The following is a 69,962-nucleotide window of genomic DNA, read 5'->3' as shown; positions in this document are numbered from 1 at the left end:
TGAGGCAGGGGGGTTGGCGTCTAATGGGCTGTGGGGCTCAGGCTCCACTGGGGGAGATGGGCCTGCAGGGCTAGGGCTGTATTTGGGGGTCACGGCTTGCCGGGGGGTGGTGGGGAGGTTGCGCTCAGACACGTGGCTGGTGGGGAGTGGGGGGGGGGACGAAGGTGCGGCGGGGAGGGGGGTGGGGTTGGTATATGTTGAGAGGTCCCCAAGATGGGGGTGGGTGAGACCTACTCGGGCCCGTGGGGGGGGGCACACCCACTTCTAAATGCTCAGGGGCTAACGGGCAGACATGGACCAGAAGCACGACGGGATCAAGGAATACGGTGGGGTGGGTGGGTGGATGGAGAGGTCCCTGAGGCTAAAGGGTTTGTGAATATTGGCCGGAGCAGAAGGGAATGAGAGCTCCTTGGTAGTTTTAACACAATCTCTTGACGTGGGAGTAATTTCCACTTGGTGCGAGAAGTGGGACAGTAATCCCGTCTTCAACATTGATAGCAATGAGCAGACTTGATGGGCCAAATGGCCTAATTTCTGCTCCTATGTCTTATGTCTTATGGAAGGATAACACACCAGGAAAAGACAAGAAGAGACAAGTGCAGGTTAACAGGGCTGGAGTGAGCCCACTGTTGATACGCAAGACATGGCGGACTATGCCAGTAGCTTTGCCACCTCCATCTGGATAGCTTATTGCGTCATGACCAGTAATTGACATAATTACACCTTCACTGCTGCTAACTGGGTGATTCCACATCTCTGCGCCGTAACCTAGCATTAACGCTAATGGTAGGCCTCTCCGAGGTTTATTTTGGACAGGGACAGAGGTCAGGAATGACAAATCAACATTTATCTCCCGCTGGATTGAAGTTCTTCTGCACCCTGGAGGTGAGATATTGCGGCTGTCATCAGTCTGAGCTCCGGCCTGTGGGGAACTGAGTTAAAACATCCAAAGGCCCATTTCACTTGCACGCAAGGAGGCAAGGTTTGTATTTCCATCAGCCCCGGACTGTTTACAGGCGGCCAGAGGTGAAGGGGTCAGTTCTAGCCACACCCGGCTATTTCCAGTAGATTGCTGACAAATTTTGGAACGTAATCTAAATTTGGAGTTTGCTGGCATCCAGTTCTTTTTCCATTTGCAACTCCTCAGGTGATGAAGCCAGATTGAGGTGATGCACTTGGGCAGGACAAACAAGACACGGGGATACACGATGAATGGTAGGGCCCTGGGAAGTACCGAGGGTCAGAGGGACCTTGGTGTGCATGTCCACCGGTCCCTTAAGGTAGTGGGACAGGTATATAAGGTGGTTAAGAAGGCATATTGGATACTTGCCTTTATTAGCCGAGGCATAGAATATAAGAGCAGGGAGGTTATGTTGGAGCTGTATAAAACGCTGGTTAGGCCACAGCTAGGGTATTGCGTCCAGTTCTGGAATCCGCATTATAGGAAGGATGTGATTGCACTAGAGAGAGTGCAGAGGAGATTTACCAGGATGTTGCCTGGGCTGGAGAGTTTTAGTTATGAGGAGAGATTGGATAGACTGGGGTTATTTTCCCTGGAGCAGAGGAGATTGAGGGGGGACATGATTGAGGTGTATAAAATTATGAGGGGCATAGATAGGGTAGACAGGAAGGAACTTTTCCCCTTGGTGGAGGGATCAATAACCAGGGGGCATAGATTTAAGGTAAGGGGCAGGAGGTTTAGAGGGGATGTGAGGAAGAATTTTTTCACCCAGAGGGTGGTGGGAATCTGGAACTCACTGCCTGAAAGGGTGGTAGAGGCAGAAACCCTCATAACATTTAAGAAGTATTTGGATGTGCACTTGCGATGCCATGGCCTACAAGGCTATGGGCCTAGTGCTGGAAAATGGGATTAGAATAGTTAGGCATTTGTTTGACTGGCGCAGACTCGATGGGCTGAAGGGCCTTTTTCTGTGCTGTAGACCTCTATGACTCTATGGGCAACATTCAGGTTTGGGTTTACTTGGGCAAGTAACATTCAATGCCCCCACACACACAAATGCCAGGGCAAAGGCCGTCTCCAACAAGGGGCCTCCCTTTCGGCATTTAACAGCCCGCCAGCGAGCTGGCATGTGTTCCCCGTGCGTGCATAATGAGGTGGGCAGCGGACGATGTGGCGCGAAAGCCCAGCATTGTGGCCGGGGTGGGGGGGATAGACGTCGGTTCCCACGCTTAGTGCAACGCGGGGAAAGTGCCGCCCAGTGCTAGTGTCGGATGTGTGCCAGGAAAAGGCTACACACGCTCAGACACAGGTCAAATGTGTTCCTGAACTCGTTGGCGCACTTCTCTATCAGAACCTTTGACAGGAGTTTGACGTACGGATGAGAATAGGCACTCAGGGCTGACTCACTGACTGAACATTTTAATGCACTGAAATAGTCTTTAATACATATTTAATTAAAGTTAGATCTTTGTGGTAGGGTCGTTTGCTTTCTTTTATATATATATTATTTAACGAACGAGAAATGTACCTGAAGCCAATTTCCATATGGATCATAACAAAGTGAATTGGGTGAATCAAATCGGCGTCCGGCACCACTGAAATTGGTATAGTTCCATCACGAAAGATGGGTCTATACATATATTTGTCTGGACCTTAGGCATCTGAATGCAGCTCGAGAATGATGCTCTCATAAAATTCCCACACTTGAGGGACTGAACCCCAAGTGTGCGAACATCAAACTCATGGAGTACAAGAGCAGGGAGGCCATGTTGAGCTTATATAAGACACTAGTTAGACCTCAGCTGGAGTATCGTGTACAGTTCTGGGCGCCACACTATAGGAACGCTTTGGAGGGAGTGCAGAAGAGGTTTGCAAAAATGGTTCCAGGCATGAGAAACTTCAGTGATGAAGATAGAGTGGAGAGGCTGGGAGTGTTCTCTTTGGAGAGGAGGGGGCTAAGAGGAGATTTGATAGAGGGGTTCAAAACCGTGAAGGGGGCTGGACAGAGTAGATGGGGAGAAACCCTTCCCTCTCGTAAAAGGATCGAGAACGAGGGGGGCACCGATTGAAAGCGATTTGCAAAAGATGCAAACGTGAGGTGAGGAAAAACAGCGAGTGGTTCGGGTCTGGAATGCGCTGCCCGGGAATGTGGCAGAGGCAGGTTCAATCGAGGCATTCCAGAGGGCATTAGATGCTTATTTGAATACGAAGAATGTGCAAGGGTTATGGGGAAAAGGCAGGAGTTCGGCACTGACTCAGAACGTTCATTCGGGAAGCCAGCGCAGGCACGATGGGCTGAATGGCCTCCTTCTGCGCTGTCACAGTCCTGTGATTCTTTTCTAAACTCAGCGCTAAGAATGGCTACTGGTCGGTACCTCAGGGAGAGACATCCCAGGAGCTAACGATGTCTTGTACTCCTTTCGGGAGGCTCTGCTTCCAAAGGTTACCGTTCTGGCTTTCCATTAGCCAGGATATTTTAACCAGCAATGGCATAGTGGCTGGACTAGTAACCCAGAGCCCCAGGGTGATGCTCTGGGAACCTGAGTTCAAATCCTACCATGGCAGATTGTGGAATTTGAATTCAATAGCAACCTGGAAGTGATTGTTGTTTAAAAACCCATTTGTCTCACTAATGCCCCCTGGGGGCCAATCCATACATTAACAGAAGAAGTCCTTGAAATTTATCCTAATTCCTCTAACCTTTCACTTAAATGTCCATATCCTTCTCTTGAAATGGGGAAAGTGACTGAATTCTCTTGATAGTGAGTCGCTTTGCCTTTTCTTTCATATGGTGTGGGGTATTACTGGCAAGGCCAGCATTTGTTGCCCACACATCCCCCTTAAACTGAGTGTGTGGCCTCACTACAGCCATTTTGGAGGGTGGTTAAGAGTGAACCATGTTGCTATGGGCCTGGAGACACAGGTAGGCCAGGCCAGGTAAGGATGATAATTTTCACAGTCACCATATTACCTGGACTATTTTTCAACTGCGGATTTATTAACTGAATTTAAATACCACCAGTTCCTGTGGTGGGATTTGAACCTACGCCCCCTCCAGAGGATTAGCCTGGACTTCTGAGTCCAGTAACCTTACCTCTACACCACCATTTCCCTTTATTTTCAACACAGCTAATCAAGACTCTACTGCTCGATAACCGCCTCCCTATGCCGCAGAAAGAAATAGCGTTAGTTTGTCTTCAGGATCCAGCTCTTGTGAACATGCACCCGAATTAGTGAGGCCATTCGGCCCCTTGAGCCTGCTCTGCCATTCAATCAGAACATGGCTGACCTGATTGTAACCTCAACTCCACATTCCCGCCGACCCCCCCCGATAACCTTTGACCCCCCTCGTTAGTCAAGAATCTCTCTACCTCTGCCCTAAAAATATTCAATGACCCCTGACCCTGCCTCCACTGCTCTCCGGGGATGGGAGACGCACAGGCTCACGACCCTCCGAGAGATCCGGTGTGTCTGCTCGTCTCCGTCTTAGGTGGGAGACCCCCCCCACCCCCGCCTATTTTTAAACGAAAACAGAGAAAATGCTGGAAAAACTCAGTGGGTCCGGCAGCGTCTGTGGAGGGAGAAACAGAGTTAACGTTTCGAGTCCGTGTGACCCTTCTTCTGAGTTGGATGGGTGCTTGGAGAGCTACAGATGCCACTCGGTCTTCTGGGTTTTTCCAGCATTTTCTTGCTTGTGTTTTAGGTTTCCAGCTTCTGCAGTATTTAGCTTTTAGCTTTTCCCTTATTTTTAAACTGCGTCCCCTGGTTCTAGTCTCTCCCACAAGGGGAAACATCCTCCCAGCATCCTCCCTGCCAAGTCCTCTCAGGATCTTATATGATTCAATAAGATCGCCTCTCGTTCTTCTAAACTCCAATGGACACAGGTCCAGCCTTTCCTCATAAGATAGAAACATAGAAACATAGAAACTAGGAGCAGGAGGAGGCCATTCGGCCCTTCGAGCTTGCTCCACCATTCATTATGATCATGGCTGATCATCCAACTCAATAGCCCTGCTCCCGCTTTCTCCCCGTACCCTTTGATCCCTTTCGCCCCCAAGAGCTATATCCAACTCCTTCATGTTTTGGCCTCAACTACTTTCTGTGGTAGCGAATTCCAATCTCTGGGTGAAGAAATTTCTCCTCATCTCAGTCCTAAATGGTCTACCCCGTATCCTCAGACTGTGACCCCTGGTTCTGGACTCCCCCACCATCGGGAACATCCTTCCTACATCTACCCTGTCTAGTCCTGTTAGAATTTTATAGGTTTCTATGAGATCCCCCCTCATTCTTCTGAACTCCAGCGAATATAGTCCTAACCGACTCGATCTCTCCTCATATGTCAGTCCCGCCATCCCAGGAATCAGTCGGGTAAACCTTCACTACACTCTCCCTATAGCAAGTACATCCTTCCTCAGATAAGGAGAGCAAAACTGCACACAATATTCCAAGTGTGGTCTCACCAAGGCCCTGTACAATTGCAGCAAGACATCCCTGTTCCTGTACTCGAATCCTCTCGCTATGAAGGCCAACATACCATTTGCCTTCTTTACTGCCTGCTGCACCTACATGCTTACCTTCAGCGACTGGTGTACAAGGACACCCAGGTCTCGTTGCACGTTCCCCTCTCTCAATTTATAGCCATTCAGATAATAATCTGCCTTCCTGTTTTTGCTACCAAAGTGGATAACCTGACATTTATCCACATGATACTGCATCTGCCATGCATTTGCCCACTCAGCTTGTCCAAATCACACTGAAGCATCTCTGCATCCTCCTCACAGCTCACCCTCCCACCCAGCTTTGTGTCATAAACCCCACCCTAGGAATCAGCCCAGTGAACCTTCTCTGAACTGTTCCTAACGCGTTAGTATCCTTTCTTAAATAGGGAGACCAAAACTGTGCACTGTGCTCCAGGTGTGTACCCCCCGCACCCTCCCCCTTTGCATTCTCGGTGAAATTTCTGACCTGTCGGGCAGTTCCCCGGACGGCCTTCACAGCATTTGCCCCGTGCGAGAGCTTCAGTGCTCGTGGTCCTCCTGCCCCTCTGACCCCGGCAGCGCTCAGCGTACCATTCACACTGGGGTATACTCGCTGGAGCGTAAAGGGTTCATAGCCACCGTGCTAATGGCTGAGGGGCATCAGCGGTGGTGGCAAAGATCGCATGACTCTGGGACTCGGGGCGCTGGGGGGGGAGGGTAGTTCCTGCCCCATCTTGCGCGGGTCGACAAGTCACCACGGCAACCCCCTGAAGCAGGACCAGGCCTGGCATGGGGGATTAAACACCAGCAGAGGGTGTTTGGCACCACTGAAGGACGAGCTCTTGCCCACACAACCACTGGCCCGTTACGGCCCACCTCAGCGGGGGGTTTGTCCCGGGCGTGGGGGAGGGGTGGGGTGGCCGTTTTCTTATTTAAAAAAAAATTCATACGGGGGATGTGGCTTGGCCAACACTTATTGCCCATCCCGAGTTGCCCCTTGAGGAGGGGGGGGGGTGGCGCTGAGCTTGGCAGTGCCACCTACACGGGCCAATCGCACACGGACAAAACCACGGGTTACGCGCACACGCCTCGGTTCAGTTTTGTTCAGAGAGAATACAGAAACGTTCAACTCTCCCCGCTGTTTTATGGCTCCATTTGAAGGGTCTATTGTTAAGTATTATTGTAGTAATTTAACTGGCGCCTTTATCCACGATGGTGATGAATGCTAATTGGAAGGTGCGACTGTCGTAGGCCGACATTTTTAGAGATCTTGCTGTGGGCCGGGTGACATCGAGGAACAGGCCGGATTCGGCCCACAGGCCGAAGGGTCCTCAGCTCCGGCTTAGGGCTGCCAGCGGCTCTCACAGGCCGGGGTATATCGTCCCTCCTGGGCGCTGGCACAAACAGAGCACTGGTGCGCTGCCACTGAAAAAGGACGTTCAACGGAAAGGGAGTAACTCCGGAAATGTGGGCTCGCTCTCCAAGAGCCCCGATAAGGCCGATCTTTACTCCCCCCACCCACCCTCGACCCCATCCCCATAGCAGGAATCCCGCCCGTCGCAAGTTTATTCACTGGGACGCCATCGTCTTTGTCAAGCGCGTTCTTTACATCAATACCACGAGGTGGTTCCTCTTCGGGCGTTACACCCGGGAGAACCACAGGCCTGGATTTTCCGGTCGGCGGGCGGGTGGGCGGGCCCGGGAACGGTCGGGGAACCGACTGTCGCCCGCGATCGGGCCCCCGGCCGCGATTTCACGGCAGGCTGGCCAATTAACGGGCAGCCATCTTGAATTGCGCGCTGCGGGGGTGGGGGCGCGGGAGGAGCGCGAGCGCTGAAGTTCGCGCATGCGCACAACGAAAGCTACGCTGAGGCGCAGAGTCGCCTCAGGGAGCTGGTCGTTTATAAAATAAAAATAAATAAAGATATTAAAAATAACGAAAACGTGTCCCGTCATGCGACTTGGTCACATGAGCAGGGACATGTTAAATAGGAGTATTAAAAGGTTTTTTTGTGAAAAAGAAATCGCCGCTTGAAACCTCATCCCGACCGCGGATGAGGTGTCGCCAAAGATGCAAAGGCCGCTTGGCCTTTTCGCCCGCCTGCCCGCCAACCAAACGGCTGGACGGGCAGCGAAAAATTCCAGCCAATTGGTTAATTAAGGGCTGGATGCGAGAGGATTCTCCAGACCATCCTGCGTCTTGCTTGCGTTGGGTTCCTCTGACATGGAACAGAAAACCCAACCCTGGTTCTTATTGGTATTTCTCATTTTTAAAATGGGCTTATCTGCCAAGCAAAGGCAATTATTGATGGTTGACCAGCTGCCTGGAAACTATCCCCCAGTGGCCTCCAGGACAAAAGCATTCTCTTCGCAGTCTCAGGAATGTCGCACCTCCTTATACCTAAGGAGCTCCTATCACACCCCCTGGGATGGTACAGACCAAGTTCACCAGGAGCTAGAGGAAGGCCATTTACATTTGATAAGCCGACCTTGTGAGTGGAGTCCATGGGTCTGTTGAGACAATGGCTTCCCAAACACCAGGCCCCCCCATCAGCAATAGCATCCCTCTCAACCCATAATGGCTGAGACAGGATCAGCTCTGAAAGCAAAGGCAAATTCCAGAAGCTGCCACAAACATCCTTTGCAGAACTCACAGTGGAGAGGGGAAGTGACATGATCCAAGACTCTGGACTTTTTGACCTGCGCAGTCAGTCTGCTGTTTAACATCCAACTGGCAAGGAATGCAGTGTAATGCTCTGTCCAGTTGGGGCCACCAGCCCTTCTAACCTGACTCTACTGCAAGGTTTAGTATCACCGCCTGCAGAACGGACGCCATCTCTGCCTGCCTACGTCGCGTTGGGATGTCAAAAGCGAAAAAGAAAATCTTACAAGACACGTCTCCAGTCAGCCAACCACTGAAGGCCTACGTGGAAGGCTTCTTCACTGGACTCTGACATTGGGAGTCTGGAACCCACGTTTGGAGTGGTTTATATATAGAATAACAGATACCCGGGAGTGAGTTACAGACTGGAATCTAATCGAGGGGTTCAGGGTGGTTTATATAGAGAATAACAGATACCCGGGAGTGAGTTACAGACTGGAATCTAATCGAGGGGTTCAGGGTGGTTTATATAGAGAATAACAGATACCCGGGAGTGAGTTACAGACTGGAATCTAATCGAGGGGTTCGGTGGGGTTTATATATAGAATAACAGATACCTGGGAGTGAGTTACAGACTGGAATCTGATCGAGGGGTTCGGGTGGTTTATATATAGAATAACATATACCCGGGAGTGAGTTACAGACTGGAATCTGATCGAGGGGTTCGGGTGGTTTATATATAGAATAACAGATACCCGGGAGTGAGTTACAGACTGGAATCTGATCGAGGGGTTCGGGTGGTTTATATATAGAATAACAGATACCCGAGAATGAGTTACAGACTGGAATCTAAGCGATGAGTTTGACACAGAAACAGGCCGTTCGGCCCACCTGCTCCGTGCTGGTGTTAATGCTCCATTCGAGCCTCCTCTCACCCTCTCTTCATCTCACCCCATCATTCCCCCTTTCTAAGACTTAGCAGGGCAATAGGCTGGGCCAGAGGCTGATTGGGTTCCCCGGAGACAGTGATAACAAAATAACTCAAGTCACTGGGATGTTCATGTTGCTTTATTAAACTATCGCAAAAGCTGAAAACCACATCTGTTTGAGATACAGTCGAGTTAAATTGGACAACAGCAATACAATGGACCAATCCCTTCCAATCAGGTAGAATTCCAATCAAACAATCACTTCCCATTGGCCAGAATTACAAGTTGCCCCTGATTGGTTGGTTAAAAAATGATTCTCAAAATCACACGATCGTTTCTCCTCAACATTTCTGCTTTGTTTTTACCCGGAACCAGTTGCCGATTGGATCTGAAATGGGGCCTTGCGACTTGTACATGAATCGGGCGTTTAGAGAGTGCCTGATACCGGTGTAACATCTGGTACTGAGCGGGTCAGGGAATGGCACTGGAATTGGGAAGTGCGATTGGCATCGCCAAGGGGCGGGGGGTGTTGGGGGTTGGGGGGTGGGGGTGGGGGTGGGGGTGGGGGTCTAGGACGATCCCCTTTTGAGCACCGAAGCTGCGTTAAGCTGCGAATCTGAGCTCCCTCCTCCTGAAGGGCTGTGTGCGGTGGAACTGCCCGTGTCTCTCCGTGCGATTTGCCAGCTCTTCTAATTTAAGACAGCGGTGGCGGGGAACCTGCTGACTCCGCAAGCGTTCTCTCCGCGGTAGAGACGGAAGTATCCCTGTGGGATAAATGGTGGGAAAAAAAAAATGACTTCCATGAAGTTGTTTTACCCACATGGGAGTGGAGAGATCCCCCATTGGTGAATGGGCAATGATGTGTTCATATATATTGTATATATACCGGAACGGAGAGAGAGACACGTGAGGGGAGAAAGATACAGAGGGAGAGGAAGAGAGACAGGGAGAGGGAGTGACAGAGAGAGAGAGAGAGAGAGGGGTTTGGGAGGGGGAGAGAGAGTGAGAACACTATAATCTTACTCTCATTGGCCAGGATTTCAATGGACCCCGTCCATCCCATTGGCCAGAATTCCAACGATCCAATTCCTTCCCAACGACTCTTATTGGATAGATTCTAATGGAACAATCCCTTTTCCCTTTTTCCCCCTGTGTTTTGGGATCCAGTCAGCGGGATTCCCAAAGACCTATGGGGTTGTTCATAGTGGCACCGTGACCAACTGTGCTCCCATCATCGGAGCCACACACAAATCAACGGGAACGATCCCAATCTCTCACTCGGAACCACATCGCCATCCAAGTCAGTGCTGGTGGCCCTGCGAGTAGTCACTGCTTTGCCCCCCCCCAACTCCACCCCACCACAGCGTGGGCTGTCTCCTTGGAAACCAGAACGCTCCTCGATAACCCGGCAAAATTTCCCCAGATTGCAGGGAAGTAAATTTGCAGGGGAAAAGCGGATAAATCAGTGGGGCCAATTGGATAGCTCCCTCAGAGCTGACACAGGCACAATAACGCTCGGCAAAAATTAATCCCGGTCAAAAAGAAGGTCTCAATGAGAAGGATGAACCACCTGCGGTTAACAAAGATGGTCGAGGAGAGCCTTGGAGCATTAGGAGCAAAAGATGGCGGGCTACACAGTGAGTGAGTTCTGTACGCCATGGGGACGAGGTGATGGGGGTACTCTGACAGAGCCCATTGACTTTCAGTTCATCTAGGATGAGTTTGGGGCTAAAATGGTTAGATTACAAGGACAGGACGCACAGATTAGACTTGTATTGCCTCGCGTGTAGAAGATTAATGGGCGATCTGAATTTTAAAGGCTGTGTAGGAACAGAGAGACTTAAACCTTTGAAGGTGGCAGGACAAGTTGTTGACGCTGTTAAGGGCATTATTGTGGACCCTTATATAAAACTCTTCGCTGGAGCATTGTGTTCCACTCCGGGCACCGCACTTTAGGAAGGACGTTAAGGCCCTGGGGGAGGGTGCGGAGGGAGATTTATCCGAATGGGACCAGGGATGAGGGGACTTCAGTTAATGTGGCGAGACTGGAGAAGCTGGGGTTGTTCTCCTTAGAGCAGAGAAGGTTAAGGGGGAGATTTAATCGAGGCGTTTAACATCATGAGGGGGTTTGGACAGAGTAAATCAAGAGAAAGTGTTCCCAGCGGCAGGAGGGTCGGGATCCAGGGGGACGCAATTGTGGTTAATCGGCAAAAGAACCAGAGGGTGGGAAATGAGGAGAATTTTTTTTACACAGCGAGTGGTTGTGATCTGGAAGGCGCTGCCTGAAAGGGTGGCGGAAGCAGATTTAATAGGGACTTTCTAAAGGGGATTAGATAAATACATGAAGGGGAAAACTTTGCAGAGGTGTAGTGGAAAGAGCAGGAGGAGTGGGGCTAATTGGAAAGCTCCTTCAAAGAGGCGGCACAGGTACGATGGGCTGAATGGCCTCCTTCTGTGCTTCATATGATTCTATCCAATTGAGGTTTTTAAGATGAGTAGCCATTTCAAAACTGAGGCAGGTACATTTTTGTTGGGAAAGGGGATTAAGGGTGATGGAACCAAGGATGGAGTTAAGTTAAAGATCTGCTGTGAGGAAAATGAATTGTGGAACAGGTTGGAGGGGCAGAATGGCCTCCTCCTTGTCTAATGACTTGGGAAACACTTACCTTCTCTCCCCATCCTTTACCCCAGCTGTTCTTGATGACCCAGTATGGTTTACCTTGTGCTGTAGAAATAAAAGAGCAACACAGAGTGAGTGAAGCACATCTATTTTCTTTGAATTAATACCGTGCTGTCAAATCCTTCGACAGCACCTTCCAAACCCACGACCACTACCACCTAGAAGGACAAGGGCAGCAGACACATGGGGAACACCACCACCTGCAAGTTCCCCTCCGAGCCACTCACCATATATCGGTCGATCCTTCGCTGTTGCTGGGTCAGAGTGTATCCCTCACTCACCTCTGAATCAGAGGGTTGTGGGTTTGAGCATCTCCCCAGACAGCTGACCACTAAATCCAGCTTGGTCATCTGAGGGCCAGTACTTAGGGAGTGCTGCACTGTCAAAGGGCCAGTACTGAGGGAGTGCTGCACTGTCGGAGGGTCAGTACTGAGGGAGCGCTGCACTGTCAACGGGCCAGGACTGAGGGAGCGCCGCACTGTCGGAGGGGCAGGACTGAGGGAGCGCCGCACTGTCAGAGGGCCAGGACTGAGGGAGCGCCGCACTGTCGGAGGGGCAGTACTGAGGGAGCGCCGCACTGTCGGAGGGGCAGGACTGAGGGAGCGCCGCACTGTCGGAGGGGCAGGACTGAGGGAGCGCCGCACTGTCGGAGGGTCAGTACTGAGGGAGCGCCGCACTGTCGGAGGGGCAGTACTGAGGGAGCGCCGCACTGTCGGAGGGGCAGTACTGAGGGAGCGCCGCACTGTCGGAGGGGCAGTACTGAGGGAGCACCGCACTGTCGGAGGGTCAGTACTGAGGGAGTGCTGCACTGTCGGAGGGTCAGTACTGAGGGAGCGCTGCACTGTCGGAGGGTCAGTACTGAGGGAGTGCCGCACTGTCGGAGGGGCAGTACTGAGATTATCGAGGAAAATAAAAGCCCATGGCACAGTGGATGACATATCAGAATGGATAGAAGACTGGCTAGGTAACGGGAAACAGGGGGTAGATATAAATGGCAAGGTGTAATGAGTGGTGTGTCACAGGGATCAGTGCTGGGGCCTCAACTTTTTACAATTGATACAAATGACTTGGATGAAGGGATTGAAGGTATGGTTGCAAAATTTGCTGAGGACTCAAAGACAGGTAAGAGAGTAAGATATGAAAAGGAGACAAAGAGGTTATAACGTGCCACAAATAGGTTAAGTGAGTGGGCAAAGACCTGGCAAATGGAGTATAATGTGGGAAAATGTGAAATTGTTCATTTTGGCAGGAAGAATAAAAGAGAGGCATATTATCTAAATGCTGAGAGATTGCAGAGCTCTGAGATGCAGAGGGATCTGGGTGTCCTAGTGCATGAATCTCAAAAGGTTAGTGTGCAGGTACAGCAGGTAATTAGGGAAGTGAATAGAATGTCATCATTTATTGTGCTGGGAATTGATTACAAAAGTAGGGAGGTTATGCTTCAGTTGTATAGGGCATTGTTGGAGTACGGTGCACAGTATTGGCCTCCTTACCTAAGGAAGGATGTAAATGCGTTGGAAGCAGTTCAGAGAAGGTTTACCAGATTAATACCTGGAGTGGGTGGGTTGTCTCATGAGAAAAGGTTGGACAGGCTAGGCTTGTATCCATTGGAGTATAGAAGAGTAAGAGGCGACCTGATTGAAACCTTTAAGATCCTGAGGGGGTCTTGACAGGGTGGATGTGGAGAGGATGTTTCCCCTTGTGGGAGAATCTAAACTAGGGGTCACTGTTTAAACATAAGGGGTCGCCCATTTAAGACTGAGGTGAGGAGAATTTTTCTCTCAGAGGGTCGTGAGTCTTTGGAACTCTCTTCCTCAACAGGCGGTGGAAGCAGAGCCTGAATATTTTTAAGGCAGAGGTAGATGGATTCCTGTGAAGCAAGGGGGTGAAAGGTTATCGGGGGTCGGAGGGAATGTGGGGCTGAGGTTACAATCAGACCAGCCACAATCTCTTTAAATGGCGGAGCAGGCTCGAGGGGCCGAGTGGCCTCACTCCTGCTCCTAATTCATACATTCGTAAGTTAGCACCGAGGGAGCGCTGCACTGTCGGAGGGTCAGCACCGAGGGAGCGCTGTACTGTCGGAGGGTCAGCACCGAGGGAGCGCTGCACTGTTGGAGGGTCAGCACCGAGGGAGCGCTGCACTGTCGGAGGGTCAGCACCGAGGGAGCGCTGCACTGTCGGAGGGTCAGCACCGAGGGAGCGCTGCACTGTCGGAGGGTCAGCACCGAGGGAGCGCTGCACTGTCGGAGGGTCAGCACCGAGGGAGCGCTGCACTGTCGGAGGTGCCGTATTTCAGATGAGACATTAAACCAAGTTCCCTTCTGCCCTCTCAGATGGATGTAAAAGATCCTACGGCCTCTATTGGAAGAGGAGTGGGCGGATGTTCTCCACGGTGTCCTGGGGCCAATATTTATCCCTCAACATCAGTAAGAATCTGGAAAAGCTTCGGACGTTACAGGGCATCGCTTACCTACTCCGTAGCCTGTAATGAGCGCCACATGGTCCAATCTGTTACAGCTGCAACAACCAATGCGAGGTCGAAGTATCCCCCTCTTGTACACCTGAAGAGAAACAAACAGTGAATGAGATGAGCTGCTGTTGCATTCACTGAGGAGTGGATTTCCGAATGGCCCTTTCATGGGATGTGGCTGTCCCTGGCAACATCTGGCATTTAGTTGTCCAGTCCTAATTGCCCTTGAGGGCATGTTGGCAGGCCGTCTTCTTGAACCACCGCAGCCCATGCAGTTCAACCTTTCCGTAGCAGTTTGGGTACAACCGAGGGGCTTTGCTCAGCCATTTCCCCGAGGGCAGTTAAGAGTCAATCCCCCCCACCCCCTATTGGTGTGGGGCTGGAGTCACATGTAGGCCAGACCAGTGCCCCTGGGCCTTTGGGTTGCTAGTCCAGTGACATTACCACTACACCAACATCGCCTTGTCATGTATTCTTGTGTGGAGGCGTGATAGGATATTGTTATTTATGCTTCATCCTTGTCACAATCCCAGGGACTGGCAAGACTGAAGCCCCACCGCTTATTACTCTTGGTTTGAACGCCACCCTCTGCAACCTCCTGCCACCAGCAGCCCCCTTCCCCTGCTATGGGATTCACCTGCTTATAGCTCAGGTGCAGAGCACTTATCATACAAAAGTTGCGCCCCCAGCATCTCAGATCCCAGTCTTCAGCCAATTCAATTCACTCCACGTGATATCAGGAAATGGCTGAAGGCACTGGATACTGCCAAGTTCTATGGGCCCTGACAATATTCCCGCAAAACTATTGAGTGCCTGTGTTCCAGAACTTGCTGCGCCCCTAGCCAAGCTGTTCCAGTACATCTGCAACACTGGTGAGGTGAGAGTGACTGCCCTTGACGTCAAGGCCGCATTTGACCGAGTGTGGCATCGAGGAGAACCGGCAAAACTGGAGTCAATGGGAATTAAGGGGGAAAACTCTCCGCTGGTTGGAGTTGAGATCGCTCCCAGCTGGAGGGCAGCAGGCCAGAGAGAGGGAACCAGCCCACCGGCTGGCATGCTTAACCGCTGTTGTGCCCAGTTAGTGGTGACGTGGCACTGGGGGAGTTAGGGAAATGTGCCCATAAAGGAAGGATGGGCAGGAGTGGACAGAAAGTCTTACCTTCAAGGCGCTTGCATTCATGGTGACTACGATTGGGCCTCTATTAGCGATCCATCTTTGCATTTCTGAAACAGAATTTGAGAGAGTGTCAAGAAAAGGCCAAGGTGAGACCATTCAGCCCATCTACCACCCCTCATCCGTGTTGAGAGCTGTGGGATCGTGCTGTGCGCAAACACGGCCTCTGCGTTTCCTACGTCACAACAGTGACCACGCTCCGAATGTCCCTCCTTGACTGTAAAGCGCGTTGGGCTGGGGGTGGGTTGGGGTGAGGGGGGTTTGCAGCGTTGGAGGAGAGCGGGGTGGGGGGGGTGGCGGGTGGGGGGGGCGACTTGAGGCTTTGAAAGGCGCTATAGAAATGCGGGCCTTCAGTCTCGGCTTCTCCTCTCAGGTCAGTTGCCTCTTACCGGGCTGCACATGGTGGTGTTGGTGGTGGGGGGTGTTGGTGGTGGGGGGTGTCGGGGGTGCGGGTGGGGGGTGTCGGGGGTGCGGGTGCCGGGTGGGGGGTGCCGGGGGTCCGGGTGGGGGGTACCGGGGGTCGGGAGGGGGGTGCCGGGGGTCCGGGTGGGGGGTGCCGGGTGTCCGGGTGGGGGGTGCCGGGGGTCGGGTGGGGGGTGCCGGGGGTCAGGGTGGGGGGTGCCGGGGGTGCGGGTGCCGGGTGGGGGGTGCCGGGGGGGCGGGTGCCGGGGGTGCGGGTGCCGGGTGGGGGGTGCCGGGGGTGCGGGTGCCGGGTGGGGGGTGCCGGGGGTCAGGGTGGGGGGTGCCGGGGGTCAGGGTGGGGGGTGCCGGGGGTCAGGGTGGGGGGTGCCGGGGGTGCGGGTGCCGGGTGGGGGGTGCCGGGGGTCCGGGTGGGGGGTGCCGGGGGTCCGGGTGGGGGGTGCCGGGGGTCCGGGTGGGGGGTGCCGGGGGTCAGGGTGGGGGGTGCCGGGGGTGCGGGTGCCGGGTGGGGGGTGCCGGGGGTCAGGGTGGGGGGTGGGGGGTGCCGGGGGTGCGGGTGCCGGGTGGGGGGTGCCGGGGGGTGCCGGGGGTGCCGGGCGGGGGGTGCCGGGGGTGCCGGGGGTGCCGGGCGGGGGGTGCGGGGGGTGCCGGGCGGGGGGTGCCGGGGGTGCCGGGGGTGCCGGGCGGGGGGTGCCGGGGGTCCGGGCGGGGGGTGCCGGGGGTCCGGGCGGGGGGTGCCGGGGGTCCGGGCGGGGGGTGCCGGGGGTCCGGGCGGGGGGTGCCGGGGGTCCGGGCGGGGGGTGCCGGGGGTCCGGGCGGGGGGTGCCGGGGGTCCGGGCGGGGGTGCCGGGGGTCCGGGCGGGGGGTGCCGGCGGTCCGGGCGGGGGGTGCCGGGGGTCCGGGCGGGGGGTGCCGGGGGTCAGGGACGTGGTGCCGGGGGTCAGGGGCGTGGTGCCGGGGGTCAGGGGCGTGGTGCCGGGGGTCAGGGGCGTGGTGCCGGGGGTCAGGGGCGTGGTGCCGGGGGTCAGGGGCGTGGTGTCGGGGGTCAGGGGTCAGGGGCATGGCGATGAGGAATCTACTTGCGCCTCCCCTTCCTGCCAAAAGTTTGACCTGTCTTGACCGGCAACTCACCAACTTCATGTGATTGGATGAAATGATATGTCCGAAGTTTCGTAACGACTTTGGTGCGTTTGAAATGGCAGGATCTCTGCTGTACGGCTTTATACCTGTAGTCGTGTGAACTCATTATTCCCCCTGTTGATAAAAGGAGCAGAGCTTTGCTTTAAAATGAGGATAGGCTTCAGCCCAATGACACACATGTTGGCTAGTGTTTAAATCACTCCCTTCATCCCCTCCCTATCTCCATAACCTCCTCCAGCCCCCACAACCCTCCGAGGTCCCTGCCCTCCTCCAACACTTCAACTCTCACATTTTAATCTCACCACCATTGGGCAGCCGTGCCTCCAGCTGCCTGGGGTGGAGGGGGGTGGCGGGGGGCTTATGCTCTGGAAGTCCCTCCCTAAACCTCTCCGCCTCTCTCTCTTTCTCTCACCTCTTTTAAGACGTTTCTTAAAACTGACCTCTTTGACCGCTCGTTTGGTCACCTGACCCTAGAATCTCCTTATGTTCTCACCGGGCCAAAATTTCATTTCATGGTCTCTCTGTGAAGCGCCTTGGGACTGTCCACTATGTTAAAGGCACTATGTGAATGCAAGTTGTTGTTGTTGACCACCACCTTCTCAAGAGCGACGTGGGATGGGCACGAAATGCCCGCCTTGCCCAGTGACAGCTCCTCAGAATCAACAGGGAAAAGCGAGAAAGAGTCCAGAGTTTGCTGGGGCAATAAGGGTGGGGTTCGTGGCAGTAATTACACATTAAATGCACTGCAGTAAAGTTAGGGCTGGTGCTTAACGGCGTAAGGAACCTTTTTAAGGAGGGGCATTATGTTCTTGCACTGCCGCTCAACCTCTCCGGCCCAGAAAGGGAACAATTTAGACTGGGGCGTCTTATTCCCTCAGTTTGCGAATTGTTTTTGGAGGCCGTTTTTAAGTTGAAAAATTGACATTTCTTCTTGTCCCTCCTCCTGTCTGTATCTTTCATTCTCTCCCTCGTAATCCAACCTTCCTCTCCTCCCTTGATTTCCCTTTCTGCGCCCAATTTCCTTACCTAAACGGCAAATGGAGTTGAAAGCATTGAACGGGTAACCTCCTTTGCAGCCCTTGTCCCAGTGGTCACAATCCATCAGCTCTGAAATCAATTAAGGACACGTTCAGACTCCAACCACGATGAGGAACAGCAAAGAAACAGGGGCAAACAGAATTCAAGAACAATAGTAGAGGCCTGAGGCCAGGGAAACTAACTCCCATTACCTTGCTCTGACAGTGTCCTCAGTATCTTTGTTTTTATGTACACCAGTGTCTCAATATTGGCCACAGACCCAAAAGCCCAGCAGCTTCCACACCGTCTCTGCAGGCCAAGGAGAGATCATTAGTTGTTGGTTTGTTTGGCGAGTGGATTGCTATTCACCACCTCCTGACGACGCCTGCAAGGCCCCTAGAGCTCGACAAGGCACTGAGGTCTCGCAGCACACCCACCTCTTCGCCCTCCGCCACACCCGAGTCCCTCCGAGATCACTGTGCCCTCCCCGCCCCCCCCTCCCCGCCCCAACGCAACGACCCTCACGCCTTTTAATCGCTCCACGAATGGCGGCCTAGCCTTCAGCCCCCTCGCGCCCTGAGCTCTGGAACTCTCTCCCGAAAGCATGCTCTTCTCTTCATCCCTTAAGGTGCCCCCCAAAACCAAAACCGAACCCGCGGACCCTAAAATCGCCTCATGTGGCTTGGGGCCAAAAGTCGCCTCGCGCTAGTCCGGTGAAGCACCTGGGGAGGTTTTACTATGTTAAAGGCGCTATGTAAATGCAGCTATTCTGATCGAAGATTGAGGCAGGCATAACCATTAAACGAAAAGTAGGGGAGTGTCAAAAATTTGGCAGAAATTATCAACTTAATTCTTAAATACACAGATGGATTACAAAACAACCAGAGTGGGAAATGAAACAATAAAGGAGGGAGTGTTTGTTGGGGACGGTGTAGAGGGAGCTTTACTCTGTGTCTAACCCCGTGCTGTACCTGTCCTGGGAGTGTTTGATGGTGCAGTACAGAGGGAGCTTTACTCTGTATCTAACCCCGCGCTGTACCTGTCCTGGGAGTGTTTGATGGGGACGGTGTAGAGGGACCTTTACTCTGTATCTAACCCCGTGCTGTACCTGCCCTGGGATTGTTTGATGGTGCAGTATAGAGTGAGCTTTACTCTGTATCTAACCCCGTGCTGTACCTGTCCTGGGAGTGTTTGATGGTGCAGTACAGAGGGAGCTTTACTGTGTATCTAACCCCGTGCTGTACCTGTCCTGGGAGTGTTTGATGGGGACAGTGTAGAGGGAGCTTTACTCTGTATCTAACCCCGTGCTGTACCTGCCCTGGGAGTGTTTGACGGGGACAGTGTAGAGGGAGCTTTACTCTGTAAATAACCCCGTGCTGTACCTGCCCTGGGAGTGTTTGATGGGGACAGTGTAGAGGGAGCTTTACTCTGTATCTAACCCCGTGCTGTACCTGCCCTGGGAGTGTTTGATGGTGCAGTATAGAGTGAGCTTTACTCTGTATCTAACCCCGTGCTGTACCTGCCCTGGGAGTGTTTGATGGGGACGGTGTAGAGAGAGCTTTACTCTGTATCTAACCCCGTGCCGTACCTGCCCTGGGATTGTTTGATGGTGCAGTATAGAGTGAGCTTTACTCTGTATCTAACCCCGTGCTGTACCTGCCCTGGGAGTGTTTGATGGGGACAGTGTAGAGGGAGCTTTACTCTGTATCTAACCCCGTGCTGTACCTGCCCTGGGAGTGTTTGATGGGGACAGTGTAGAGGGAGCCTTACTCTGTAAATAACCCCGTGCTGTACCTGCCCTGGGAGTGTTTGATGTGGACAGTGTAGAGGGAGCTTTACTCTGTATCTAACCCCGTGCTGTACCTGCCCTGGGAGTGTTTGATGGGGACAGTGTAGAGGGAGCTTTACTCTGTATCTAACCCCGTGCTGTACCTGTCCTTGGAGTGTTTGATCGGGTCAGTGTAGAGGGAGCTTTACTCTGTATCTAACCCCGTGCTGTACCTGTCCTGGTAGTTTTGGATGGGCACCGAGTATACCTGATCTTTCACACAGGTCACTGCTCCCTTGTTCCTCCAATCAAAGCATCTGGGCATAGACACGTTTGTCAGTGGCTCCGCTACCTCTGCTGAAAGCATCTCCTCTGGCCAAGTGTCGTTGTTATTACTGATCACTGGGTTGAGGTAAAAACTACCAAATTCTTCATCTGTGAAAAGAAAAGCAATTGAAGCAACTGTGCAACCAGTCTCCAGACAGCTCATTGTGCCAGCCAGGAGTGAAGCTCATGTCTCCAGGGCTGGGGAGAAGCTGAACGATACATGGGGAGCAGTTCAGTTAATGCGGAGAGACTGGAGAAGCCGGGAATGTTCTCCTGAGAGCAGAGAAGGCTAAGGGGGGGATTTAATCGAGGTGTGCATAATCATGAGGGGTTTGGATCGAGTAAATATGGAGAAACTGTTCCCAGTGGCAGGGAGGGTCGGTAACCAGAGGGGACACAGATTGAAGAGAATCGGTTAAAGAACCAGAGGTGGAGGAGATGAGGAGAATATTTTATTTACACAGCGAGTTGTTGTGACCTGGAAGGCGCTGCCTGAAAGGGCGGCGGAAGCAGATTCAATAGGAACTTTCCAAAGGGAAATTGGATAAATACTTGAAGGAGAGAAATTTGCAGGGATACGGGGAAAGATGGTGGTTTGGGGGAGGACAGGACTAATTGGATACTCTTTTGAAGGACCAGTACAGAGGTGATGGGCTGAATGGCCTCCTGTGCTATTAAAATGCCCCAATCTCCAACATCGGGTCTTTCACGTTAGTGCTATGTTAGGACCGGGGCTGCAGTTTTGGAGGAGCTGTAGTTTACCCAGAGTGGTGGATGATGTACCTCTCTGAGATCTCCCCATCTCCCCCTCTTCCCCACCTCAGCAGCATCTGCTCTGGGTTTGGGAGATGGGCTGCTCACTGCAGACACAGACCGACTCCGAAGATCCCTTCCCCCATCCCTTTCAGCTGCTTCGTCGTCACCTGCAGCCCCTGCTGGAGCTGGTCAGCAGGGGAACGGTGGGGTTAGGGGGTCATGTCACTGGGCCTGGAACCCAGACCGGACTAACGGTCTTGGAGGCAGGTTCAAATCCCCACATGGCTGCTGGTGGAGTTTAAATTGGAGGAATTCATCAAATCTGGAATCTCAGTAATAATAACGTTCATCGATTGTTGTAAAAACTCATCTGCCTCAGTGATGCCCCTTTAGGGAAGGAAATCTGCTGTCCTTACCCGGTCTGGGCCTACACATGACTCCAGACCCACAGCGATGTGGTTGTCTCTTACCTGCCCCCTGGAATGGCCGAGAGAGACACTCAGTTATTCCAAACGGCGACAGGAGAGTTGAACAAGGACATTGAAGGCAATAATCTACACAACACAAAATACAGGGGTCCAAGGTGGCTGCTCACACCCACTGAACAAGGGCATTTAGGGATGGGCAATAAACGCTGACCTCGCCAGCGACACCCACATCCCGTGAAAGAATAAAGGAAGGCAAAAAAGCCTCAGTTCCATAAATGGAAGCTGTAAACAGCTGCCTGTACAGCGGGGACTGGTGTCTGTGACCAAGAATTAGTTGAAACCTGACCTGCATTTGGCTCCTTTGCTGCTGAGCTCAGTGGGGTAGCGCAGCCAACTTGACGTTAGAAGGATGTGGGTTCGAGTCCCACAACAGAGACTCGCACCCACTACCAGGTCGGCACTCCCAGTGCCAGTACTGAGGGAGTACTGCGCTGTCGGAGGGTCAGTACTGAGGGAGTGCTGCACCGTCAGAGGGTCAGTATTGAGGGAGTGCTGCACTGTCGGAGGGTCAGTGCTGAGGGAGTTGCTGCATTGTCGGAGGGTCAGTACTGAGGGAGTGCTGCATTGTCGGAGGGTCAGTACTGAGGGAGTTGCTGCATTGTCAGAGGGTCGATACTGAGGGATCTCTGCATTGTTGGAGGGTCAGGACTGAGGGAGTGCCGCTCACCACCACCTTCAAGGGGTAATTAGGGATGGGCAATAAATGCTGGCCCAGCCAGCGACACCCACACCCCATTAAGGAATTTTTAAAAGGTCTTTCTTGTATAGAAACCGGTGTGAGATTTTATCATGTGGTTACGCTGCAGTCGGTGCCTCTCACACTGTGAGATTGTTACTGTCCTCTCCCGGCAGGGGAGGGATCGGACTGAGGGACATTCCCACGGATATGGGACAATCCCAATGACCCCCCGTGCAAGGGGAGAGAATTCCTGCTTTTTCACATCAAGTGTGAACGGCTGAGATGGAAATTATGGAAATATTCAGGATTAAATTGGACGGTGGGGGGGTTGATGGGACAAGGGGATGTCGGGTTAGTGTAACAGGGGGGCTCAGTGTGATTAGAACGATTTGCTTGGCTGGGCAGTAAATGCCAACAGAGTGGATGGGCTGAATGGCCTAGTTTCCATATTGTAACATTGATGTGTATCTCTATTTATAACCTTTTCTCTTCAGGGAATGTCCCTCCGCTCCATACGGAAGACCGGACTGTTGTACGTTAGTTGGCTTCTCAGCCAATATAGCCCATCGCCAGTCTCGGCTGGGCCTCTGAACACAGGCTGGTAACCCCATCCCAGCCGGCGTGCCCCAGTATCACACATGGCGCTGGCCTCACCCAGCATGGCACCTGGGGCAGAGAACCCTCCACAAAAGCCCCCCCGCCGTCTTCCCCTGCCAGTCGCTCGCTTACCTGACATGTCGCTGAACTTGGTGATTCCGTAGATCGCAGTGCCTATGTCCTGCTCCTGCATCCGTTTGGCTGTCTTGAGATTTTCCACGAAGATCTGGAACCTTTTCTCCTCTTTAACCGAGCAAAATTCAAGAGAAAACGTGTCAGCGTTGGACAGGGCCGGATTCACTTGACGGTTTGGCCGGAACCGTGAGGGGCACCATCGGGATCTGGTTGTGCACCTCACCCTCTACCCTCCACTTTGATTTCATGATCCTCCACGCCACTGTTGCCCTGCTCCCTCCCCTGAGGGAATATCGGGAGTGGGGTATTCTTAGAGACTCACAACCGCCCTCCAACTCCCCATTCCGACGCTCCGCGATGTGGGAGCCCTGGCTGTCAGGGACCAAGGGGGTAACGTCAAGCTGAGCGAGGCCCAGTGGCCTTTCCCAGTGCACATTCCGACTCTCCCCGGCAGGGAACCCGAATTGGGAGGGGGGAGGAAAACGCTGGGTGATTTTTGAAGCTCCCTATCCCAGGCTCAGTCAGGCCTGCAATGGCTGCCGCTGTCTCTGATTGTCTGGGATCAGTTCATTCAGCAGAGGAGAGGGATCAGACTACGGCCTTCCTGGGCAATGGGGACAGACGACCGAATAGTGTGGACACGTCTCTTACCTTCCGCCTGGTCATAGTCCTTCTTGTACTGCACTTTAAACTCCTCGAACTTGGACTGCAGCTGCGATTGGGGGAATAGAATAAAATACAATCAGTTTACAGTCAGAGAATCTGCCCTTCCCCTCGTTTGGAAGTGACTGTAAATTTCCTGTCCAGTCCCCTCGGGTTATTTTCTGTTAACCTGGTGATGGGTGTTTAATATTCAGGGGAGATCAGACTACTGGGTTCAGACGGGTGCTGGGTTACTAGATGAGAGAGAGAGGGCTAAAATTAACAAGCGTCAAGCTAGCACGGTCTGGCGGGTCGAATGGCCTGTTTCCGTTCTGTACCTACGTGGCCCGAGGCATTTAAAAAAAAACGAGGAGGCCGCATTCGACTAGCGCCTCTCACCGCCTCGAGGGCGTCGCTTTACGGAGAGTGACGCACTCCGTGAAATCTGGGCGCCGTCGCCAGGGCGGGAGACGTGGCGGCCCAGCCGGGCACAGCAAGATCCCGCAGGCCTGCAAGGTGAGAAGGGAACGGCGGGCGTCTCCTCGGGTGACATAGGTGGAGGGGCTTACAGCGAAACAGTGCCGCTGACGGAGAGCGGAAAAGTTTCCTTCCGGGGTCTCGCCTCGAAGATCCTCAGAGCCCCAGAGCCAGCGGAACTTTTCCCCGACGGAGAGAGCGGGGAGATCTCACCAGGAAAAGGCAGTCAGTGGAGGATAGTAATCTGTTTCTAAAAACGCTCATGAAATCGAGCCCGCACCCACCCCCACGAACTCATCAACGGTGTGGTCTATGGGAGCGATTGGTGAGGGAAAACCACACAATGGCCTCCAATTCTGGACTAGTGCCATCACAGGATGTGGCCTAGTTACTGCTGCTCTCACAGTTGTGGCCTTGGGGTCTATTTCGTTGAAAGGCTTTATGAGTAGGGGTGGGGAGCATGGAGTATAAAAGCAAGGAGGCTATGTTGGGACTGTTTTTTTCAGAGAAGAGAAGGTTGAGAGGAGTTTTGATAGAGGGTTCTTGTTGGAAGAACCACACCTTCCCGAATTGGATTTTTCGGTTAAAAATTTGGAGGATGTTGCATTGTTTGGACCTTTGTATGCTGACCTGGAGATTTTTTTATTTACAAATAGCTCATAAGTTCACCTATGGGCTGGGAAAAATAATTCATTCTTCAAGAAATCACCGGACCAGTGCGCTACCTGAAAGGGGGAAGATCTTTGATTTGATCTGCAATCACTTTAATGGACGGGGTGGGGGTGGGGGTGAAAATAACTGAAAAAAGGCATAGGCTAGTGACTTGCTGGAAATCACATGACAGAGGCAAGCTTTAATCTTTTGAGACTGTTGTTTTCGAACTGAGTCTTTTTTGAGGGAATAAGCCAAGAAGGAAGGCTATTCTAATGTACTATCTCTGCCTTGCCTGAAATTCTGTGTGTGGTTATCCACCTATAGCCAGAAAACCCTCATCAGAGTGTGATTTGTCTGCACTTGGAAACCTGCAAAGCTGGGTCAGAGAATTGATAATTTTTTACATGCCGAAGCTCCATTAGTGAGAAACTCCAGACATCTACTAGACCAGCAGCCTGTCTTCACACGAGGGAGCTCCAGATTGACAGCATCCTTTATCCTTTTCTTATATAGCTCTTTTTTTCTAACTGCCCATCACTGCAGAGACTACTTGTGTGTCCTCTGTTCACCTTTGTGTGTGTGTGTGTGTGTGTACGCGCACTCACACTGGGGTATTTTTAAGAAGAGATAGGTATCTTTACCAACTGCGCACTCCTCCCATCCCGGTTGAAACATGCTCATAATCAGGAGGGGTCTGGATGGAGTGGATACGGAGAAATTATTCCCACTCGTGGAAAGGGTCAAGAACGAAGGGGGCACAGATTTAAGGTGATTGGCAAAAGAAGCAAGGGAGATGTGAGGGGGAACTTTCTCACGCAGCGAGAGGCTAGGCTCCAGGATGCGCTGCCCGAGAGTGTGGCGGAGGCAGGTTCAATCGAGGCGTTCAAAAGGGAATTGGATTGTCATCCGGAAAAAGGGAGGATGTGCGGGGTTACGGGGAGAAGGCAGGGAAGTGTCAGGAGCAGACACGTTGGGCCAAATGGCCTCCTTCTGTGCTGTAACCCATTCCGAGATCTATCACACCCACTCGAGGGGGCTGACAGGGCAAGCGGATTGGCCCCTGCTGCATTCCCGTTAAGGGGTGCTGGCTAGGCCGAAGCCTGGCTTTCCTGGCTTGGCAACCGGGCCTCAAACAGGCATTAGGCCTCTAAATTAAGCCCCCTAAATTTCATATGCTAAGGGCATGAGGCCGGTTGAAGGTGTGGGCACCGCAAATCGATTTCTTGGCCTTTACCAAAATTGCCAGCGTGCCCTTCATGCCCATAACTAATCGTAGAGTCATTACAGGGCCCAGGGAGGCTCTCTGGCCTGTCGGGTCCTTATCACCTTTTCCACCCCCTCCCCTCCGGGCTGTTTAGCGCCCTTTCTCGAATTTCCTGTTGGGTCAGGCGAACACTTACTTCAGATTCATCTTCGATATCAATGTCATCCTCCTCAACATCAGTCTCCGCGTGCAGGAGGCTGAAGGAGAGGGCGAGGCAGATTACAGCCACTCGGAACATCGTCTGAGGGGATGTGAGGTTCACACCAAGGCAACGTAAGAGGAAAACCTGGCAGGGGAAGAGGAAACAGAAGATATCTTAGTAAACGCAGAGACCCGGCCTCCTGCAGTGAGATCAGCCCCAATTTAAGATTCTTGAATTCTCAAAGGTTCCACTGTGATGTGACTCAGTGGATCTCACACTCTGACTCGCTCCCGCTCTCTCTCTCTCTCTCTCTCTCCCTGACTCAGTGTGTCGTGGAAGGTCACATTCCAGAGACTTGAGTCCAAAATCGAGGCTGGCACATCCAGGGCAGTCCTGAGAGTGCCCTGCAGGGACAGTAGTGAGGGCGTGCTGTGAAACGGTCAGTACTGAGGGAGTGCTGCACTGCACGAAGGTTAGGACTGAGGGAATGCTGCACTGTCGGAATGTCAGTAACCGAGGGCTCAGGTACTGGCCCTTCGACAGTGCAGCACTCCCTCAGTACTGATGCTCCAACAGTGCAGCACTCCCTCAATACTGACACTCCGAAGGTGCAGCACTCCCTCAGCACTGACCCTCTGACAGTGCAATCTTCCCTCAGCACTGACCCTCTGACAGTGCAATCTTCCCTCAGTACTGACCCTCCAACAATGCAGCACCCCCTCAGTACTGACCCTCTGGCAGTGCAGCTCTCCCTCAGTACTGACCATCCGACTGCAGCACTCCCTCAGTACTGACCTTCTGACAGTGCAGCACTCCCTCAGTACTGACCTTCTGACAGTGCAGCACTCCCTCAGTACTGACCTTCTGACAGTGCAGCACTCCCTCAGTACTGACCTTCTGACAGTGCAGCACTCCCTCAGTACTGACCTTCTGACAGTGCAGCACTCCCTCAGTACTGACCTTCTGACAGTGCAGCACTCCCTCAGTACTGACCTTCTGACAGTGCAGCACTCCCTCAGTACTGACCTTCTGACAGTGTAGCACTCCCTCAGTACTGACCTTCTGACAGTGCAGCACTCCCACAGTACTGACCTTCTGACAGTGCAGCACTCCCTCAGTACTGACCTTCTGACAGTGCAGCACTCCCTCAGTACTGACCCTCTGACAGTGCAGCACTCCCTCAGTACTGACCCTCCGACAGTGCAGCACTCCCTCAGTACTGACACTCCGACAGTGCAGCACTCCCTCAGTACTGACCTTCTGACAGTGCCATAGGGCATCAAGTCATTCCCCACCCCCCTGCCCCGTGTTGGTCACTTACCCACTCGGTCCGTCAGTCAGATACCGGCAGCTGGAACTGACTGGGTCCTTTATACTTTAATGAGGACACTCCTCCTCCATCCCTCACCATCCCCTTCAGCCCCGTGACCAATAGGGAACTGAAGACACAGACGGTGATCAAATCATCGAACACCCAATAAAAAACAGGCATTGTCTTTCCAAATTGGCTTCATCATTTCAATAAAAAAAAGGTGCAAACTCCTTCCTCATTTTTTAATCTATCATCTCTCGGTGCTCCTGTGATTGTGACACTCTTTCCCCTCAGAAACCCCACAATGGAAGCCAGTGGAAGTTAAATTTTAATCCTTTACCAGCAACTTTACCTCTGATAAGCCCAGGATCGCCAAAGACAAACTAACAATTCACTCTATAAAAGAGGGAACCTGCATTTCTATAGCGCCTTTCACTCCTCAGCACGTCCCAAAGAGCTTCACAGCCAATGAGGTACTTTTTTGAAGTGTAGTCACTGATGTCACAAAGGAAACGTGGCAGCCATTTTTCACAGAGCAAGATCCCACAGTCCGCAATGTGTTAATGAGCTGGAAGTTGGTCGATGGATAAATATTGTTCATAACCTAAGCGAGAATTCCTCAGTTTTTCCATGAAGCCAAGACTGTGGATCATTCACAATCTTAAGAGAGGGTAGGAGGGAATATGACTTAAAGTCTCATCTGAAGTTAGCATCTCCAACAGTGCGGCACTCCCTCAGTACTGACCCTCCGACAGAGCGGCACTCCCTCAGTACTGACCCTCTGACAGTGCAGCACTCCCTCAGCACTGACCCTCTGACAGTGCAGTACTCCCTCAGTACTGACCCTCCGACAGTGCAGCACTCCCTCAGTACTGACCCTCCGACAGTGCAGCACTCCCTCAGTACTGACCCTCCGACAGTGCAGCACTCCCTCAGTACTGACCCTCCGACAGTGCGGCACTCCCTCAGTACTGACCCTCCGACAGTGCGGCACTCCCTCAGTACTGACCCTCCGACAGTGCGGCACTCCCTCAGTACTGACCCTCCGACAGTGCGGCACTCCCTCAGTACTGACCCTCCGACAGTGCGGCACTCCCTCAGTACTGACCCTCCGACAGTGCGGCACTCCCTCAGTACTGACCATCCGACAGTGCCGCACTCCCTCAGTACTGACCCTCCGACAGTGCGGCACTCCCTCAGTACTGACCCTCCGACAGTGCAGCACTCCCTCAGTACTGACCCTCCGACAGTGCGGCACTCCCTCTGTACTGACCCTCTGACAGTGTGGCACTCCCTCAGTACTGACCCTCTGACAGTGCCGCACTCCCTCAGTACTGACCCTCCGACAGTGCGGCACTCCCTCAGTACTGACCCTCCGACAGTGCCGCACTCCCTCAGTACTGACCCTCCGACAGTGCGGCACTCCCTCTGTACTGACCCTCTGACAGTGCGGCACTCCCTCAGTACTGACCCTCTGACAGTGCGGCACTCCCTCTGTACTGACCCTCTGACAGTGTGGCACTCCCTCAGTACTGCCACTGCAAGTGAATGCCCTGTTTGTGCGGCTCACATCTCTGAAGGAGGAACACATGACCTTCTGATACAGAGGCGAGGCACAGGGAGGGAGAGAGGGAGTGATACCAATGGACACCGCAAACATAATTATCAGGAATTAATCAGAAAACCCATGATGGAGCATTTGGACAGGAAGTGCAGGGAGCTAAGAAAAAGTGGTGGGGTTGCTCTGTTAATTAAGGGTGGCATAAGGGAGTACCATAGTGAGAGATGGCATGTTCATTCATAATTGAAGATTTAGCAGCAGTTGGGTAGAGATGAGAAATATTAAAGGTAAAAAGTTACTTGTGGGAGTAGTTTATGCCTCCCCTAATAGTTACTATGCTGTGGGATGGGGTATACAGGAAGAAATGATGGGGACTTGTGAAAAAGGCGTGGCAATAATCATGGGTGAGTTTAATCTACATATGGATTGGACAAATCAGATTGTAATGGTAACCTGGAAGATGTGTTCATGGGATAATTTCTGGCCAGTTTTTTAGAGCAACACATTCTAGAGCCAACCAGAGAGCAGGCTATCCTTAACCTGGTAATATGCAATGAGACAGAGTTAATTAATGACCTCATAGTAAAGGCACCCCTAGATAGCAGTAACCATAACATGATTGAATTTTGCATTCACTTTGAGGGAGAGAGGCGTGGGTCTTACACTAGTGTTTTAAACTTAAATAAAGGCAATTATCAGGGTATGAAGGCGGAGTTGGCTGAATAAAACTGGGAAATTAGGTTAAGGGATAGGTCAGTAGAGATGCAGTTGCAGACAGATGAGGAGATGTTTCATAATGCTCAGCAAAGATACATTCCAGTGAGAAGAAAAGACTCTAAGGGAAGGCTGTACCATCTGTGGCTAACTAAGGAAACTCAAGATAGTTTCAAATTGAGAGAAAAAGCATATAATTCTGTGAACACTTGTGGAAGGTCAGAAGGTTGGACAGAATATTTAAAAAAAACAAAGAATGACTACAAAAATGAAGTTGAAAGCTATGGGAGAAAGCTATTTAGAAATATAAAAACAGATAGTAAGAGTTTCTACAAGTATTTAAAATAGAAACGATTAAGTAGAGTGAGAGTTTGTCCACTGGGGGCCGAGAATGGGGAATTAATAATGTAAAGTAAGGAAATGGTGGATGAACTGAACAGATATTTTGCATCTGTCTTCACTGTAGGGGATACAAATAACATCCCAGAAATACGTGCGCATCAAGAGGTGAAAGGGCAGAATGTAAAATAATTACAATCACCAGGGAAAGGGCATTCAGAAGATTATTAGAACTAAAAGCTGACAAGCCCCCAGGTCCCAATGGACTTCATCCTAGGGTCTTAAAAGAAGTGGCTGCTGAGATACATTGGTTTTGATTTTCCAATAGCCTCAACTATTTACAATCTAAACCAATGATTTGGATGAAGGAGCCGAATGTATGGTTTGCTAAATTTGCTGTTGACAAAGAGCTAAGTAGAAAAGTAGGTCGTGATGAGGACGTAAGGAGTCTGCAAAGGGAGATCGATAGGTTAAGCGAGCGGGCAAAAAATGAGCAGATGGGAATACAACGTGGGAAAATGTGAGGTTGTCCACTTTGGCGGGAAGAATAGGGAAGCAGTATATTATTTAAATGGCGAGAGACTGCAGAATGCTGAGGTGCAGAGGGATCTGGGTGTCCTGGAACATGAAGTGCAAGAAAGTGATTAGGAAGGCAAATGGAACGTTGCCATTTATTACAAATGGAATGGGCAGGGATGTTTTGCTCCAATTGCTCAGGGCATTGGTAAGTCCACGTCTGGAGTACTGGGTACAGCTGTGGCCTCTTTCTTTAAAGAAAGGGCCAGAATTGCACGAGAAGTGTAGAGAAGGCTCATCCGACTGATTCCTGAGATGAGGGAGTTATCCTGTGAGGAAAGTTTGGACAGGCTGGTCCTGTGTCCATTGGAGTTTAGAAGAATGAGAGGTGATCTGATTGGAACGTATAAGATCCTGAGTGGGCTTTGACAGGGTGGATGCTGAGAGGATGTTTTCCCCCCTCGTGGGAGAGCCTAGAACGAGGGGGCACAGCCTAAAAATAAGGGGTCTCCCGTTTTAGACAGAGGTGAGGGGAAATTAGTTCTCCCAGAGAGTTCATTAGTCTGTGGAATTCTCTTCCCCAGACAGCAATGGGTGCTGGGCCATTAAGTATATTCATGGCTGAGGTAGATAGATTTCTTGACTAACAAGGGAGTCAAAGGTTATTGGGGGATGGGTGGAATGTGGAGTTGACACCACAATCAGATCAGCTATGACTTTATCAAATAGCGGAGCAGGCTCGAGGGGCCGAATGGCTGGCTGCTCCTAATTCATATGTCCACACACTAGGGCTATCGAACCGTCACTCACGCCACATTGAGAGCTTGTTAATAATGTTATGTCAATAAGACATCAAAAGAAATCCAAAGCGTATACGTCGGGCTTCATTCTTTTTCTCTTGCTATTCCTGAAAATGGACTTTCTGCTGAACCCAACAAGATGGCTGCTACAAGTCACATGACGGCAGGATTGGTCCTTTGCTCTGCCAGGTTCCAATAGGGGTTACAAGGCCAAAAAGAATCCTCGCCCTCATCACCGTGAAACCTCGTACCCAATCACAAGGGCATTCTAGTCATGAGATCAGGGGACTTCCAGGGGTCGAATCTTATTATTCTTGCCAAGGTGCTAAAGGAGCCATCTCACACTTACAGCTATGAAGGTTTATTTCAAAGGGGAGCCATTGAGGAGCAATGGATATCATTTGCATCTTTATAAATCAGCATAGCCAGAGTGTGTGCCCAGACAAATATCTCAGCAAGAATGGCAACTCTTTCAAAGGCTAATGGCTGGGACATTATCAGCCCTGGCAACCCAAGTCAGTCCCAGGAAAAAAATGAACATTGCTCTTGACATCATTATGGAGAAAGAAGGTCACATGACCCGGGTGACCATTCCTTTGAGAACCGAGAAACTCTCAGTCTGCTGAATTATCAACTGATGGCCCCGACCTACAGCAGGATTCCTGGCTGACCAAGCAGCTGGTCACCATGTCTCAACTCCCCGAAGCCTGTTGATTTTACAAGTCTCTGATCATTGCCTGCCAAGTGGTCTAAGCACAAAATCCCATTGTGCTGCATCACCATTCATTTCAAGGGTCATCATGCTCTTGTCTCTAACCATGGACTCACTTGGGCTAAGCTCCTCCATGAAGGAAACAACCTGTGGGCATTCACTTCCTGGACCCTGGAAATCATGTGAACTAATATTAATTTCTATGGTTCTTTTACAGTTGTCATCCATATTTGCAAAGTGCTCCATCTCTGTGCGTTACCTATGAAATTGGATCACACAAGCTAAGCGTTTGAGGAAACAAATGACAGCCTACTTTAGAAATAATCCAAAACCACCTCTGCTTACAGACGGAAAGGGAGAGGATAAAGGAGTTCAGATTGCTGTCTTCAGCAGTATGACACAGATAGAGTCGGATACCCAGAGACTCCTTTATTGCACCAAAACAGCTGAATGGTTGCGCTCCCTTATTCATCAGGCTTTAACCCTGGATATATCATTGCAAAGGAGAACATTGACCAGAGAGTGACATTGAAGCTGGATTTAAAAACCCCTTTTTGCTGGGATTAACCCCAAAAACATCTGACATCATTGGCAAGAGTGATATGCACTTAAAAGTGGGTCAGAGAGTATCCCTCCCCACTCTCAACTCATGTCAGAAGGCCATGTGTTCAAGTCCCACTCCAGAGACTAGAGCCTATAACCCAGGCTGATACTCCCATTGCAGTACTGAGGGAGTGCTGCAAGGTCAGAGGGTCAGTGCTGAGGGAGTGCTGCATTGTCGGAGGGTCAGTGCTGAGGGAGTGCTGCACTGCCGGAGGGTCAGTACTGAGGGAGAGCTGCACTGTCGCTGGGTCAGTACTGAGGGAGTGCTGCACTGTCGGAGGGTCAGTACTGAGGGAGCGCTGCAAGGTTGGAAGGTTAGTACTGAGGGAGTGCTGCACTGTCGAAGGGTCAGTGCTGAGGGAGTGCTGCACTGTCGGAAGGTTAGTACTGATGGAGTGCTGCAAGGTTAGAGGGTCAGTACTGAGGGAGTGCTGCATTGTCAGAGGGTCAGTACTGAGGGAGCGCTGCAAGGTCGGAGGGTCAGTACTGAGGGAGCGCTGCACTGTCGGAGGGTCAGTACTGAGGGAGTGCCGCAAGGTTAGAGGGTCAGTACTGAGGGAGTGCTGCAAGGTCGGAGGGTCAGCACTGAGGGAGCGCTGCACTGTCAGAGGCTCCATTTTTCAGATGCGGCGTTAAACCACGGCCCTGACTGCCCCTTTGGAGATGTAAAAGATCCCATGGCCCCCATGTTGATGACCTGGCCCCTATCACATTACGGCTTGTGGGATCTTGCTGTGTGGAAATTGGTTGCTGTGTTTCCTACATTAAAACAGCGGCTACACTCCAGTAATGTACTTCATTGGCTGTGAAGCACCTTGAGGATGTGAGAGTACCATTACAAATAAATCCATCTTCATTTTGCTTCAGAGGATAGTCACAATCTTTCATCAAGGTTTCCGGACCCCGGCCTTTTGATGGCCTGGGTTTAGGTGCACAGTCTCTGGTTCTTCAATATTCCTCACAGCGTTAAATTTCGCCCTCGCTTTTAAATTTGGAGACGCTCCCTTACTTCCCCCTTCTCGGCCTGGGGCACCATTTCGGGCTCGTAATAGATTCTTTCAGCGCAGCCATTCATCCCATCGTGCCCGTGCCTGCTCTCTGACGGAGCTATCCAATTAATCCCAGTCCCCTCCCCCACCCCCTGCTCTCTCCCCACATCCCTGTGAACATTTCCCCTTTCAGGTATTTATCCAATTCCCCTTCTGGAAAGTCCCTATTGAATCTGCTTCCGCCGCCCTTTCAGGCAGAGCCTTCCAGATCACAACCGCTCGCTGCGTAAAGATAAATCCGGCCCTTCTGGCGATTGGGTGATATGCATTTCAAGTTTATGAAGGGCCAGGTTTGGCCACTTCTCTCCGCGCGGGTGATGCCAACGATTGGCGATCGATCTCGGACAACTTCGCCACCCCAAGATCGCTTCAGACAGAGAAATTTAGGGAGGCACATTTTCCTTCGGGACCATGAGGATGGGCGGCAGAAATTCAACGGCGCAGTTTCGAAGGACGGGCAGGAATGGAGAAACCGGGAGTGGGGCCGGGGGCTGGGCAGGGCGGAGCGGGGCGTGGGGTGTGCAGGGAGGTGCGGGGTGCAGGTGGGGTGGTCCGGGGCAGGTTTGGGACACAAACCTCGGAAGGTGGCAGGACAGGTAACGAAGGTTATTCACTAATACGGAATCCTTTGGCTTTATGAATATAGGAATCGAGTGGGCCCGATTCTGGGCCCCGCACTTTAGGAAGGATGTCAAGGCCCTGGGAGAGGGTGTGGAGGGAGATTTACCCGAATGGGACCAGTTAATGGGGCTTCAGTTAATATGGAGAGACTGGAGAAGCTGGGATTGTTCTGCTTAGAGCGGAGAAGGTTCAGGGGGAGATTTAATCGAGGCGTTCGACACCATGAGGGGGTTTGGACAGAGTAAATAAGGAGAAACTGTTCCCAGTGGCAGGGAGGGTCGGTAACCAGAGGGGACACAGATTGAAGAGAAATCGGCAAAAGAACCAGAGAGAGGGAGATGAGGAGAATTTTATTTAACACAGCGAGTTGTGGTGATCTGGAAGGCGCTGCCTGAAAGGGCGGCGGAAGCAGATTCAATAGGAACTTTCAAAAGGGGGAATTGGATAAATACTTGAAGGGGAAAAACATGCAGGGATAGGGGGAAAGAGCAGGTGGGAGGTGGGGTGGGGTTCAGTGGGATTAATTGGATAGCTCCACTGGAGAGATAGCAGAGGCATGATAGGCCAAGTGGCCTCCTCTGCTCTGTAATGTTGATTGATATTGTGCCCCTAGATGTGGCAAAATTGCACAACTAAATTATTTTTTCCAATAAATCGGCGTTGACCTCCTAGAGAAACTCATCTTTTGCTTCATTAACTGGTTTAATTTAATATAAAAATTGGCCTCTCACAATACAAGGGCCAGTCTGAAAACTAGAGGTGAGGTGACCTTATCCTGGTGTTCGAGATCAAGGGGGTGAGGAGCTAACCCGCTGGTTGATTTTCTTTCCTGGGATGTTGGCGTCGCTGGCAAGGCTGGGGTTTATTGCCCGGCCAGAGTTTGATACGACCGAGGGGTAGTTCCCAGTCAGCCGTGTTGGTGTGTTGGTGTGGGACTGCACTGACCTCCAGGCCCTAACCAGCTGACTAAACCCAGTAACATTAATCACTTTAACCCACTGGGTCCCCTCAACGCTGAAAAGTGATCTTCAAAATCTTCGCTGCTCTGTATTGGATGTCAAATTCCTCACTCGATCCAAGGGCCCAAAAATCAGGTTAGGACAACCCCACTTGTTCCAGGTCCCCTCTGAGTGAAGAATCGCCTCCTGACATCGCCCCCGAACGGCCGGGCGCTCGTTTGAAGGTTCTGCCCCACTCCCTTCCCCCCCACCAGAGGAAACAGTTTCTCCCTATCGACCCTCTCAAATCCTTTAATCGTCTGAAACCCCTCGATTAGGTCACCGCTTAACCATCTACACCCGAGGGAAGACAAGCCGGGCCTGTGAAACCTGCCCTCGTAACTTAACCCTTTCAGCCCCGGTATCATCCTGAGACCTGGGGCCTCTGATTCAGCCTGACAACAGATACCAGAGGATTTCCCGAGGCTAGCGGGAGTGGGACTGGAGCCTGACAGACCTGGAATATCTTGTTACAGGCCGGGCCCACAGTTTTGCCGGGACCCTCCCACCCCGGGACCCTCCCACCCCGGGACCCTCCCACCCTGGGACCCTCGCACCCCGGGACCCTCCCACCCCAGGACCCTCCCACCCCTGGGCTATTTTCGAGAATTGGGGGCGGGGTGTCCCCCGCACCAAGTGGAATTTCAGCCCTGGCCGTCAAGACCAAAGCTGCGGGCGTAGGCTGTCCAGAGATGGCACTGCCAATTTGTCATCGCTGTGGGGGCACTCCTATTGCCCCTCCAGCCCCGGGAGCCCGTCCACCATCCCTCATTGGATGGCCAGCATGCCCTCCGTCCACTAATGGGCCAACGCCCCAAAATTCCCTGCGCGTCACTATCCCCGACACGGTGCAAGGTGGAGACCCACATTTGATCCCAACGTCAAGGCCCCGACCCTGAATGGAAAACCAGGCCCAAGACATGGGCGCCATTTTAGAGCCTTGTTTTTTGGCGGGCGGGTTTGTCAGATCTTTCCACTTTGCCTTCGAGTTCCTTTTTTCCTCTCTTTAGCTCCCTTATCTTATCAGCTGTCGTGTTGAGTCATTGACAGGCAACGCTGGTCGCCAGATACCCAGATCGAAGAATCCTACGCAGTTGGGCGTGCGGTAGATAGGGATTAGGTAACCATCTGAAAATTAAACTGCCTTGTCTTAGCCGTTAAGGGACATTGTGCTCATGAATATTGGCAGCCCATGGACGTTTTGGGGCGGGTTTTTGAGGAATAGCTGCCAGTTTAAGATATCGAGGGATGACCCACTGACCTTTAAGGCGATTGGCAAAAGAAAGAGAGGCGACATGAGGAGAAACTATTTTACGCAGCGAGTGTTTAAGATTTGGACAACGCGGCTTGAGAGGGCGGTGGAGACAGGTTCAATATTAGCCTCGGAAAGGGCCAGAATTGGGTAAGTACTTCAAGGGGAAGGTATTGCAAGGATAGGGGAACAGAGTGCGGGCCAATAGAATAGGTGACCGAAAGTGTGGTCAAAGAGGCCGGTTTTAAGGAGCCTCTCAGGGGAGATAGTGGCGTAGTGGTAATGCCTCTAGACCTGTAATCCAGAGGCCTAGGGTTAAGGCTATGGGTTCAAATCGCACCACGGCAATTGGTGGAACTTAAACTCAATTAATAGAATCTGGAATCACCTAATGGTGACCATGACAACTATTGTCGTAAAAACCCCATCTGGTTGACTAATGGAAATGTGCCACCTTTACCCAGTCTGGGCCTACATATGACTCCAGACCCCACAGCAATGTGGTTGACTTAACTGCCCTGTGAAGTGTTCAGTTCAAGGGCAAATCTGGATGAACAACAAATGCAGGCTTCACCCACATCCCAGGAAAGAGTGAGTGTCTTAAAGGAGGAGAGAGAGAGGGGTTGAGGGAGGGAATTCCAGAGCTTAGGGCCCCCCCCCAGGCAGCTGAAGGCATGGCCGCCCAATGGTGGAGCGATGGGAATGGGGGGGATGAGCAAGAGGCCGGAATTGGACGAGCGTAGAGATCTCGGTGGGGCTGGAGGTGGGTTACAGGGATGGGGGGGTGCAGGGTGGGGAGCGAGGAGGCCGTGGTTGGATTTGAGGCAGCTGTGACTGGCCCCTGCAGGAGATCAGCTGCCTTGTGCCATCTTCACCCATCCGACTACACCCAGGTTGACCCCTCTTTCTTCTGCCACCACCCCCGCACTCCTTTACCCTCTAGAGGAGATTTCGATAGCCTTTCAGCTCTGAAAAGATGGCCGAAATACTGACATTTTCTTTTACTGAATGTCACTTCTTCGGGTTTTTATCACTCTTGATGTTTTGTGCACCTCTTCATTTGTCTTATTTCTTTTATCCTGTTCATGGGGTGTGGGCGTCGCTGGCTGGGCCAGCATTTATTGCCCATCCCTAATTGCCCCTTGTTCAGAGGGGCATTTAAGAGTCAACCATACATTGCTGTGGGCCCGGAGTCACATGTAGGCCCAGACCGGGTAAGGACGGCAGATTTCCTTCCCTTAAAGGGGACATTAGTGAACCAGATGGGGTTTTGTACAACAGTCGGCCATGATTTCGTGGCCTGTAGGTGGAATCTTCAGCACACGGTCTTAGCGTCCACGTTTCTAAGCTCTCCATTTGTTGCGAAACGTGAAGGAGAATTTTAAAATGGAGGCCGTCGCTTAACCAGCGGCCTTTGTAGGTCAGCGGGCACAGTGGATGGTGGGCGAGCGGGATTGTGTGTGTGTAGTGACGCGGGGCCAGCAGGGGTGGGGTGAGCTCGGAGGTGTCGCATTTTGGGTGAGCCCTGCCTGCCCTCTCAGGGGGACGCAAAAGATCCCACGGCCGCTATTGGTAGGAGAATGGCTTGTGGGGCGAGTGGGGTGGGAGGGAGGGTCCTCCCAGGTGTCTCAAGGCCTGTATTCATCCCTGGTTTGGAGTTGCTCCTAGGAAACAGGCAATCTGGGTCATCATCACCACATTGTGGGATCTTGCTGTGCGCCGCCTTTCCTGCGTTGCTACAGCGACCGCGCTCTTCGGGAAGGGCCCTGTTCGTGGGGTCCTGCTGTGCGCCGCCTTCCCTGCGTTGCTACGGCGACCGCGCACTTCGGGAAGGGCCCTGTTTGTGGGATCTTGCTGTGCGCCGCCGTCCCTGCGTTGCTACGGCGACCGCGCTCTTCGGGAAGGGCCCTGTTCGTGGGGTCCTGCTGTGCGCCGCCTTTCCCTGCGTTGCTACGGCGACCGCGCGCTTCGGGAAGGACTCCACCGGCCGGCAAGTGCTTCGGGGGGTCCGGGTGGGTCCCCTGTCAGCCTGCGACTCTGGGGGGAGTGCCGTCACTCAGCATTTGGCGCACCGCAGCCATCTAAATGCGCAGGCTGCACGAAGCCTTCCCGCTGACTGCAGCGGCCAGGGGAGGGTCAATCCCCGCACCCCGATCCCATTTTCCCGGGCTGTGGAATTTTGTCTCCTCGGACGCTTGCCTCAGATTAGCCAGAGGGCCTGGGGTCAGAATCTGAGCGGAAGGGGGGCCAACAGAGCCTATATTTTTTTTTTAAATGCGCTGCTAAGCTTAGATAAAGTGCAGCTCAAACGCTAGTGAGATAGATCTTAGTGGGGCTATCCTGCCGGCAATCAGATTATCAGTTGCTCTGTGATTGAGGAAGTAGTTTTTTTGTCGAAGTCATCATCAAACGGCTGCACTATCTTCATTCTCGATCGCAAGAAAACCAGTGAGGGGAACGATTTTGGAATCTGTGCCAAAGCCGAGGGCTGCTAGCGCAAACCCTGCTGAACAGCACACGGCCACGGAAGCAAAATGCCGGGAATCCGGAATAACAAACACAACAGCGCTTGGAAACACTCAGCAGGTCAGGCAGCCTCTGCCAGGGTTGTGGGGTTGACGGGGAGGGGGGGAGGTAGAAACAGAGTTAACGTTCACTCCGAGCGCGGTGAACATTTGGAATTCTGTCCCCTGGCCGTCCCCACAAAGACTGATAACTTTTGAAAAGAGCTCCGAACTTTTAGTTGTTAGCTGAAAGAGTGACCCAGAATCAGAGATTTCATGTCTCAAAACCTTTATTGTGACAAATGGCTAAAATTAAAACTCGATTAAACACTATTTTGCTTTTAGAGGCAATTTACTGTTTAAACTGCAGAAAGGTTCCCCTTTTATACCCAACACACATTGCACCCTCCACACAATTACAGTCTTTATAGCAAACAGCCCACAGTTGCTTCCAGCTTCCAATGGATTCCCCTAGTCCTGCTTCGCCAAGTAGGGTCAAAGAGGTGTTGAAGGTGGTGATATTTGTCTAAGAAAAGTGCTAATTAAGAATGGAAGACAGGATATTCAAAGTACAGCTCTAGTGGGGGTGGGGTGGAACGACTAATGAGGTTTTAGTTTTAGATTTAAAAATAATGGAAATAGGTGGGGAAAGAAGAATCTATATAAATTATTGAAAAAAAAGCGGGGTGGGGGGTGGGGGTGGAGAAACGGGGTGGGGATGGGGGGAGGGGGAGTTTAAGATCTAAAGTTGTTGAATTCAATATTCAGCCCGGAAGGCTGTAAAGTGCCTAGTCGGAAGATGAGGTGCTGTTCCTCCAGTTTGCGTTGGGCTTCACTGGAACAATGCAGCAAGCCAAGGACAGACATGTGGGCAAGAGAACAGGGTGGAGTGTTAAAATGGCAAGCGACAGGGAGGTTTGGGTCTTTCTTGCGGACAGACCGGGGGGTTTGGGTCTGTCCACAAATATCACCACCTTCAACACCTCATTGACCCTTTTGTCTGTGACATCTTTTGATTATCTGCTCATCTCCACAATCACCACACCCTCAATGTCTCTCTCCCCCCACCCCACCCCCTTCTTCTAACTATGCTTCAGTTCTGCCGAAGGGCCATGAAGGCTCGAAACGTGAACTGATTTCTTCTCCGCCGATGCTGCCAGACCTGCTGAGTTTTTCCAGGTAATTCTGTTTTTGTTTTGGATTTCCAGCATCCGCAGTGGCTTTTAGCTTTTTGTTTTTATCTTTATGTTAATTAGCTAGCCTTGACCCCCATCGCCCTTTCATCTTGGGTTGCTTAAAGCAGAACTGCTTACACCCTGATACCAACAACACCTTTCTGGGTCTTTGGGAGACGCAGAGTCTACCCATTTTGAACTCAGAGACTACTGCCATTGTCTCCATGTGTAAATATGTTGCGCCTCCATCCGAGTAAAACAATCTAAGCCCTCCTTTAATCCCTAACGCCCAAGCTTACTGCCTGGCATAGTTCAGAACAAGCCACATGATCCCCCCCCCCACTTCATTTACCCTACATTTAAAGCCCCAATCCCAGAATATGTTACCTTTACGAACCTCATCATTGGAACACCATCCCAGAGAGCTGTGGATGCTCAGTCATCGAGTATATTCAAGACAGAGGTCGAAAGATTTCGGGGACAATGAGGGAATCGAGGGACAGGGCGGGAGTGTGGAGTTGAGGCTAAAGGTCAGCGTGATCTTGTTAACTGGCGGAGCAGGCTCGAGGGGCCGAATGGTCTCTCCCTGCTCGGGAGCAGCGAGGCTTGGGAAAATGCGAGGGGATTGCCTCTCAACGCTGGAGTCCAGTGAACTTGAAGCCTTGCTGCCAATTCTGGGAGGTCAGTTGGAGCAGAGAGATAGCGTGGCAGCGGCCGAGATGGGCTGGGGGGAATGAGACGTCAATGGCAAAGCTATGATCCCTTGTTTGAGCCAAGTAATGAGTGATCTCGTGGAGATGGATGGTGGGGGAGGGGGCGGTGTGGTTCCTGAGTTGGATGTTGACTGGAGGCCATAGAATCAGAAAATGGTGGCAGCGCAGAATGAGGCCACTTGGCCAATTGTATCCATGCTGGCTCACTGTAAGAGCAACTCAGCGACTCTCACTCCCACACCCCATACTCCCCAATCTTACCCAGTAACCCAATTCTCCCCATTCTTACCCAGTAACCCCATTCTCCCCATTCTTACCCAGTAACCCCATTCTCCCCATTCTTACCCAGTAAACCCATTCTCCCCATTCTAACCCAGTAACCCCATTCTCCCCATTCTTACCCAGTAACCCCATTCTCCCCATTCTTACCCAGTAAACCCATTCTCCCCATTCTTACCAAGAAACCCTATACTCCCCATTCTTAACTAGTAACCCAATTCTCCCCAATCTTACCCAATAACCCCATTCTCTCCATTCTTACCCAGTAACCCCATTCACGCATTCTTACCCAGTAAACACATTCTCCCCATTCTTACCCAGTAACCACATACTCCCCATTTTTACCCAGTAACCCCATACTCCCCATTCGTACCCAGTAAACCCATTGTCCCCATTCTTACCCAATAAACCCATTCTCCCCAATCTTACCCAGTAACCCCATTCTCCCCATTCTTACCCAGTAACCCCATTCTCCCCATTCTTACCCAGTAACCCCATTCTCCCCAATCTTACCCAGTAACCCCAATTTTCTCAATCTTACCCAGTAACCCCATTCTCCCCATTCTTACCCAGTAACCCCATACTCCCCATTCTTACCCAGTAACCCCAATCTCCCCAATCTTACCCAGTAACCCCATTCTCCCCATTCTTACCCAGTAACCGCATTCTCGCATTCTTACCCAGTAACCCCATTGTCCCCATTCTTACCCAGTAACCCCATTCTCCCCATTCTTAGTCAGTAACCCCATTCTCCCCATTCTTACCCACTAACAACATAATCCCCATTCTTACCCAGTAACCCCATTCACCCCATTATTACCCAGGAACCCCATTAACCTCATTCTTACCCAGTAACCCCATACTCCCCATTCTTACCCAGTAACCCCTTATACCCATTCTTACCCAGTAAACCCATTCTCCCCATTCTTACCCAGTAACCCCATTCTCCCCATTCTTATCCAGTAACCCCATTCTCCCCATTCTTATCCAGTAACCCCATTCTCCCAATTCATACCCAGTAACCCCATATTCCCAATTCTTAACCAGTAACCCCATAGTCCCAATTCTTACCCAGTAACCCCATTCTCCCCATTCTTACCCAGTAACTCCATTCTCCCAATTCTTACCCAGTAACCCCATACTCCCCATTCATACCCAGTATCCCCATTCTCCCCATTCTTACCAAGTAACCCCATACTCCCCATTCTTACCCAGTAACCCCATTCTCCCCATTCTTACCCAGTTATCCCATTCTCCCCATTCTTACCCAGTAACCCCATTCTCCCCATTCTTACCCAGTAACCCCATTCTTCCCCAGTAACCCAATTCTCCCCATTCTTACCCAGTAACCCCATTGTCCCCATTCTTCCCCATTAACCCCTTTCTCCCATTCTTACCCAGTAACCCCATTCTCCCCATTCTTACCCATTAACCCCATTCTCCCCATTCTTACCCATTAACCCCATTCTCCCCCTTCTTACCCAGTAACACCATTCTCCCCATTCTTACCCAGTAACCCCATTCTCCCCATTCTTACCCATTAAACCATTCAACCCATTCTTATCCAGTAACCCCACTCTCCCAATTCTTACCCAGTAACCCCATATTCCCCATTCTTTTCCAGTAACCCCATACTCCCCATTCTTACCCAGTAACCTCATTCTCCCCATTCTTAGCCAGTAACTCCATTCTCCCAATTCTTACCCAGTAACCCCATTCACCGCATTATTACCCAGGAACCCCATTCACCTCATTCTTACCCCGTAACCCCATACTCCCCATTCTTACCCAGTAACCCCATATACCCATTCTTACCCAGTAAACCCATTCTCCCCATTCTAACCCAGTAACCCTATTCTCCCCATTCTTATCCAGTAACCCCATTCTCCCCATTCTTATCCAGTAATCCCATTCGCCCAATTCATACCCAGTAACCCCATATTCCCAATTCTTATCCTGTAACCCCATACTCCCAATTCTTACCCAGTAACCCCATTCTCCCAATTCTTACCCAGTAACCCGATTCTCCCCATTCTTACCAAGTAACCCCATACTCCCAATTCTTACCCAGTAACCCCATTCTCCCCATTCTTACCCAGTAACCCCATTCTCCCCATTCTTATCCAGTAACCCCATTCTCCCCATTCTTATCCAGTAACCCCATTCTCCCAATTCATACCCAGTAACCCCATATTCCCAATTCTTATCCTGTAACCCCATACTCCCAATTCTTACCCAGTAACCCCATTCTCACCATTCTTACCCAGTAACTCCATTATCCCAATTCTTACCCAGTAACCCCATACTCCCCATTCATACCCAGTATCCCCATTCTCCCCATTCTTACCAAGTAACCCCATACTTCCCATTCTTACCCAGTAACCCCATTCTCCCCATTCTTACCCAGTAACCCCATTCTCCCCATTCTTACCCAGTAACCCCATTCTCCCCATTCTGACCCAGTAACCCCATTCTTCCACAGTAACCCAAATCTCCCCATTCTTACCCAGTAACCCCATTGTCCCCATTCTTCCCCAGTAACCCCGTTCTATCCATTCTTACCCAGTAACACCATTGTCCCCATTCTTACCCATTAACCCCATTCTGCCCATTCTTACCCATTAACCCCATTCTCCCCATTCTTACTTAGTAACACCATTCTCCCCATTCTTACCCAGTAACCCCATTCTCCCCATTCTTAACCAGTAAACCCATTCACCCCATTCTTATCCAGTAACCCTACTCTCCCAATTCTTACCCAGTAACCCCATATTCCCCATTCTTTTCCAGTAACCCCATACTCCCCATTCTTACCCAGTAACCCCATTCTCCCCATTCTTAGCCAGTAACTCCATTCTCCCCATTCTTACCCAGTAACCCCATACTCCCCATTCTTACCCAGTATCCCTATTCTCCCCATTCTTACCCAGTAACCCCATACTCTCCATTCTTTCCCAGTAACCCCATTCTCCCCATTCTTACCCAGTAACTCCATTCTCCCCATTCTTACCCAGTAACCCCATACTCCCCATTCATACCCAGTATCCCCATTCTCACCATTCTTACCCAGTAACCCCATACTCCCTATTTTTACCCAGTAACCCCATTCTCCCCATTCTTACCCAGTAACCCCATTCTACCCATTCTTACCCAAGTAACCTCATTCTCCGCATTTTGACCCAGTAACCCCATTCTTACCCAGTATCCCAATTCTCCCCATTCTTACCGAGTAACCCCATTGTCCCCATTCTTCCCCAGTAACCCCATTCTCCCCATTCTTACCCATTAACCCCATTCTCCCCATTCTTACCCATTAACCCCATTCTCCCCCTTCTTACCAAGTAACACCATTCTCCCCATGCTTACCCAGTAACCCCATTCTCCCCATTCTTACCCAGTAAACTCATTCACCCCATTCTTATCCAGTAACCCCACTCTCCCAATTCTTACCCAGTAACCCCATATTCCCCATTCCTTTCCAGTAACCCCATAGTCCCCATTCTTACCCAGTAACCCCATTCTCCCCATTCTTAGCCAGTAACTCCATTCTCCCCATTCTTACCCAGTAACCCCATTCACCGCATTATTACCCAGGAACCCCATTCACCTCATTCTTACCCCGTAACCCCATACTCCCCATTCTTACCCAGTAACCCCATATACCCATTCTTACCCAGTAAACCCATTCTCCCCATTCTAACCCAGTAACCCTATTCTCCCCATTCTTATCCAGTAACCCCATTCTCCCCATTCTTATCCAGTAACCCCATTCGCCCAATTCATACCCAGTAACCCCATATTCCCAATTCTTATCCTGTAACCCCATACTCCCAATTCTTACCCAGTAACCCCATTCTCCCAATTCTTACCCAGTAACCCCATTCTCCCCATTCTTACCAAGTAACCCCATACTCCCAATTCTTACCCAGTAACCCCATTCTCCCCATTCTTACCCAGTAACCCAATTCTCCCCATTCTTACCCAGTAATCCCATTCTCCCCATTCTTACCCAGTAACCCCAGTCGTCCCCAGTAACCCAATTCTCCCCATTCTTACCAAGTAACCCCATTGTCCCCATTCTTCCCCAGTAACCCCATTCTCCCCATTCTTACCCAGTAACCCCATAGTCCCCATTCTTACCCATTAACCCCATTCTCCCCATTCTTACCCAGTAACCCCATTCTCCCCATTCTTAGCCAGTAACTCCATTCTCCCCATTCTTACCCAGTAACCCCATTCACCGCATTATTACCCAGGAACCCCAATCACCTCATTCTTACCCAGTAAACCCATACTCCCCATTCTTACCCAGTAACCCCATATACCCATTCTTACCCAGTAAACCCATTCTCCCCATTCTTACCCAGTAACCCCATTCTCCCCATTCTTATCCAGTAACCCCATTCTCCCCATTCTTATCCAGGAACCCCATTCGCCCAATTCATACCCAGTAACCCCATATTCCCAATTCTTATCCTGTAACCCCATACTCCCAATTCTTACCCAGTAACCCCATTCTCCCAATTCTTACCCAGTAACCCCATTCTCCCCATTCTTACCAAGTAACCCCATACTCCCAATTCTTACCCAGTAACCCCATTCTCCCCATTCTTACCCAGTAACCCCATTCTCCCCATTCTTACCCAGTAATCCCATTCTCCACATTCTTACCCAGTAACCCCATTCGTCCCCAGTAACCCAATTCTCCCCATTCTTACCCAGTAACCCCATTGTCCCCATTCTTCCCCAGTAACCCCATTCTCCCCATTGTTACCCAGTAACCCCATAGTCCCCATTCTTACCCATTAACCCCATTCTCCCCATTCTTACCCATTAACCCCATTCTCCCCATTCTTACCCAGTAACACCATTCTCCCCATTCTTACCCAGTAACCCCAATCTCCACATTCTTACCCAGTAAACCCATTCACCCCATTCTTATCCAGTAACCCTACTCTCCCAATTCTTACCCAGTAACCCCATATTCCCAATTCTTTTCCAGTAACCCCATACTCCCCATTCTTACCCAGTAACCCCATACTCCCCATTGTTACCCAGTATCCACATTCTCCCCATTCTTACCCAGTAACCCCATACTCTCCATTCTTTCCCAGTAACCCCATTCTCCCCATTCTTACCCAGTAACTCCATTCTCCCCATTCTTACCCAGTAACCCCATACTCCCCATTCATACCCAGTATCCCCATTCTCCCCATTCTTACCCAGTAACCACATACTCCCCATTCTTACCCAGTAACCCCATTCTCCCCATTCTTACCCAGTCACCCCATTCTCCCCATTCTTACGCAGTAACCTCATTCTCCCCATTTTTACCCAGTAACCCCATTCTTACCCAGTATCCCCATTCTCCCCATTCTTACCCAGTAACCCCATTCTCCACATTCTTACCCAGTAACACCATTCTCTCCATTCTTACCCAGTAACCCCATTCTCCCCATTCTTACGCAGTAAACCCATTCTCCCCATTCTTATCCAGTAACCCGACTATCCCAATTCTTACCCAGTGACCCCATATTCCCCATTCTTATCCAGTAAACCCATACTCCCCATTCTTACCCAGTAACCCCATTCTCCCCATTCTTACCCAGTACCGCAATAGTCCACATTCTTACCCAGTAACCGCATTCGCCCCATTCATACCCAGTAACCCCATTCTCCCCATTCTTACCCAGTAACTCCATTCTCCCCATTCTTACCCAGTAACCCCATTCTCCCCATTCGTACCCAGTAACCTCATTCTCCCCATTTTTACGCAGTAACCCCATTCTTACCCAGTATCCCCATTCTCCCCATTCTTACCCAGTAACCCCATTCTCCACATTCTTACCCAGTATCACCATTCTCTCCATTCTTACCCAGTAACCCCATTCTCCCCATTCTTACGCAGTAAACCCATTCTCCCCATTCTTATCCAGTAACCCGACTATCCCAATTCTTACCCAGTAACTCCATATTCCCCATTCTTATCCAGTAAACCCATACTCCCCATTCTTACCCAGTAACCCCATTCTCCCCATTCTTACCCAGTAACTCCATTCTTCCCATTCTTACCCAGTACCGCCATACTCCACATTCTTACCCAGTAACCCCATTCGCCCCATTCATACCCACTAACCCCATTCTCCCCATTCTTACCCAGTAACTCCATTCTCCCCATTCTTACCCAGTAACCTCATTCTCCCCAGTGATCCACAGTAACGCCAATCTCCCCCTTCGTACCCAGTAACCGCATTCTCCCCATTCTTACCCGTTAACCACATTCTACCCATTCGTACCAAGGAACCCAATTCTCCCCATTCTTCCCCAGCAACCCCATTCTCCCCATTCTTACACAGTAACGCCATTCTCCGCATTCTTACCCAGTAACCAAATTCTCGCCATTCCTACCCAGTAACCCCATTCTCCCCATTCGTAAGCAGTAACCCCATTCTCCCCATTCTTTCCCATTAACCCCATTCTCCCCATTCTTAGCCAGTAACGCCATTCTCCCCATTCTTACCCAGTAACCCCATTCTCCCCATTACAACCCAGTAACCCGATTCTCCCGATTCTTACCCAGTATCCCCATTCTCCCCATTCTTACCCAGTAACCACAGTCTCCCCATTCTTACCCAGTAACCCCATTCTCCCCATTACAACCCAGTAACCACATTCTCCCCATTCTTACCCAGTAACTCCATTGTCCCCATTCTTACCCAGTAACCTCATTCTCCCCAGTGATCCACAGTAACGCCAATCTCCCCCTTCGTACCCAGTAACCGCATTCTCCCCATTCTTACCCGTTAACCACATTCTACCCATTCTTACCAAGTAATTCAATTCTCCCTATTCTTCTCCAGCAACCCCATTCTCCCCATTCTTACACAGTAACGCCATTCTCCGCATTCTTACCCAGTAACCAAATTCTCGCCATTCTTACCCAGTAACCCCATTCTCCCCATTCGTACCCAGTAACCCCATTCTCCCCATTCTTTCCCATTAACCCCATTCTCCCCATTCTTAGCCAGTAACGCCATTCTCCCCATTCTTACCCAGTAACCCCATTCTCCCCATTACAACCCAGTAACCCGATTCTCCCGATTCTTACCCAGTATCCCCATTCTCCCCATTCTTACCCAGTAACCACATTCTCCCCATTCTTACCCAGTAACCCCATTCTCCCCATTACAACCCAGTAACCACATTCTTCCCATTCTTACCCAGTAACCCCATTCTCCCCATTCTTACCCAGGAACCCTATTCTCCCCATTCTTACCCAGTAACCACATTCTTACCCAGTAACCCTATACTCCCCATTCTTTCCCATTAACCCCTTACTCCCCATTCTTACCCTGTAACCCCATATTCCGCATTCTTCCCCAGTAACCCCATACGCCCCATTCTTACCCAGTAACCCCATTCTCCCCATTCTTACCCAGTAACTCCATTCTCCCCATTGATACCCAGTAACCCATACTCCCCATTCTTACCCAGTAACGCCATTCCCGCAATCTTACCCAGTAACACCATTCTCCCCATTCTTAGCCAGTAACCCCATTATCCCCATTCCAACCCAGTAACACCATTCTCCCCATTCTTAACCAGTAAGCCCATTCTCCCCATTCTTACCCAGTAACCGCATACTCCCCATTCTTACCCAGTTTCCCCTTTCTCCCCATTGTTACCAAGTAACCCCTAAATCCCCAATTCTTACACAGTAAACCCATTCTCCCCATTCTTACCCAGTAAACACATTCTCCGCATTCGTACCCAGTAACCCCACTCTCCCCATTCTTATCAAGTAACCCCATTCTCCCCATTCTAACCAACTAACCCAATTCTCCCCATTCTTACCCAGTAAACCCATTCTCCCTATTCTTCCACAGTAAACTCCATTCTCCCCATTCTTACTCAGTAACCCTTTTCTCCCCATTCTTGCCCATTAACCCCATTCTCCACAGTCTTACCAATTAATCCAATTCTCCCCATTCTTACCCAGTAACCCTATACTCCCCATTCATACCCTGTAACCCCATTCTCCCAAATCTTCGCCAGTAACCCCATATTCCCCATCGTTACACAGTAACCCCATTCACCCCTTTCTTACCCAGTAACCCCATACTTCCCATTCTTACCCAATAACCCCATAATCCCCATTATTACGCAGTATCCACATTCTCCCCATTCTTACCCAGTAACCCCATTCTTCCCACTCTTAGCCAGTAACCCCATTCTCCCCATTCTTACCCAGTAACACCATTCTCCCCATTCTTACCGAGTAAACCCATACTCCCCATTCTTACCCAGTAACAACATTCTCCCTTTTCCTTCCCAGCAACCCCCATCTCCCCATTCTTAACCAGTAAGCACACTCTCCCCATTCTTACCCAATAACCCCATACTCCCCATTCTTAACCAGTAACCCCATTCTCCCCATTCTTACCCAGTTACCCCATACTCCCCATTCTTACCCAGTAACCGAATACTCCCCATTCTTACGCAGTAACCCCATATTCCCCATTCTTACCCAGTAACCGCATTCTGCCCATTCTTATCCAGTAACCCCATACTACACATTCTTAGCCAGTAACCCCGTACTCCACATTCTTACCCAGTAACCCCATTATCCCCATTCTTACCCAGTAACCCCATTCTCCCCATTCTTACCCAGTAACCCCATTCTCCCCATTCTTACCCATAACCCCTTTCTCCCTATTCTTACCCAGTAACTCCATTATCCCCATTCTTACCCAGTAAACCCATTCGCCCCATTCTTACCCAGTAACCCCATTCATACCCAGTAAACCCATTCTCCCCATTCTTACCCAGTAATCCCATACTCCCCATTACAACCCAGTAACCACATTCTCCCCATTCTTACCCAGTAACTCCATTCTCCCCATTTTTACCCAGTAACCTCATTCTCCCCAGTGATCCACAGTAACGCCAATCTCCCTCTTCGTACCCAGTAACGCCATTCTCCCCATTCTTACCCATTAACCCCATTCTCCCCATTCTTACCAATTAACCCCATTCTCCCCAATCTTACCAAGTAAACCCATTCTCCCCATTCGTACCCAGTAACCCCATTCTCCCCATTCTTCCCATTAACCCCATTCTCCCCATTCTCAACAAGTAAAACCATTCTCCCCATTCTTACCCAATAACCCCATAATGCCCATTCTTAGCCAATAACTCCATTCTTCCCATTCCTACCCAGTAACCCCATAGACCCCATTCTTACCCAGTAACCACTATCTCCCCATTCTTACCCAGTAACCCCATTCTGCCCATTCTTACCCAGTAACCCCATACTCCCCCTTCTTACCCAGTAACCCTATTCTCCACATTCTTACCCAGTAACCCCATTCTCCCCATTCTTACACAGTAACCACATTCTTACCCAGTAATCCCATTCTCCTCATTCTTACACAGTAACCCCATTCTCCCCATTCTTACCCAGTAAACCCATTATTACCCAGTAACCCCATTTTACCCATTCTTACCCAGTAACCCCGTACTCCCCATTCTTACCCAGTAACCCGATTCTCCCCATTCTTAACCAGTATCCCCATTCTCCCCATTCTTACCCAGTAACCCCATTCTCCCCATTCTTACCCAGTAACCGCATACTCCCCATTCTTACCCAGTAACCCCATTCTCCACATTCATACCCAGTAACCCCATTCTTCCCAATCTTACCCATTAACCCCATTATCCCCATTCTTACACAGTAACCCCATACTCTCCATTTTTTCACTGTAACCCCATTCACCCTATTCTTACCCATTAACGTCATTCTCCCCATTCTAACCGAATAACCACATTCTCCCCAATATTACCCAGTAACCCCCAATCCACATTCTTAGCGAGTAACGCCATTGTCCCCTTTCGTACCCTGTAAACACATTCTCCCCATTCTTACCCAGTAACTCCATTCTCCCCATTCTTACCCAGTAACCTCATTCTCCCCAGTGATCCACAGTAACGCCAATCTCCCCCTTCGTACCCAGTAACCGCATTCTCCCCATTCTTACCCGTTAACCACATTCTACCCATTCGTACCAAGGAACCCAATTCTCCCCATTCTTCCCCAGCAACCCCATTCTCCCCATTCTTACACAGTAACGCCATTCTCCGCATTCTTACCCAGTAACCAAATTCTCGCCATTCCTACCCAGTAACCCCATTCTCCCCATTCGTAAGCAGTAACCCCATTCTCCCCATTCTTTCCCATTAACCCCATTCTCCCCATTCTTAGCCAGTAACGCCATTCTCCCCATTCTTACCCAGTAACCCCATTCTCCCCATTACAACCCAGTAACCCGATTCTCCCGATTCTTACCCAGTATCCCCATTCTCCCCATTCTTACCCAGTAACCACAGTCTCCCCATTCTTACCCAGTAACCCCATTCTCCCCATTACAACCCAGTAACCACATTCTCCCCATTCTTACCCAGTAACTCCATTGTCCCCATTCTTACCCAGTAACCTCATTCTCCCCAGTGATCCACAGTAACGCCAATCTCCCCCTTCGTACCCAGTAACCGCATTCTCCCCATTCTTACCCGTTAACCACATTCTACCCATTCTTACCAAGTAATTCAATTCTCCCTATTCTTCTCCAGCAACCCCATTCTCCCCATTCTTACACAGTAACGCCATTCTCCGCATTCTTACCCAGTAACCAAATTCTCGCCATTCTTACCCAGTAACCCCATTCTCCCCATTCGTACCCAGTAACCCCATTCTCCCCATTCTTTCCCATTAACCCCATTCTCCCCATTCTTAGCCAGTAACGCCATTCTCCCCATTCTTACCCAGTAACCCCATTCTCCCCATTACAACCCAGTAACCCGATTCTCCCGATTCTTACCCAGTATCCCCATTCTCCCCATTCTTACCCAGTAACCACATTCTCCCCATTCTTACCCAGTAACCCCATTCTCCCCATTACAACCCAGTAACCACATTCTTCCCATTCTTACCCAGTAACCCCATTCTCCCCATTCTTACCCAGGAACCCTATTCTCCCCATTCTTACCCAGTAACCACATTCTTACCCAGTAACCCTATACTCCCCATTCTTACCCATTAACCCCTTACTCCCCATTCTTACCCTGTAACCCCATATTCCGCATTCTTCCCCAGTAACCCCATACGCCCCATTCTTACCCAGTAACCCCATTCTCCCCATTCTTACCCAGTAACTCCATTCTCCCCATTGATACCCAGTAACCCATACTCCCCATTCTTACCCAGTAACGCCATTCCCGCAATCTTACCCAGTAACACCATTCTGCCCATTCTTAGCCAGTAACCCCATTATCCCCATTCCTACCCAGTAACACCATTCTCCCCATTCTTAACCAGTAAGCCCATTCTCCCCATTCTTACCCAGTAACCGCATACTCCCCATTCTTACCCAGTTTCCCCTTTCTCCCCATTGTTACCAAGTAACCCCTAAATCCCCAATTCTTACACAGTAAACCCATTCTCCCCATTCTTACCCAGTAAACACATTCTCCGCATTCGTACCCAGTAACCCCACTCTCCCCATTCTTATCAAGTAACCCCATTCTCCCCATTCTAACCAACTAACCCAATTCTCCCCATTCTTACCCAGTAAACCCATTCTCCCTATTCTTCCACAGTAAACTCCATTCTCCCCATTCTTACTCAGTAACCCTTTTCTCCCCATTCTTGCCCATTAACCCCATTCTCCACAGTCTTACCAATTAATCCAATTCTCCCCATTCTTACCCAGTAACCCTATACTCCCCATTCATACCCTGTAACCCCATTCTCCCAAATCTTCGCCAGTAACCCCATATTCCCCATCGTTACACAGTAACCCCATTCACCCCTTTCTTACCCAGTAACCCCATACTTCCCATTCTTACCCAGTAACCCCATTCTTCCCACTCTTAGCCAGTAACCCCATTCTCCCCATTCTTACCCAGTAACACCATTCTCCCCATTCTTACCGAGTAAACCCATACTCCCCATTCTTACCCAGTAACAACATTCTCCCTATTCCTTCCCAGCAACCCCAATCTCCCCATTCTTAACCAGTAAGCACACTCTCCCCATTCTTACCCAATAACCCCATACTCCCCATTCTTAACCAGTAACCCCATTCTCCCCATTCTTACCCAGTTACCCCATACTCCCCATTCTTACCGAGTAAACCCATACTCCCCATTCTTACCCAGTAACAACATTCTCCCTATTCCTTCCCAGCAACCCCAATCTCCCCATTCTTAACCAGTAAGCACACTCTCCCCATTCTTACCCAATAACCCCATACTCCCCATTCTTAACCAGTAACCCCATTCTCCCCATTCTTACCCAGTTACCCCATACTCCCCATTCTTACCCAGTAACCGAATACTCCCCATTCTTACGCAGTAACCCCATATTCCCCATTCTTACCCAGTAACCGCATTCTGCCCATTCTTATCCAGTAACCCCATACTACCCATTATTAGCCAGTAACCCCGTACTCCACATTCTTACCCAGTAACCCCATTATCCCCATTCTTACCCAGTAACCCCATTCTCCCCATTCTTACCCAGTAACCCCATTCTCCCCATTCTTACCCATAACCCCTTTCTCCCTATTCTTACCCAGTAAATCCATTATCCCCATTCTTACCCAGTAAACCCATTCGCCCCATTCTTACCCAGTAACCCCATTCATACCCAGTAAACCCATTCTCCCCATTCTTACCCAGTAATCCCATACTCCCCAATCTTACCCAGTAAACCCAAACTCCCCAATCTTAACCAGTATCCCCAATCTCCCCATTCTTACCCAGTAACCCCGTTCTCCCCATTCTTACCCAGTAACCCCATTCTTCCCATTCTTACCCAGTAACCACATTCTCCCCATTCTTACCCAGTAACCCCATTCTCCCCATTCTTAGTCAGTAACCCCATACTCCCCATTCTTACCCACTAACAACATAATCCCCATTCTTAACCTGTAACCCCATTCTCCCGATTCTTACCCAGTAACCCCATACTCCCCATTCTTTACCAGTAACCCCATTCTCCCCATTCTTACCCAGTAACCCCGTTCTCCCCACTCTTACCCAGTAAAACCATTCTCCCCATTCTTACCCAGAAACACCATTCTCCTCATTCTTACCCAGTAAACCCATACTCCCCATTCTTACCCAGGAACCCCATTCTTACCCAGTAACCCAATTCTCACCATTCTTACCCAGTAACCCCATTGTCCCCATTCTTCCCCAGTAATCCCATTCTCCCTATTCTTACCCAGTAACCCCATTCTCCCCATTCTTACCCAGTAACCCCATTCTCCCCATTCTTACCCAATAACCCCATTGTCCCCATTCCTACCCAGTAACCCGATTCTCCCGATTCTTACCCAGTAACACTATTCTCTCCATTCTTACCCAGTAACCCCATTCTCCCCATTCTTACGCAGTAACCCCATTCTCCCCATTACAACCCAGTAACCCCATTCTCCCCATTCTTAGCCAGTAACCCCGTTCTCCCCATTCTTATCCAGGAACCCTATTCCCCCAATTCTTACCCAGTAACCCCATTCTTACCCAGTAACCCTATACTCCCCATTCTTACCCAGTAACCCCATATGCCCCATTCTTACCCAGTAACCCCATTCTCCCCATTACAACCCAGTATCTCCATACTCCCCATTGTTACCCAGTAACCCCATACTCCCCATTCTTACCCAGTAACGCCATTCCCGCAATCTTACCCCGTAACACCATTCTCCCCATTCTTAACCAGTAACCCCATTCTCCCCATTCCTACCCAGTAACACCATTCTCCCCATTTTTACCCAGTAACCCCATTCTCCCCATTCTTACACAGTAACCCCATACTCCCCATTCTTACCCAGTGACCCCATTCTCCCCATTCTTACCAAGTAACCCTTAAATCCCCAATTCTTACACAGTAAACCCATTCTCCCCATTCTTACCCATTAAACACATTCTCCGCATTCGTACCCAGTAACCGCGTTCTCCCCACTCTTACCCAGTAAAACCATTATCCCCATTCTTACCCAGAAACACCATTCTCCTCAATCTTACCCAGTAAACCAATACTCCCCATTCTTACCCAGTAACCCCATTCTCCCCATTTTAACCAGTAACCCCATTCTCCACATTCTTACCCAGTAAACCCACACTCCCCATTCTTACCCAATAAACCCATACTCCCCATTCTTACCCAGTAACCCCATTCTCCCCATTCATACCCAGTAACCCCATTCTCCCCATTCTAACCCAGTAACCCCATACTCCCCATTCTTACCCAGTAACCGAATACTCCCCATTCTTACCCAGTAACCCCATTCTCCCCATTCTTACCCAATAACCACATTCTCCCCAATCTTACCCAGTAACCCCATTCTACCCATTCTTACCCAGTAACCCCATTCTCCCCATTCTTACCCAGTAACCCCATTCTCCCCTTTCTTACCCAGTAACCCCATTCGCCCCATTCTTACCCAGTAACCCCATTCATACCCAGTAACCCCATAATCCCCATTCTTTACCAGTAACCCCATTCTCCCCATTCTTACCCAGTAACCCCATTCTCCCCACTCTTACCGAGTAAGACCATTCTCCCCATTCTTACCCGGAAACACCATTCTCCTCATTCTTACCCAGTAAACCCACTCTCCCCATTCTTACCCAATAAAACCATAATCCCCATTTTTACCCAGTAACCCCATTCTCCCCATTCATACCCAGTAACCCCATTCTCCCCATTCTTACCCGGTAACCCCATACTCCCCATTCTTACCCAGTAACCCCATTCTCCCCATTCTTACCCAGTAACTCCATTCTACCCATTCTTACCCAGTAACCTCATTCTCCCCAGTGATCCACAGTAACGCCAATCTCCCCCTTCGTACCCAGTAACCGCATTCTCCCCATTCTTACCCGTTAACCACATTCTACCCATTCTTACCAAGTAACCCAATTCTCCCCATTCTTCCCCAGCAACCCCATTCTCCCCATTCTTACACAGTAACGCCTTTCTCCCCATTCTTACCCAGTAACCCCTTTCTCCCCATTACAACCCAGTAACCACATTCTCCCCATTCTTACCCAGTAACTCCATTCTCCCCATTTTTACCCAGTAACCTCATTCTCCCCAGTGATCCACAGTAACGCCAATCTCCCTCTTCGTACCCAGTAACGCCATTCTCCCCATTCTTACCCATTAACCCCATTCTCCCCATTCTTACCAATTAACCCCATTCTCCCCAATCTTACCAAGTAAACCCATTCTCCCCATTCGTACCCAGTAACCCCATTCTCCCCATTCTTCCCATTAACCCCATTCTCCCCATTCTCAACAAGTAAAACCATTCTCCCCATTCTTACCCAATAACCCCATAATGCCCATTCTTAGCCAATAACTCCATTCTTCCCATTCCTACCCAGTAACCCCATAGACCCCATTCTTACCCAGTAACCACTATCTCCCCATTCTTACCCAGTAACCCCATTCTGCCCATTCTTACCCAGTAACCCCATACTCCCCCTTCTTACCCAGTAACCCTATTCTCCACATTCTTACCCAGTAACCCCATTCTCCCCATTCTTACACAGTAACCACATTCTTACCCAGTAACCCCATTCTCCTCATTCTTACACAGTAACCCCATTCTCCCCATTCTTACCCAGTAAACCCATTATTACCCAGTAACCCCATTTTACCCATTCTTACCCAGTAACCCCGTACTCCCCATTCTTACCCAGTAACCCGATTCTCCCCATTCTTAACCAGTATCCCCATTCTCCCCATTCTTACCCAGTAACCCCATTCTCCCCATTCTTACCCAGTAACCGCATACTCCCCATTCTTACCCAGTAACCCCATTCTCCACATTCATACCCAGTAACCCCATTCTTCCCATTCTTACCCATTAACCCCATTATCCCCATTCTTACACAGTAACCCCATACTCTCCATTCTTTCACTGTAACCCCATTCACCCTATTCTTACCCATTAACGTCATTCTCCCCATTCTAACCGAATAACCACATTCTCCCCAATATTACCCAGTAACCCCCAATCCACATTCTTAGCGAGTAACGCCATTGTCCCCTTTCGTACCCTGTAAACACATTCTCCCCATTCTTACCCAGTAACCCCATACTCCCCATTCTTACCCAGTAAACCCTTTCGCCCCATTCTTATCCAGTAACCCCATTCTCCCCATTCTTACCCAGTAAACCCATTCTCCCCATTCTTACCCAGTAACCCCATTCTCCACATTCTTACCCAGTATCCCCATTCTCCCCATTCTTACCCAGTAAACCCATCTCCCCATTCTTACCCAGTAACCCCATTCTCCCCATTCTTACCCAGTTACCCCATAATACCCATTCTTGCCCAGTATCCCCATCCTCCCCATTCTTACCCAGTAACCCCATTCTCCCCATTCTTTCCCAGTTACCCCATACTCCCCATTCATACCCTGTAACCCCATTCTCCCCATTCTTACCCAGTCACCCCATTCTCCCCATTCTTAACCATTAACCCCATACTCTGCATTCTTACCCAGTAACCCCATTTCTCCATTCCTACTCAGTAACCCATTATCCCCATTCTTACCCAATAACCCCATTCTCCCCATTCTTACCCATTAACCCCATTCTCCCCCTTCTTACCAAGTAACACCATTCTCCCCATTCTTACCCAGTAATCCCATTCTCCCCATTCTTACCCAGTAAACTCAATCACCCCATTCTTATCCAGTAACCCCACTCTCCCAATTCTTACCCAGTAACCCCATATTCCGCATTCTTTTCCAGTAACCCCATACTCCCCATTCTTACCCAGTAACCCCAATCTCCCCATTCTTAGACAGTAACTCCATTCTCCCCATTCTTACCCAGTAACCCCATTCACCGCATTATTACCCAGGAACCCCATTCACCTCATTCTTACCCAGTAACCCCATACTCCCCATTCTTACCCAGTAACCCCATATACCCATTCTTACCCAGTAAACCCATTCTCCCCATTCTTACCCAGTAACCCCATTCTCCCCATTCTTATCCAGTAACCCCATTCTCCCCATTCTTATCCAGTAACCCCATTCTCCCAATTCATACCCAGTAACCCCATATTCCCAATTCTTATCCTGTAACCCCATACTCCCAATTCTTACCCAGTAACCCCATTCTCCCAATTCTTACCCAGTAACCCCATTCTCCCCATTCTTACCAAGTAACCCCATACTCCCAATTCTTACCCAGTAACCCCATTCTCCCCATTCTTACCCAGTAACCCCATTCTCCCCATTCTTACCCAGCAATCCCATTCTCCCCATTCTTACACAGTAACCCCATTCGTCCCCAGTAACCCAATTCTCCCCATTCTTACCCAGTAAACCCATTGTCCCCATTCTTCCCCAGTAACCCCATTCTCCCCATTCTTACCCAGTAACCCCATTCTCCCCATTCTTACCCAGTAAACCCATTCACCCCATTCTTATCCAGTAACCCTACTCTCCCAATTCTTACCCAGAAACACCATTCTCCTCAATCTTACCCAGTAAACCAATACTCCCCATTCTTACCCAGTAACCCCATTCTCCCCATTTTAACCAGTAACCCCATTCTCCACATTCTTACCCAGTAAACCCACACTCCCCATTCTTACCCAATAAACCCATACTCCCCATTCTTACCCAGTAACCCCATTCTCCCCATTCATACCCAGTAACCCCATTCTCCCCATTCTAACCCAGTAACCCCATACTCCCCATTCTTACCCAGTAACCGAATACTCCCCATTCTTACCCAGTAACCCCATTCTCCCCATTCTTACCCAATAACCACATTCTCCCCAATCTTACCCAGTAACCCCATTCTACCCATTCTTACCCAGTAACCCCATTCTCCCCATTCTTACCCAGTAACCCCATTCTCCCCTTTCTTACCCAGTAACCCCATTCGCCCCATTCTTACCCAGTAACCCCATTCATACCCAGTAACCCCATAATCCCCATTCTTTACCAGTAACCCCATTCTCCCCATTCTTACCCAGTAACCCCATTCTCCCCACTCTTACCGAGTAAGACCATTCTCCCCATTCTTACCCGGAAACACCATTCTCCTCATTCTTACCCAGTAAACCCACTCTCCCCATTCTTACCCAATAAAACCATAATCCCCATTTTTACCCAGTAACCCCATTCTCCCCATTCATACCCAGTAACCCCATTCTCCCCATTCTTACCCGGTAACCCCATACTCCCCATTCTTACCCAGTAACCCCATTCTCCCCATTCTTACCCAGTAACTCCATTCTACCCATTCTTACCCAGTAACCTCATTCTCCCCAGTGATCCACAGTAACGCCAATCTCCCCCTTCGTACCCAGTAACCGCATTCTCCCCATTCTTACCCGTTAACCACATTCTACCCATTCTTACCAAGTAACCCAATTCTCCCCATTCTTCCCCAGCAACCCCATTCTCCCCATTCTTACACAGTAACGCCTTTCTCCCCATTCTTACCCAGTAACCCCTTTCTCCCCATTACAACCCAGTAACCACATTCTCCCCATTCTTACCCAGTAACTCCATTCTCCCCATTTTTACCCAGTAACCTCATTCTCCCCAGTGATCCACAGTAACGCCAATCTCCCTCTTCGTACCCAGTAACGCCATTCTCCCCATTCTTACCCATTAACCCCATTCTCCCCATTCTTACCAATTAACCCCATTCTCCCCAATCTTACCAAGTAAACCCATTCTCCCCATTCGTACCCAGTAACCCCATTCTCCCCATTCTTCCCATTAACCCCATTCTCCCCATTCTCAACAAGTAAAACCATTCTCCCCATTCTTACCCAATAACCCCATAATGCCCATTCTTAGCCAATAACTCCATTCTTCCCATTCCTACCCAGTAACCCCATAGACCCCATTCTTACCCAGTAACCACTATCTCCCCATTCTTACCCAGTAACCCCATTCTGCCCATTCTTACCCAGTAACCCCATACTCCCCCTTCTTACCCAGTAACCCTATTCTCCACATTCTTACCCAGTAACCCCATTCTCCCCATTCTTACACAGTAACCACATTCTTACCCAGTAACCCCATTCTCCTCATTCTTACACAGTAACCCCATTCTCCCCATTCTTACCCAGTAAACCCATTATTACCCAGTAACCCCATTTTACCCATTCTTACCCAGTAACCCCGTACTCCCCATTCTTACCCAGTAACCCGATTCTCCCCATTCTTAACCAGTATCCCCATTCTCCCCATTATTACCCAGTAACCCCATTTTACCCATTCTTACCCAGTAACCCCGTACTCCCCATTCTTACCCAGTAACCCGATTCTCCCCATTCTTAACCAGTATCCCCATTCTCCCCATTCTTACCCAGTAACCCCATTCTCCCCATTCTTACCCAGTAACCGCATACTCCCCATTCTTACCCAGTAACCCCATTCTCCACATTCATACCCAGTAACCCCATTCTTCCCATTCTTACCCATTAACCCCATTATCCCCATTCTTACACAGTAACCCCATACTCTCCATTCTTTCACTGTAACCCCATTCACCCTATTCTTACCCATTAACGTCATTCTCCCCATTCTAACCGAATAACCACATTCTCCCCAATATTACCCAGTAACCCCCAATCCACATTCTTAGCGAGTAACGCCATTGTCCCCTTTCGTACCCTGTAAACACATTCTCCCCATTCTTACCCAGTAACCCCATACTCCCCATTCTTACCCAGTAAACCCTTTCGCCCCATTCTTATCCAGTAACCCCATTCTCCCCATTCTTACCCAGTAAACCCATTCTCCCCATTCTTACCCAGTAACCCCATTCTCCACATTCTTACCCAGTATCCCCATTCTCCCCATTCTTACCCAGTAAACCCATCTCCCCATTCTTACCCAGTAACCCCATTCTCCCCATTCTTACCCAGTTACCCCATAATACCCATTCTTGCCCAGTATCCCCATCCTCCCCATTCTTACCCAGTAACCCCATTCTCCCCATTCTTTCCCAGTTACCCCATACTCCCCATTCATACCCTGTAACCCCATTCTCCCCATTCTTACCCAGTCACCCCATTCTCCCCATTCTTAACCATTAACCCCATACTCTGCATTCTTACCCAGTAACCCCATTTCTCCATTCCTACTCAGTAACCCATTATCCCCATTCTTACCCAATAACCCCATTCTCCCCATTCTTACCCATTAACCCCATTCTCCCCCTTCTTACCAAGTAACACCATTCTCCCCATTCTTACCCAGTAACCCCATTCTCCCCATTCTTACCCAGTAAACTCAATCACCCCATTCTTATCCAGTAACCCCACTCTCCCAATTCTTACCCAGTAACCCCATATTCCGCATTCTTTTCCAGTAACCCCATACTCCCCATTCTTACCCAGTAACCCCAATCTCCCCATTCTTAGACAGTAACTCCATTCTCCCCATTCTTACCCAGTAACCCCATTCACCGCATTATTACCCAGGAACCCCATTCACCTCATTCTTACCCAGTAACCCCATACTCCCCATTCTTACCCAGTAACCCCATATACCCATTCTTACCCAGTAAACCCATTCTCCCCATTCTTACCCAGTAACCCCATTCTCCCCATTCTTATCCAGTAACCCCATTCTCCCCATTCTTATCCAGTAACCCCATTCTCCCAATTCATACCCAGTAACCCCATATTCCCAATTCTTATCCTGTAACCCCATACTCCCAATTCTTACCCAGTAACCCCATTCTCCCAATTCTTACCCAGTAACCCCATTCTCCCCATTCTTACCAAGTAACCCCATACTCCCAATTCTTACCCAGTAACCCCATTCTCCCCATTCTTACCCAGTAACCCCATTCTCCCCATTCTTACCCAGCAATCCCATTATCCCCATTCTTACCCAGTAACCCCATTCGTCCCCAGTAACCCAATTCTCCCCATTTTTACCCAGTAACCCCATTGTCCCCATTCTTCCCCAGTAACCCCATTCTCCCCAATCTTAGCCAGTAACCCCATATTCCCCATCGTTACACAGTAACCCCATTCACCCCTTTCTTTCCCAGTAACCCCATACTTCCCATTCTTACCCAGTAACCCCATAATTCCCATTATTACCCAGTATCCACATTCTCCCCATTCTTACCCAGTAACCCCATTCTTCCCACTCTTAGCCAGTAACCCCATTCTCCCCATACTTTCCCAGTAACACCATTCTCCCCATTCTTACCGAGTAAACCCATACTCCCCATTCTTACCCAGTAACAACATTCTCCCTATTCCTTCCCATCAACCCCAATCTCCCCATTCTTACCCAGTAAGCCCACTCTCCCCATTCTTACCCAATAACCCCATACTCCCCATTCTTAACCAGTAACCCCATTCTCCCCATTCATACACAGTAACCCCATTCTCCCCATTCTTACCCAGTTACCCCATACTCCCCATTCTTACCCAGTAACCGAATACTCCCCATTCTTACCCAGTAACCCCATATTCCCCATTCTTACCCAGTAACCTCATTCAGCCCAATCTTATCCAGTAACCCCATACTACCCATTCTTAGCCAGTAACCCCGTACTCCACATTCTTACCCAGTAACCCCATTATCCCCATTCTTACCCAGTAACCCCATTCTCCCCATTCTTACCCAGTAACCCCATTCTCCCCATTCTTACACATAACCACTTTCTCCCTATTCTTACCCAGTAACTCCATTATCCCCATTCTTACCCAGTAAACCCATTCGCCCGATTCTTACCCAGTAACCCCATTCATACCCAGTAAACCCATTCTCCCCATTCTTACCCAGTAATCCCATACTCCCCAATCTTACCCAGTAAACCCAAACTCCCCAATCTTAACCAGTAACCCCATTCTCCCCATTCTTACCCAGTAACCCCGTTCTCCCCATTCTTACCCAGTAACCCCGTTCTCCCCATTCTTACCCAGTAACCCCATTTTTCCCATTCTTACCCAGTAACCACATTCTCCCCATTCTTACCCAGTAACCCAATACTCCCCATTCTTACCCAGAAACCCCATTCTCCCCATTCTTAGTCAGTAACCCCATACTACCCATTCTTACCCACTAACAGCATAATCCCCATTCTTAACCTGTAACCCCATTCTCCCGATTCTTACCCAGTAATCCCATACTCCCCATTCTTTACCAGTAACCCCATTCTCCCCATTCTTACCCAGTAACCCCGTTCTCCCCACTCTTACCCAGCATCCCCATTCTCCATATTGTTACCCAGTAACCCCATACTCCCCATTTTTACCCAGTAACCCCATTCTCCCCATTCTTACCCAGTAACCCCATTCTCCCCATTCTTACCCAGTAACCGCATACTCCCCATTCTTACCCAGTAACCCCATTCTCCACATTCATACCCAGTAACCCCATTCTTCCCATTCTTACCCATTAACCCCATTATCCCCATTCTTACACAGTAACCCCATACTCTCCATTTTTTCACTGTAACCCCATTCACCCTATTCTTACCCATTAACGTCATTCTCCCCATTCTAACCGAATAACCACATTCTCCCCAATATTACCCAGTAACCCCCAATCCACATTCTTAGCGAGTAACGCCATTGTCCCCTTTCGTACCCTGTAAACACATTCTCCCCATTCTTACCCAGTAACTCCATTCTCCCCATTCTTACCCAGTAACCTCATTCTCCCCAGTGATCCACAGTAACGCCAATCTCCCCCTTCGTACCCAGTAACCGCATTCTCCCCATTCTTACCCGTTAACCACATTCTACCCATTCTTACCAAGGAACCCAATTCTCCCCATTCTTCCCCAGCAACCCCATTCTCCCCATTCTTACACAGTAACGCCATTCTCCGCATTCTTACCCAGTAACCAAATTCTCGCCATTCCTACCCAGTAACCCCATTCTCCCCATTCGTAAGCAGTAACCCCATTCTCCCCATTCTTTCCCATTAACCCCATTCTCCCCATTCTTAGCCAGTAACGCCATTCTCCCCATTCTTACCCAGTAACCCCATTCTCCCCATTACAACCCAGTAACCCGATTCTCCCGTTTCTTACCCAGTATCCCCATTTTCCCCATTCTTACACAGTAACCACAGTCTCCCCATTCTTACCCAGTAACCCCATTCTCCCCATTACAACCCAGTAACCACATTCTCCCCATTCTTACCCAGTAACTCCATTGTCCCCATTCTTACCCAGTAACCTCATTCTCCCCAGTGATCCACAGTAACGCCAATCTCCCCCTTCGTACCCAGTAACCGCATTCTCCCCATTCTTACCCGTTAACCACATTCTACCCATTCTTACCAAGTAATTCAATTCTCCCTATTCTTCTCCAGCAACCCCATTCTCCCCATTCTTACACAGTAACGCCATTCTCCGCATTCTTACCCAGTAACCAAATTCTCGCCATTCTTACCCAGTAACCCCATTCTCCCCATTCGTACCCAGTAACCCCATTCTCCCCATTCTTTCCCATTAACCCCATTCTCCCCATTCTTAGCCAGTAACGCCATTCTCCCCATTCTTACCCAGTAACCCCATTCTCCCCATTACAACCCAGTAACCCGATTCTCCCGATTCTTACCCAGTATCCCCATTCTCCCCATTCTTACCCAGTAACCACATTCTCCCCATTCTTACCCAGTAACCCCATTCTCCCCATTACAACCCAGTAACCACATTCTTCCCATTCTTACCCAGTAACCCCATTCTCCCCATTCTTACCCAGGAACCCTATTCTCCCCATTCTTACCCAGTAACCACATTCTTACCCAGTAACCCTATACTCCCCATTCTTACCCATTAACCCCTTACTCCCCATTCTTACCCTGTAACCCCATATTCCCCATTCTTCCCCAGTAACCCCATACGCCCCATTCTTACCCAGTAACCCCATTCTCCCCATTCTTACCCAGTAACTCCATTCTCCCCATTGATACCCAGTAACCCATACTCCCCATTCTTACCCAGTAACGCCATTCCCGCAATCTTACCCAGTAACACCATTCTGCCCATTCTTAGCCAGTAACCCCATTATCCCCATTCCTACCCAGTAACACCATTCTCCCCATTCTTAACCAGTAAGCCCATTCTCCCCATTCTTACCCAGTAACCGCATACTCCCCATTCTTACCCAGTTTTCCCTTTCTCCCCATTGTTACCAAGTAACCCCTAAATCCCCAATTCTTACACAGTAAACCCATTCTCCCCATTCTTACCCAGTAAACACATTCTCCGCATTCGTACCCAGTAACCCCACTCTCCCCATTCTTATCAAGTAACCCCATTCTCCCCATTCTAACCAACTAACCCAATTCTCCCCATTCTTACCCAGTAAACCCATTCTCCCTATTCTTCCACAGTAAACTCCATTCTCCCCATTCTTACTCAGTAACCCTTTTCTCCCCATTCTTGCCCATTAACCCCATTCTCCACAGTCTTACCAATTAATCCAATTCTCCCCATTCTTACCCAGTAACCCTATACTCCCCATTCATACCCTGTAACCCCATTCTCCCAAATCTTCGCCAGTAACCCCATATTCCCCATCGTTACACAGTAACCCCATTCACCCCTTTCTTACCCAGTAACCCCATACTTCCCATTCTTACCCAGTAACCCCATTCTTCCCACTCTTAGCCAGTAACCCCATTCTCCCCATTCTTACCCAGTAACACCATTCTCCCCATTCTTACCGAGTAAACCCATACTCCCCATTCTTACCCAGTAACAACATTCTCCCTATTCCTTCCCAGCAACCCCAATCTCCCCATTCTTAACCAGTAAGCACACTCTCCCCATTCTTACCCAATAACCCCATACTCCCCATTCTTAACCAGTAACCCCATTCTCCCCATTCTTACCCAGTTACCCCATACTCCCCATTCTTACCGAGTAAACCCATACTCCCCATTCTTACCCAGTAACAACATTCTCCCTATTCCTTCCCAGCAACCCCAATCTCCCCATTCTTAACCAGTAAGCACACTCTCCCCATTCTTACCCAATAACCCCATACTCCCCATTCTTAACCAGTAACCCCATTCTCCCCATTCTTACCCAGTTACCCCATACTCCCCATTCTTACCCAGTAACCGAATACTCCCCATTCTTACGCAGTAACCCCATATTCCACATTCTTACCCAGTAACCGCATTCTGCCCATTCTTATCCAGTAACCCCATACTACCCATTCTTAGCCAGTAACCCCGTACTCCACATTCTTACCCAGTAACCCCATTATCCCCATTCTTACCCAGTAACCCCATTCTCCCCATTCTTACCCAGTAACCCCATTCTCCCCATTCTTACCCATAACCCCTTTCTCCCTATTCTTACCCAGTAACTCCATTATCCCCATTCTTACCCAGTAAACCCATTCGCCCCATTCTTACCCAGTAACCCCATTCATACCCAGTAAACCCATTCTCCCCATTCTTACCCAGTAATCCCATACTCCCCAATCTTACCCAGTAAACCCAAACTCCCCAATCTTAACCAGTATCCCCATTCTCCCCATTCTTACCCAGTAACCCCGTTCTCCCCATTCTTACCCAGTAACCCCATTCTTCCCATTCTTACCCAGTAACCACATTCTCCCCATTCTTACCCAGTAACCCCATTCTCCCCATTCTTAGTCAGTAACCCCATACTCCCCATTCTTACCCACTAACAACATAATCCCCTTTCTTAACCTGTAACCCCATTCTCCCGATTCTTACCCAGTAACCCCATACTCCCCATTCTTTACCAGTAACCCCATTCTCCCCATTCTTACCCAGTAACCCCGTTCTCCCCACTCTTACCCAGTAAAACCATTCTCCCCATTCTTACCCAGAAACACCATTCTCCTCATTCTTACCCAGTAAACCCATACTCCCCATTCTTACCCAGGAACCCCATTCTTACCCAGTAACCCAATTCTCACCATTCTTTCCCAGTAACCCCATTGTCCCCATTCTTCCCCAGTAATCCCATTCTCCCTATTCTTACCCAGTAACCCCATTCTCCCCATTCTTACCCAGTAACCCCATTCTCCCCATTCTTACCCAATAACCCCATTGTCCCCATTCCTACCCAGTAACCCGATTCTCCCGATTCTTACCCAGTAACACTATTCTCTCCATTCTTACCCAGTAACCCCATTCTCCCCATTCTTACGCAGTAACCCCATTCTCCCCATTACAACCCAGTAACCCCATTCTCCCCATTCTTAGCCAGTAACCCCGTTCTCCCCATTCTTATCCAGGAACCCTATTCTCCCAATTCTTACCCAGTAACCCCATTCTTACCCAGTAACCCTATACTCCCCATTCTTACCCAGTAACCCCATATGCCCCATTCTTACCCAGTAACCCCATTCTCCCCATTACAACCCAGTATCTCCATACTCCCCATTGTTACCCAGTAACCCCATACTCCCCATTCTTACCCAGTAACGCCATTCCCGCAATCTTACCCCGTAACACCATTCTCCCCATTCTTAACCAGTAACCCCATTCTCCCCATTCCTACCCAGTAACACCATTCTCCCCATTTTTACCCAGTAACCCCATTCTCCCCATTCTTACACAGTAACCCCATACTCCCCATTCTTACCCAGTGACCCCATTCTCCCCATTCTTACCAAGTAACCCTTAAATCCCCAATTCTTACACAGTAAACCCATTCTCCCCATTCTTACCCATTAAACACATTCTCCGCATTCGTACCCAGTAACCGCGTTCTCCCCACTCTTACCCAGTAAAACCATTATCCCCATTCTTACCCAGAAACACCATTCTACTCAATCTTACCCAGTAAACCAATACTCCCCATTCTTACCCAGTAACCCCATTCTCCCCATTTTAACCAGTAACCCCATTCTCCACATTCTTACCCAGTAAACCCACACTCCCCATTCTTACCCAATAAACCCATACTCCCCATTCTTACCCAGTAACCCCATTCTCCCCATTCATACCCAGTAACCCCATTCTCCCCATTCTAACCCAGTAACCCCATACTCCCCATTCTTACCCAGTAACCGAATACTCCCCATTCTTACCCAGTAACCCCATTCTCCCCATTCTTACCCAATAACCACATTCTCCCCAATCTTACCCAGTAAACCCATTCGCCCCATTCTTACCCAGTAACCCCATTCATACCCAGTAAACCCATTCTCCCCATTCTTACCCAGTAATCCCATACTCCCCAATCTTACCCAGTAAACCCAAACTCCCCAATCTTAACCAGTATCCCCATTCTCCCCATTCTTACCCAGTAACCCCGTTCTCCCCATTCTTACCCAGTAACCCCATTCTTCCCATTCTTACCCAGTAACCACATTCTCCCCATTCTTACCCAGTAACCCCATTCTCCCCATTCTTAGTCAGTAACCCCATACTCCCCATTCTTACCCACTAACAACATAATCCCCATTCTTAACCTGTAACCCCATTCTCCCGATTCTTACCCAGTAACCCCATACTCCCCATTCTTTACCAGTAACCCCATTCTCCCCATTCTTACCCAGTAACCCCGTTCTCCCCACTCTTACCCAGTAAAACCATTCTCCCCATTCTTACCCAGAAACACCATTCTCCTCATTCTTACCCAGTAAACCCATACTCCCCATTCTTACCCAGAAACACCATTCTTACCCAGTAACCCAATTCTCACCATTCTTTCCCAGTAACCCCATTGTCCCCATTCTTCCCCAGTAATCCCATTCTCCCTATTCTTACCCAGTAACCCCATTCTCCCCATTCTTACCCAGTAACCCCATTCTCCCCATTCTTACCCAATAACCCCATTGTCCCCATTCCTACCCAGTAACCCGATTCTCCCGATTCTTACCCAGTAACACTATTTTCTCCATTCTTACCCAGTAACCCCATTCTCCCCATTCTTACGCAGTAACCCCATTCTCCCCATTACAACCCAGTAACCCCATTCTCCCCATTCTTAGCCAGTAACCCCGTTCTCCCCATTCTTATCCAGGAACCCTATTCTCCCAATTCTTACCCAGTAACCCCATTCTTACCCAGTAACCCTATACTCCCCATTCTTACCCAGTAACCCCATATGCCCCATTCTTACCCAGTAACCCCATTCTCCCCATTACAACCCAGTATCTCCATACTCCCCATTGTTACCCAGTAACCCCATACTCCCCATTCTTACCCAGTAACGCCATTCCCGCAATCTTACCCCGTAACACCATTCTCCCCATTCTTAACCAGTAACCCCATTCTCCCCATTCCTACCCAGTAACACCATTCTCCCCATTTTTACCCAGTAACCCTATTCTCCCCATTCTTACACAGTAACCCCATACTCCCCATTCTTACCCAGTGACCCCATTCTCCCCATTCTTACCAAGTAACCCTTAAATCCCCAATTCTTACACAGTAAACCCATTCTCCCCATTCTTACCCATTAAACACATTCTCCGCATTCGTACCCAGTAACCGCGTTCTCCCCACTCTTACCCAGTAAAACCATTATCCCCATTCTTACCCAGAAACACCATTCTCCTCAATCTTACCCAGTAAACCAATACTCCCCATTCTTACCCAGTAACCCCATTCTCCCCATTTTAACCAGTAACCCCATTCTCCACATTCTTACCCAGTAAACCCACACTCCCCATTCTTACCCAATAAACCCATACTCCCCATTCTTACCCAGTAACCCCATTCTCCCCATTCATACCCAGTAACCCCATTCTCCCCATTCTAACCCAGTAACCCCATACTCCCCATTCTTACCCAGTAACCGAATACTCCCCATTCTTACCCAGTAACCCCATTCTCCCCATTCTTACCCAATAACCACATTCTCCCCAATCTTACCCAGTAACCCCATTCTACCCATTCTTACCCAGTAACCCCATTCTCCCCATTCTTACCCAGTAACCCCATTCTCCCCTTTCTTACCCAGTAACCCCATTCGCCCCATTCT

At 50.1% G+C, this 69,962-nt stretch overlaps 1 protein-coding gene across 1 annotated transcript; it reads right to left on the bottom strand.

Annotated features, from left to right (window-relative positions):
• Positions 1 to 9,613: 9,613 nt before the first annotated feature.
• LOC144670252 (cathepsin L-like) lies at positions 9,614 to 33,432 on the bottom strand. Its single transcript, XM_078532739.1, has 12 exons — positions 33,367 to 33,432; positions 25,795 to 25,944; positions 23,273 to 23,333; positions 22,619 to 22,729; positions 19,908 to 20,074; positions 18,084 to 18,180; positions 17,881 to 17,961; positions 16,846 to 16,968; positions 15,280 to 15,344; positions 14,121 to 14,211; positions 11,637 to 11,695; positions 9,614 to 9,734 (listed from the first exon to the last, which is right to left on the bottom strand). The coding sequence occupies exons 1-12, from the start codon at positions 33,430 to 33,432 to the stop codon at positions 9,660 to 9,662; spliced, it is 1,146 nt and encodes a 381-aa protein (XP_078388865.1). The 3' UTR covers positions 9,614 to 9,659.
• Positions 33,433 to 69,962: the final 36,530 nt, after the last annotated feature.

Source organism: Cetorhinus maximus, chromosome 31 (assembly GCF_964194155.1).
Source record: "Cetorhinus maximus chromosome 31, sCetMax3.hap1.1, whole genome shotgun sequence".
NCBI lineage: Eukaryota > Metazoa > Chordata > Chondrichthyes > Lamniformes > Cetorhinidae > Cetorhinus > Cetorhinus maximus.
Note: the sequence above shows the minus strand (reverse complement) of the source record. Positions and strands in the feature narration are given on the sequence as shown.

Bases quoted from the DNA above. Each gene is read 5' to 3' on its own strand.
- LOC144670252 (XM_078532739.1), bottom strand. From the start codon at position 33,432: ATGAATGGCTGCGCTGAAAGAATCTATTACGAGCCCGAAATGGTGCCC. The intron at 23,334-25,794 runs GTAAGTGTTCGC...CCCCAATCGCAG, and splicing joins ATATCGAAGATGAATCTGAA to CTGCAGTCCAAGTTCGAGGA. The intron at 15,345-16,845 runs GTGAGTTGCCGG...ATTCTGTTTCAG, and splicing joins CATCCAATCACATGAAGTTG to AAATGCAAAGATGGATCGCT.